At 44.0% G+C, this 70,655-nt stretch overlaps 4 protein-coding genes across 4 annotated transcripts in view; all 4 read right to left on the reverse strand.

Moving 5' to 3' along the window:
- Positions 1-7,115: 7,115 nt before the first annotated feature.
- On the reverse strand, positions 7,116-11,271 carry adgra1a (adhesion G protein-coupled receptor A1a). Its single transcript, XM_068754910.1, has 6 exons — positions 11,122-11,271; positions 10,854-11,002; positions 9,901-10,024; positions 9,184-9,335; positions 8,678-8,773; positions 7,116-8,586 (listed from the first exon to the last, which is right to left on the reverse strand). The coding sequence occupies exons 1-6, from the start codon at positions 11,269-11,271 to the stop codon at positions 7,116-7,118; spliced, it is 2,142 nt and encodes a 713-aa protein (XP_068611011.1).
- Positions 11,272-15,904: 4,633 nt separating this feature from the next.
- Positions 15,905-31,291, reverse strand: fmn2b (formin 2b). Its single transcript, XM_068754911.1, has 20 exons — positions 29,712-31,291; positions 29,153-29,385; positions 27,820-27,998; positions 27,347-27,497; positions 26,086-26,138; positions 24,415-25,126; positions 24,246-24,342; positions 23,143-23,287; positions 22,844-22,931; positions 21,412-21,473; positions 20,424-20,515; positions 20,212-20,341; positions 19,158-19,304; positions 18,917-18,976; positions 18,686-18,806; positions 18,167-18,259; positions 17,803-17,854; positions 17,550-17,699; positions 17,075-17,156; positions 15,905-15,931 (listed from the first exon to the last, which is right to left on the reverse strand). Exons 1-20 carry the CDS (start codon positions 31,289-31,291, stop codon positions 15,905-15,907), a joined length of 4,254 nt encoding a protein of 1,417 aa, XP_068611012.1.
- Positions 31,292-33,928: 2,637 nt separating this feature from the next.
- On the reverse strand, positions 33,929-37,311 carry LOC137909909 (muscarinic acetylcholine receptor M1-like). The gene is made up of 5 exons (XM_068754338.1): positions 37,206-37,311; positions 36,722-36,900; positions 35,546-35,841; positions 34,534-35,240; positions 33,929-34,437 (listed from the first exon to the last, which is right to left on the reverse strand). Exons 1-5 carry the CDS (start codon positions 37,309-37,311, stop codon positions 33,929-33,931), a joined length of 1,797 nt encoding a protein of 598 aa, XP_068610439.1.
- A 7,495-nt stretch (positions 37,312-44,806) lies between these two features.
- ryr2a (ryanodine receptor 2a (cardiac)) overlaps positions 44,807-70,655 on the reverse strand; it is a 79,973-nt gene continuing 54,124 nt past the window's right edge. The window contains 43 exon segments of the mRNA XM_068754541.1: positions 44,807-44,902; positions 45,111-45,162; positions 45,466-45,566; positions 46,008-46,072; positions 46,427-46,583; positions 48,555-48,689; positions 48,854-49,000; positions 49,301-49,361; positions 50,236-50,369; positions 50,724-50,766; positions 51,229-51,359; positions 51,448-51,717; positions 52,463-52,549; positions 52,786-52,927; positions 53,565-53,632; positions 54,663-54,980; positions 55,076-55,282; positions 55,713-55,985; positions 56,053-56,268; positions 56,537-56,691; positions 56,773-56,931; positions 57,350-57,431; positions 57,741-57,845; positions 57,946-58,074; positions 58,203-58,291; positions 58,411-58,491; positions 61,022-61,039; positions 62,491-62,564; positions 63,088-63,164; positions 63,690-63,769; positions 64,493-64,592; positions 64,666-64,710; positions 64,837-64,888; positions 66,235-66,341; positions 66,590-66,716; positions 66,808-66,920; positions 67,167-67,301; positions 67,491-67,550; positions 67,803-67,973; positions 68,072-68,164; positions 68,621-68,708; positions 69,073-69,230; positions 69,522-69,604. Of these exon segments, the coding sequence (XP_068610642.1) occupies positions 44,807-44,902; positions 45,111-45,162; positions 45,466-45,566; positions 46,008-46,072; positions 46,427-46,583; positions 48,555-48,689; positions 48,854-49,000; positions 49,301-49,361; positions 50,236-50,369; positions 50,724-50,766; positions 51,229-51,359; positions 51,448-51,717; positions 52,463-52,549; positions 52,786-52,927; positions 53,565-53,632; positions 54,663-54,980; positions 55,076-55,282; positions 55,713-55,985; positions 56,053-56,268; positions 56,537-56,691; positions 56,773-56,931; positions 57,350-57,431; positions 57,741-57,845; positions 57,946-58,074; positions 58,203-58,291; positions 58,411-58,491; positions 61,022-61,039; positions 62,491-62,564; positions 63,088-63,164; positions 63,690-63,769; positions 64,493-64,592; positions 64,666-64,710; positions 64,837-64,888; positions 66,235-66,341; positions 66,590-66,716; positions 66,808-66,920; positions 67,167-67,301; positions 67,491-67,550; positions 67,803-67,973; positions 68,072-68,164; positions 68,621-68,708; positions 69,073-69,230; positions 69,522-69,604 (5,084 nt within the window).

Here is a 70,655-nt window from a genome sequence, read left to right on the forward strand (position 1 = left end):
CCGGTAGAATCTCCATATGTTTTGATCGACTTTAATTTTTCATGGGTTTCAACAAATGCAATCACGGAATGAAGGATTATTCTGTTCAATATGCAAAATTGACTGAACAATGAAAGCCAAGCTGAATTTATTTTTGCCTTTCCAAAAAAAAATATATATATATATATTTAAAATTATTATTTATTTATTTTAAAGGTAAGCCTCTACTTTGTCTGAAGTTCTGACTTGAGCATTTTGTGAACACCTTCATTGTTGGCATCCCTGAAATCGGCAGCAGGACATTTTATTCTGCATCCCCTGAAATAATCTCTGTAATCAGAATCTGCGTTTCCCTGAATCATGTAACTCACCAAGGAAATTAAAATGCTCTTCGTGTTTTCAGTTTCAGGGTATTTACAAGTCATTTGGGAAACAAGCTTGAGCTCAGCGGAAGATAATCATTCTCTTTATATTTTGTAATTACAATATTTTTCAAATCCATTTTCCTTTTTCAAATATGTGATTTGCTGTTAAGTGATCTTATTTGTTCCTGATGCTGATTTGAACAATAAACCACACTGGATGTTTAAATAGAAAAAATATTATTGTAAAATGATTATTTAAATAGGATTGTTCAAATAATTTAGAATAAATCATGTACGTATTTCACATGGTAATTCACAATAATCTTATTTAGAACTTATTTTGATTTTGGGACTGATTCCCAGTCATAGAAAATGAAATCGACAACCGCCAAATGAATGGAAATCATCGGGTTGGTTTTAGTTCCTGAATTTCATTCAGAACAACTGCGTGGTTTTACACACAGGTGAAAGGAACAAAGGTGTTTGGCTGCAGCCCATTCATAAGAGCCTGAAGTTTAGAGTGAGTTAAACTGGTGTCCGGCTGCAGCCCGTTCATAAGAGCCTGAAGTTTAGAGTGAGTTAAACTGTCAGCAGTTATTACTTTGGTGTGGAAGGTTTCCACGCTAAAAGTCTCGCGTACAATAAACTTCCTGTGCAGCTGCTGGTTCGATTCCCTTCAGCAGTGCGCGCTCCCTTCCAGTGCGCGCTCTTGCAATAGATGCACATGTCGGATCTTCTTCACTTGAGAATGATTCCAAGTGATGCCGCAAGTCTTAGCGTTTACTGCATGTCTAGTTTTGCCAAATAACGCCACTAGAGGGCAGCACGTCAGCCTTGCTGCACCTCGGTAGAAAGAAGACGCACAATAACTTGTGTTTTGTGTGTTTGATGTATCGTCTGGAGATAATGAGAGCAGAGCTGCTCTGATTACGTTATTTTGCGTCAAGACTTTTAATGAAAAGTAAAAGGGAATCAGAGTTAATGTATATTTTTAACAGATTTTTGAAACCCTAAATGGGGCTGCATGCATATCGGGGATGCAACGACCCAATAGTGCATGAACAATATATCAGATGCTGAAATTGACATTTTACCAATTCATGCAAAACATTACCTCGTTTGAAACAAAAACAATAATGACCAGGGTCACGTTTACCATTGGGGAGAATCCCCTCTTCTTCTAACTGTCTATAAATATCTGGGAAGTAAAGAGCTGAGTTGCTGCATTTTTCAAGATTCAAGATTCATTTACTGTCAATTTTCTTATATGTTTGAGCATACAGGAAAAATCGCGAATTTCTTTCTGTCTTTGAGAATAAACATAGAACACAGAAACCAACTATAGAACACACAATAAATTCTAATAGGCAAGAGATAAATGCAAAAAAATAAATAAAATAAAAGTGTTTAGAAATGGAATGTGCAAATGAACCGGATGGTGAAGTAGACTCCCAGTGTGCTAATTTGGCTCTCTTTTTTTTTTGGTGTAGCTGCAAATAGACAAAATCTGCAAAAATCAGAAGTTCCGAATATCAAAGAGATGAGAGTCAATAAGATGCTGAAATTATGTCTACCATAATTTAATACTATGAAAATGAATGCTTTTATGTGCCAATCGAAACTGAGATTATTTCTATGTAATCTCGGTGCATTTACATGCAGGAAATTACAGAAACGTATCCACAGGTAAGACGGTGAAGCAAAAAGATTGGAGATTCCTTCAATAATATAAATAGTGTGGAACTAATAAGAGCATGGATCCATCGGTTTGTGTATAATGTCATGTCGGCAGATGCAGGCAATGGGCATCAGGAAGACAGCCAGGTCTGCAGGGTTCTGCAGGGTTCTGTAGGGCCTCAAAATAGGTCATGTTCACATCAGGGATGTCGGCTTAATTTTTATGACTTCGCTGCCGCTGGAGTGGTTCAGACCAGCGGCCCGTGGCTGTGGAGAAGTGCAGTGTGTGGGGGATGGGATGATGGGGGGGCTCTACGTCAAGCATTTCAGACATGCTGAGAGACGCACAGCAACGAACTGAAGGCTTTTCATTACAGCTGATCTCTGCATAGATAAATGGATCCACTCTCCTTTAGCTCTCATGCAGAACTACGACTGTAATAATAAAATGAAACAACACAAACTTTTAGAATTTGTATTTATTAATTTTCTGAGGGAAATTGTCAGCGCATCCGTCCCATTCTTCTGTAATGTGCCACCAAACCAGGTGCACGAAGATGTAGTTGTCTATAAACCGCCTCAGCAACACAATAGTGCATGAGAAATGTGCCGTTCCCCCAACCCTAAATGTAATAGCTGCTGTCTTATCATTGTGCTTCATCAGTCACCTGAAAACTGGATCAGTGGGTCGCAAGGTGACGTGAAGGTAAACCTCATCACACAGAAAGTGGGGCAGGAAACACCCCCAGCAGCAACGTTTCAGCGCTCAATGTTTAAAAAAACAATAGTTTTTAATCATTATTATTATTATTATTGTGCGTTACCATCAATCATCTCCACTAGTCTGCATGTTTCTAGTCTGCCTTCCATCCATCCATCCGTCCATCCGGCGTCTCGGCAACAGCCGCTTTATCCACCTGGTGTTGGTTGGCGTTGATTATGGGCGAGACGCGGGATACTCCCCAGACAGGTCGCCAGCACATCGCAGGCCCCATACATGCACGCACTCACACCAGAGAACATACAAAATCCGCACAGGTAGGAATCGAACCCAGAACCTTCTTGCTGTGAGGCAGGAAAAACATGACGTTAACCCAAGATAGTTATTTCACAATAAAATACAAATTGAAATTGATAGAAGCCTCATTTGCATACAGAAACCCTTCTCTCCGGGGTTTGTTCCTGATTCGCTGATGACCCCTGCTTCGTGGTTTCAGGCCTTGCCGACGCTACGTCCCTCTATTTATCTGTACGGCTGACTTGGCACGACTCATTCCTTGGATAAAAAAGACACGAAGCGCTGAAGGATTGTCGATGGCAGTTTGGAAACAATGACTCAGCGTGTCACAGCAGAGCTTTATTTTTAGTGCAGACGACATACAGCGCTCTTACATGGATTCCCTTTGTCTCACGATGTGCCACATTAATTACACTGCTGAAAAAATAAATCCACAAAAGTAGTGAGAGATCAGAAACAACAGATTAAATGACTTCATGTTTGGACGGCCTCCTCCAGTGAGTCCTGCCCACTGGTCTGTGAAGAGGCTTAAAGCCGGGACACAATGTCACATCGCACAGTCATCGACATCAGGCTCAGGGTTAGCGCAGTCCGGTGACTGACCCGCCTACATCAAACATGTTGAACCTACAACAGTGATATGAGTCATCCCACTTCGATCTAAATTTACTGACTTCCTATCCAAAAGATTTATGCAACCTGTGTCGCGAAATAGTTTGACAAAAATAATCTGTAATCTCGCAAATCCATTCTGTTTCAAAGATTTACTGACATTTAGAGAACAGTAATGAACTTGGTGCTTCTGTGGTTAATAACACAGAAATAATTATATGTTTCTTTTGGGGGGGGGGGGTTCATGAGAAAAATATCTCCAAAACATAATTGTCATGCTTGTATAAAATGTTTTAATGTTGTAAAAATACACTATTTTGTGCTCTAAACGCTTCCTCAGCATCTGAGTTGGATCATCTTGAGTGTGTTAATGTAGAGCGTCTAATGGGATCTAAAGTTCTGGAAAACAAACAAACAAAGAGCTGGACTTTAAATTGAGATTATTTAGTCAAACTGCTGTTCCCAAGGACAAGAATGATATTTTACATCCACGTTTCACTGACTCCAGCCCGGAGGTAGAGATTGGATTTAAATCTGCTTTCATGAACATAATCCAGACGAGAGAGATCATCCTGACCGAAGTGTTGATGCTGTTTTATGAGGCTCACTGGATGAACGGTGGAAGTTTCTGGAGTGACTAGAAAGCCGTTGAGCTGTTAAAGACCTGAGTTTAAGTCTGGGTGATACTTCAGACAACAGTTGGAAATAAGATTATTTTGTCAAAAAATTCTGCTTTCAAGCACATTCAATCCAAAATATGTCTTTTCTGTAATGCTGCAGTCTCAAAATGATTCAACCACTGGAATATCATCCCTCACCGTCTACTATTGCTAAAACCACAATAGACTTTGGACCAAATTTAGTCCCAAAACTCATCATTGCTGACCCGGAAGACTTGGACAGGTGTCTCCAGTAGTCTGGTATGATGTTCTGTGGAGCCATGAAACCAGGCGGAACCACTTGGGACTCTGGATCAGCCGTGTGACTGGTGGAGAAAGAATGAGGCTGATGCTGATGAGCCCCCTCCCGACAGTGAAACATGGGCATGCTCTTAGGCTGGTTCCTGCTCCACTGGAAACCTGCAGCATGTAAAGGGTCAGATGGATTCCATCAAGGATGAGACAAATGATTCATCTGTGCTTGGACATAACTAGATGTTTCAAAAGGACAATGTCTCCAAGCAGACCTTACAGTCCACCAAGGCTTAGTTCAAGAAGATCTATAGCAAATCTGTTGTTGGGATTTGAAGAAGCCAGTAGCATGGGAATATTCCAGGAATGGAGGACTTCCTCCAAGAGGAATGATCTAAGAGTCCTGAAGATCATTACCAGGAACTGATGTCTGGACATGGATCATGTTTGCAGCAGGCCGAGGCAATGAATCGAACACACGGTGAGGTTGAATCACTTTGCTTCCAGCTGTGTCTGAGAACGAGACACATTTACTCTCTTTTCACAGTGAACATCATTTGGACACGAAATGCAAAGCTTTGTGGCACATTGCAGGTTTCTGGGATTATTATCTCACCGAGTGAGGGGGTGCTCTAGTGCATAATAGTGCAACGTTCGTCAGAGGAGTCTGTTTTTACTTGATTGGCAGCATACATAGTGTTTCCATTAGAAAATAGTCATAGGCTTTGTATATCAGTCTTTACCGAGGTCGTCATGAATGTCAAATGCTGTCAGGATGAATTTATCATATCAAATAGCACAAACACAGCACATTTGTATGCGTCTACTCATGCACAGTTGCACACATGGAAAAAACAACAACGCATGCTTACAAGAATTGAAAAGTGTTTCCATATGTGTGACCACTCGTTTAAAAGTACACAGGTTCTAGCGATACCATTAGAAACAGAACACCATTAATAAATATAGATCTTTGTCAACCGTCCAATCGGAGCCATTAAAGGTGCAGCTTTGACTTTCATTGCATAAAAGTGAACAACAACAATAGTTTGCAGATGCTGATATGATCAATGGGTTTTCCTGAATGCCAGCAGGTGGATGTTTGAGACCATTTAGATTTTTAGTGAACGATAAACGGGTCGTTTTTGAAGAAGTGCACGAATATGATTTCATCACAAACCTCCAACGACTCACAAGCATATTGGTTTTATCTGCTGATGTCATTATTGTTAAAGTGAATTCATAAGCTGCAATAAAAATGTAATTCCCATTCAGTCAGCTTTCATGTGAATTCACAAGTAAATGTTTTACTTGTGGGGGGGGGGGTACACACACGTAAAGATAGCATAGTGGAGAACAGAGATACCACAGAGTCAGTGGATACAGACAGGTCAGGGGGGGACAGTGGTCGTCTCCACATGTGTCGGATGCTGCACATCTGGCTTGAAACTTTACATTTAGGATTTCATTTTCTGACCTGCTTATCCTGTTTCGAGTCCCGTAGGGGTTGAAGCCGATCCCAGCTGACACCAGGTGGGGGTACAGCCTGGTTTCAGGGGCCAATGTAAAACAAATAACCAATCGCACTCACACCTACGGATAATTTGGTGCGACTGCATGTTTTCGGAGGTGGGAGGAAAATGGAGAACCCGGAGCAGAACCTACGCAGACATGGGGAGAACATGCAAATGCCACACAGAAAACACCCAAATGAATTTGAACCCAGGACCTTCTTGTTGTGAGGCAACAGCACTACCCACTGTGCCACCCAGCTTGAAACTTAGATCCCAATAAAGCATTGAATAAAAGTATTTACCTGGGCTGTTTGAAATCTCAGTCTCATGAGCAGCAGGCTGTTCCCACAACCTGCATCTTCTCTTCTGTGAAACTGATGATCAAATTTTACACACTTGATTACTCGCCTAAAAAGGGTCATAATGTAACTTTCGAAAAATTCTAAATAACAACAGTCACGAATCAGAGTCTGAGGATATGCAAAGCATTCTGGGACACTTGAGTGTGTGCAGTCAGTTCATGCTCAAAACCGTGCTGCTAATCTGGGCGTTTCTCACATACAATAAATCCAATGGACACGCAACACACTCGGTTTGATGTGTGGACAGTGTGTTAGAACGTGAACACAAACACTTCCTCAACCTGAATCAAGCTGGAGCAGATTCAGTTTCACCCTGACTGCCAACGGGACCGTTGCAGCTCTACAGATCTCAGGTCTGATTGTCCAAACAGTTTCTGGTCCTTTTCAGATACGAACTGACCATTTGGACAAAGTCCTCCAATTTTAGATAGCTCAACTGGACATAACGTAAGACCTTGCTTCTGTGGCCCAAAGAGGCATTCCTTACAAACACTGAATGTTAACACTTAAATCCGTCTTTGTTATAAAGGGTTCTGGAATGTCACTGAGAGAGGAGGCCTCGCTGAAAACTCAACCCATGCTTTAAGGGCGAAGTTCAAGGCATTGAGACGTAAACACTTATGGAACAATTAAGTTACAGGACAGCTTGAAGGTCTCGCAAGTATAAGCACAAGAAATTATACGGTGGTTTCGTTCTTCCAAGGGCCAGTTCGTATGTTTCCTGTGGCGTCTGAACAAAACAGGCCGTCTTCCTGAAGGCTCCTGTTCCGGCCGATGGTACCTCGTCGACTCACAGTGGCGTGCTGCCGAGGCAGGGTATTTCTCGGGAAGTATTGCGGTTCCCCCTCCACGCAGACGTCTGCTGTCGTTGACATGCAGCTGTAAGGGTCATGGCCTTCCTGAAAATGTACGTTTAATGGGCTGGGCTTCTCACAGCAGCCTGTAGGAGAGGAGCGATCAGCCGAGCTGTACAGGTGCCACTGGCAGGCAGGTGCAGCACGAGAAGGTGGGAGCAGGCTGTGGCAGGAGGTCGCGCTGTCATTCAGGTTGTGTGCTTGACCATGGCGCGGTGTCATTGAATCTTGGACACTGTGGCAGGAGGTCAGCTGCTTATCCAAGTGGGGGCTGGGGCAGGGAAGCTGGACGTCTAGGTGTGGGCCGGTGGAAAGCAGAAGTGAGCCTTCAAGCTGGTGCGAAGCATGAGGGCTGACCATGTGGGAGCTGTGAGCACCCCCATCTATGCTAGTAGAAGTCATGTGAGAACGGTAGTCCTGAAGGCATGGCCGTGGGCGGTTGAAGGAGCGTGACTTTGCTCTGGTATTAACGCAGCTCTGCAGAGGCAGCGGGGAACGAGGGAGTTCATCAGAAAGTGACTGTGGAAGTGGTGAGGCCATTGGGTCATTGAGAGGAGAGATGGGGTTCGGAGTAAGAGGACCCATCATGGCCACACAACAGGGACCTGCATGATTGAGTGTAGGGCTCTGGGAAGTTGGTGATATTTTGGTGTAAGTGCCCTGCATAAGGTGAGGAGAGAGGAGCGGCGGGTTGCCTGAGCATGGGGAGCTCAAGTAGCAGTGCGGCTTATGGAGCTCTGGACTCTTACTCTGCCCATCCACGTTCTCATCCTCTGTTTTGTTCTTGGTCCTGGTCTTCGACTTGGATGGGCAGCAAGCCCACCAGCGATGCCAGACGTCATCACGTTTGGCACAGTGCTGGATGAGAAGGAAAAGTCCAAGAGTGACACAAAAAGCCCCGTAAAGGCAGCTGAAAATCATATCCAGGAAATGTCCGAGCGAGAGTGCCAGTGCTGCTGCAGCCCAGGTAGCCAGGAACAGAAAGAGAGTGAAGGCTGTGGCCCGGAGCTGAGACTTAAATGAATGCTCATTAGCCAGAACTGATACTCCAGTTGCAAAAGAGGAACCGTCTGCAGCCGACCCAGAAGCGCCCCCAGAGTCAGCCTGGCAGTGATGCTTCGCCTCGCTGGGTAACTTCTGCTGCTCCTCACGCAGAGGCTGCAGCTCGTACTTCCTTTCCGGGTGGCGTTTTAGCTGAATGTAGGTGCACAAAAAGTAGACAGACATGATGAAGACTAGAAGACCCACAGGGGCATAGAAACCTCCCAGGCTTGGGTTCCATGCCATCCAGCAGCTATAGAGGACACACAGAGACATAAACAGTGATGCTTTTTACTGTAATTATGAGTACAAATGTGATTAGCAAGAAAAAAATGAGAACTTACTACAAAGCATCATCTCTGCTGCCATAGTTTTCCATACCGAATGCTGCTGTAACGCCCACAATAATGAGCGGGATTCCATCACTGACCAGATAGAATCTACGTAGAAACATGATACAGGTCAGCATTAGCTCTGAGAAGGGTAAAGATTGAAAGTCAAATTACTGTTGTCATACGTAACAATCACTCCGCCTCACCGCATCCAACCGAGCTCATCGCCTTCACCTGTGTGCCACCTGCAGCCCATCTCTCTGCTCAGTTCCAGTGTTTATCCTACTATCCAGCATTCCTGTTTACTTCCTGACTCTTCTGCATTGAATTTGCCTAATCTCTGGACTTGTCGCCTGCCCCTTGTCCGATTTGCTTGTCACCTGTTTCATTGAACTTTTTTTAGAGCCGTTCTCATGGATAGAAGCTGCATCCAATCTCGGACCTTACTGTATAAAGGCGACTCGAGTCTGAACGTTGGTCAGCCTGGTGTGCACGTGAACATCTGCTGATTCATTTACCTGAGGACTGTCGGTTTGGTACGAGTCTGTGCCAGTCCAGTCCGGCCCTGGGTTTGAAGTGGCCCTTTGGATACGACGTTACAGAGGTTTCTAGCGGTGCATGTCAGCCACAGCACGGTAGACAAAGAGGCATAGTGGAGCACAATGCCAACCTAACGCAGATGAAGATGAGCAAGAGCAAGGTGAGTTGAATTCAGATGATTTTACCTGAGATCGCGTCAGCAAACATTATCGTCAGACATCAGTGAATAGTAACAGAACCGGTTTGCAATTATTAATATTCCACTATTTTAGTTTGCATTTCACAAAAATAGTAACTATCAAATACTGCAAACACATCTGGAAGGGATTTAAACCTTCTACCGATGGCAAATGACGCTTGGGTTCAAATAGCTTTTGTGTTACGCTGTTAACTGAATAGTGAGAATGTTATGTTAGAAAAGTGGATTTAATAAAGGTATAATCCACTAAATCGGGCATTCACCATCACAAATGCTACAGTATGATTACAGAATGTCCACTGAATCCTGCGTAACTTGATTATTTCTGCGTATTTAATTCCTCATCCACTTTTGTTTAGACTACAACAGATCTGCAGGGGCATAGCAATAACAGAAGCCTTAAAACTGTATGAATGTGCTTGACAAATGAGGAAGGTTCCAGCTCTCTACCGTGCAGATTGAATCTATATAGAGAGAGTAAGAAAAAACAACCTACAATTTGACACGCGAAAGGCAAGTTGATCTGATTGATCCCCCCGGCAAACACTCCAAATGTCACCCCCATGTGGAATAAGAAGTTGAGGAGCGTATGCCAGCCATTCCTGCTGATGCGAATCACACTGCAAACAATAAACAGAGTTGCATGTTACAAACACTCACTTGCCCCCCACCCCCGCTGAGCTGTGGGTGTGAACACTGGCAGAGCTGCAATCGCTCATTCCACAGACACTTGGCTTCGGAACTGGAGGGTGGCTGGTTCAAATTAAACGTGGCCCAAAATTACGGAGCGTGAACGGGCATCTGGATCACTGCCAAGGTGCCCTTGAGCAAGGCAACAAAACCGCACATGACTGGCCATCACTTGGCCATCTGCTTCTCTACATTGTTGCATGTTGGTTTGTGTGTGATGTATTTATAAGAGTGTAAAATGTCCAGTTTCCCTGAGGGAACGCCCAAAAGGGTTGAATAAAGTTCTTCTTCTGCCTCATCCTTCAACTGGAGGAAGCTTTTCTACAACAGAATCTGTGCAGAAATTATTTCAGACTCTTTTAAATAGATTCTGAATCACAAAACCCTAACCCTAACCCTAAACCACAATTTAATTCAATTCAATTCAGTTTTATTTATGTAGCGCCAGATCACAACAGAAAGTCATCTCAAGGCACTTTACAGGATTAGCAGGGAAAGACAGAACCCAACTTGTCCCACAAGAGCAAGCACTTTGGCAACGGAGGCAAGGAAAAACTTCCCTTTAACAGGCAGAAACCTTGGACAGAACCTAAGACTCATACTGGGCGGCCATCTGTCTGGACCGGTGGGAGATTGGCTGGCAAACTTTGACGAGCACAATAAGGTTTTCCAAATAAAAACTGTAGTCTTGAGTCTCCTTCAATGTAAAAAACAACATTTCCGTAATATGTTACTACAATATAATAACCTTATTATTACCTGTGGTGGACAATATAGGTGAAGACGGAGACGAGAAGGCAGAGTAGCATGACTGCCGTGCAGGCATACACCACTGGATGCAGATAATCCCTGGGGTACGGTGGGAAGGACAGCACTCGCTTTAAATCCTGCAACAACGACAGAGAAATTCAATGCTGACATCCAATAGATGGTATCATGACACACACACACACACACACACACACACAGAGCATATAGTGCTCTATATGTGAGTGTGTATGCAAACACTGGGGTCTCCAGGCCGTACTTCCGACAGATTTTCCTGTACACAATGCCTGATAGGAGCCTCCATGTGGTGCTGAGGCAGATTATAGGCCAGTAGTTTGATGGTATTGCTCCCTTCTGGGGGTCCTTCATGATGGGGACTGTCCGATCCTGGGTAGGCCGAACTGTCCATCTCTGCATTTTGGACACTCTTGTCTGAATATCTGCTGTCGTTACGACTACTGGGTCGTGTTCTCGGATGTTGCTATACGCCGAGTGGCTGCCAGCCATTGGGCGTTAGTGTTGTGCGATCCGACGCCACTTTTTCCTCAGATACTCTTCCAGCGTTGCTCAGTCTCAGCCCTCGCTGGGTCTGATGTGATCTTGCTACCCGGCTGGATTGTTGAAGAACATCATGCTTATTCTCCTGGGCTGTAGTTCTTTTGTGTAACTCTTTGTGTGTGTTTGTATATATATAGTTGAACAAAAGACCCTGATGCACTAAATTCTAAAACTAGAAGTCCTAGAATCTAAGCGACGTGCATCTCCTGGACAGATCTGGCCTTCTCTCTGTGTTAAAAGGCCTTCAAATAGCAGTTAGGTCCTTTCTCCTCCCTTTGAATAGAGCACCACTCCTGCCTGTGCATAATTCAAGATGAAGTATCCTGTGGAGCCACGAATCAGAAGCTGCGTCCTCGCAGCAGCGTCGGCTTGCTTCTCCTTTGTGTTCCGTTCGTGCCTTCCTCCGCTCAGCTCGCTCTAACTCGGGGACAGCATGCGCTCTCTCATCATGGCTCACTAAACAACACATCCATTAGACTGAGCCTGACTGATCAGGGCCTTTACAAATCCCTTAAATGGAAGAAATACATAAATACAGCAGCGGAGCTCTCTGCATTTATCTCAGAAGACCAACAATGTTGTGTCCCGATGTAGGATTTTGTAAGTAGGCTCCTTTAGTTTTAGAATTTAGAGCATCGGGGAGTTCTGATTCAAGTGTCTCTCGGCCCACGAAGGAGGAGGTGTCTCCAGATCCGGTTCCGGATAAGCATGGATGGATGGATGGGCCGACGTAATCAGTTCGACTGTGACCTTGACAGATACACACCTTAACTGATTGCTCTGTATAGAGATAAGTCCTCACGGACAGATAAGACAGCGGACCAAGACAGAGAGCTCTTCAGGATTTATGACTGCCATGTGATTTTAAGATGAACTGTGAGCACAATGATGATGATTATTGATGATCGTTTTATGATTACGCAAATTAAACTGACTTGATATGCTGGTAAATATTTCTATAATGATTATTATGTTTTGGTTGTCAACCTGAGACACAGTCTGGCCCTCAAGACCTGAAATGTAAGTATATAGTGCACTCATAGAAATGCGATGGCATGTAACATGAATTATAATATGAGAAACATACTTTTAATGACAATTTCCAGGTTCAAATTGATGTTATTTATTCTCAATATATTGCTAAAACGTGAACGCGTGATTGGGTACCTCCTTTCCAAATTAGGGAGAAATCCACAGTTCCAAGACACGAGCAAACCTGCGAGCAAAATGTTGCCTTGAGACACAAGCATGAATTTGAGACATGAGCATGAATTTGAGACACGAGCAACTTAATGGCCGACCAGCTTCCGTACTCGTCTCCTGCATCTAGAACATTTTTTTTCTGTTGTAATCAGTGTTGATTTGAGTGTTTTTTAGACGGCCAGAATGGATTAAATTGTTTTCAGTTATTTTATACGGGAAAAATGTATTTGATGGACGAGCAGTTTTAGTCACAAGCTCGGTCCTGGAAGGACTCGCATGTCCTGGTTATTACTGTGTATATTTTTTAATCCACTATGAGTCTTCAGGTGTCTTGATTTATTTAATGATGCATGACTTTAAACCTTTGTCCTGGAATCATCCTCATAAATGGATCGTTTGTATTTTGCAGCATTGCTCACACCCACTTGTCTTGGAAGATTAGCTGGTTGCAGGTGATCGTGGGATGACTGATGCACGTTTATGTTTAAAAAAGTGGAATTGTAACAAACATTTTGAGTCTCTTCGAGTATTGGGTTTTGCACTGAGAGCTGTGGCTTTAGAATCAGCATTCCCTCCGTTGTCAGAGACCTTTTGCAGTTTTTCCAGTGCTTTTGATTGAAAACGTTGAAACGAAGCAGCGCTATAAGAACCAATAACCTCTGGACACGGGATGAAATGACCCTCTATTCTAATGAATGGAAAACAAATAAATAACACAAACAGAAGAGATCTGAATGAAGTAATGACATAATGAATAAAAACTTAATGAGCGTCTCACCATGAGTCGTAATGGAGATTCAGCCGGAGTGAAGTTCTGGTCTGTCCTGCTGCCGCTGCCCCCCCTCACCGGTTCCATGAACAGGGGCGGGCAGAGAGATTAAGGATTACGCGTGTTCCTCCAACGCAGCGGCGGGTGCGTCGGATCACTGGAGTGCGCCCTGCAGGCCGATGAGCTCCCCCCGTGTTGTCGGCTCCAGGCGCCGCGCTGACGTCCAGCCAGGGCCGGCCGCTCCCGACTCCATCGCCTGCATGGCGGCGCCACAAGAGCGAAGCAAAAGATGAGTCAGTCAGCATCAGCACCGAGCCGTGGATGGACACGCGCGTGGGCGTGCGAGGATGGGAGGGAGGATGGGATGAGACATCACGGCCGGGATCGAGAAATAATCCGAGCAACCATGCGGGGGATGTTAGACCAAGAAGGGTGACGTCATGTTCCGCTCCATAATAACACCTTGTATTTTTAGTAGGATAAAGAAATCATTCTATTAATAGGATCTGGATCTGCGTTCTGGGATTCTGAGACATCATTATTTGGTGACTTTTCCAACGATAAATGTGAATCCTCTTCTCGACTACAAATAAAGGACATCCAAAGACTGCGATCGAAAGAAACACGCAGAATAATTACCTTTCGTGCCCGTCTAAGACGCAGAACCGCGGCAGCCCAGGTCAGTGAAGTTGCTGGTTCCTTTTCCACTCGCCCGGAAAGATGCACCGCGCGTTACGCACGCAGGGATGGGGGGCGGGGGGAGCCAGTTGGGCCAAGTGGAAGACGCACATGAGACTGTGGAGGGCGGAATTTGATATGTAACGTTTGACATCTGCTCTACGTCATCGTAGGTGTAGATCCCAGGAAGGAGGGGCGCGACACAAACCCGCATCCCAAATATAATCCCGTACATCCAAATAATCCTGTGTTTTAATAAAACAGTGAAGGCCAGACTCTGATCTGATCCATATACAAATACATCCATTTATTCATGGTCTGCCCTTCATAGAGTAACATGTTACATTTATAATCAGAGTCAGAATACTTTATTGATCCCAGTGGGAAATCCACAATCACAACAAACGAAAGATTTAAAAAAAGATTTAAAAAAACGAAATAACAAAAAAAACAATTTACCAATGTGGTGTGTCTATTAATAGAATCTTAGATAATCTTAGAATAATAATTCTCCAACAGATACCGGATATGCCTGGCCGACAACGCAACATTTATTCTGCAGCACGGTGGCGCAGTGGTTAACACTGTTGCCTTGCAGCAAGAAGGTTGCAGGTTCTTGCGGCTTTTCTGTGAGGAGTTTGCATGTTCTCCCCGTGTCTGCGCAGGTTCTCTCCGGGTTCTCCTCCCACCAACAAAAACAAGCGACTCGTAGGTCCAGGTTGTTATTGAGAAAGAGAAGTCATTCTCAACTATTTACCTGGTTAAACAAAGGTATAAATAAATCTCTATTTCTCATAGAAATAGGAGCTGCTTGGTTTATAGCAGCAACTGACGAGGAGCGCAGCGACGCAAGAAAGTTGATTGAGTGATGTTTTCATGTTTTAGTGTGACGTGGACTTCTAGGTTTGTGTACAAGTTTATTCTAATATGTCTGTCACAAATACTGCTCGAGTAAATTAGTTGGATATGTACGTGATTGAGGTTGTCAAAGCGAGAAGTGGCAGGACCTGAAGGTGTTTCTGGGTTCTCTTTGAGGTTTCTGCCTGTTAAAGAGAAGATTTTCCTTGCCTCCGTCCCCAAGGTTCCCGCTCGTGCAAGTTGGGTTCTAAAACAGCAGGTCGTTCGCTGCTCCATCTGGAAAGTGCCTTGAGATCACTTTTTGTTATTTGTTGTTTTGAGGTGTTGAAGAAATAAAACTGAATTGAACAGAAATAAATTACGAATTACAAGTAAATATTCAAAGTATTATTACAGAGACAAATGTTCTGATCTGGACTTGAATGATTGAATTTAATATTCTTCTTCAGTGTCTCCAGCGGGGGGCCTGTAAATGTACAAGTTCAAGCCCACGTGCAACTCACAGGTGGACAAACGCCTTACTTCAAACTTAAGTGAAGACAGAAAAAGCATTTGAGTATTACCATGTCTGAAGATGTAGTATCTCATTCAAATACAACAACAGGACTGCAGTAATATTATATGTTCACATCAACAGAGCAGGAATACGGTTTTCCTTTACCGATCTGATGATGAGTGATGCATTTGTTATTTTATGAATGTTGTTGCAGACGCTACACACATATAAATACATATATACATATATATATATAGTGCATTATGTATCGACTGCAGCAGCATCCTTCCACGGCTGTGGTGATTTGTTAGACAACTTGACAGAGCAGCAAAACATGTCAAACTGGAAAAATAAATACATCTAACACGAAGTCCAGGCTCAGCTGCTCAGCGAAAGGTGTTCACGTTTAAATCGTCATCTCCTCTTCACACTCTTCGACTCACTGCTGGCGCCCAAAGTCGTGAAAGCAGGTCGAATGAGTCAAATCTTCATGCCCAGTTTGGCTTTCTGTGGAAAAGACACAACACACAGCTTAAGACACATCCTGAAATGAAGTTGGGTGGAGAACTTAAAAGACAGTTTTACATGTCTCATAGTCGCCACAGCAACCCAACCTTCTCCACTTCACCCTGTCCTTTGCCTTGTCCTCCCCAACACCAGCCACTCTCATGTCCTCCCTCACTATGTCCATGTCTCTTCTCCTGGGTCGTCCTCTAGTCCTGTCCTTTGCATCGTCCTCCCCAACACCAGCCACTCTCATGTCCTCCCTCACTACGTCCATGTCTCTTCTCCTGGGTCGTCCTCTAGCCCTGTCCTTTGCATCCTCCTCCCCAACACCAGCCACTCTCATGTCCTCCCTCACTACGTCCATGTATCTTCTCCTGGGTCGTCCTCTAGTCCTGTTCCCTGGCAGTTCCATCCTCAGCATCATTCTACCGATATAATCCCTGTCTCTCCTCTGGACATGTCCAACCCATCAAAGTCTGGTCTCTCTGACCTTGTCTCCAAAACGTCTAACCTTCACTGTCCCTCTTATTGTCTCATTTCTAATCCTGTCCAACCTGGTCACTCCCAAGGAGAACCTCAACATCTTCATCTCCTGTCTTTTCCTCAGACAGCGTGTCCTGGGTCTTCCCCGAGGCCTCCTCCCAGGGAGGCGGCCAGGGGGCATCCGAAATAGACGCCCCAGCCACCTCACCTGACTCCTCTCGATGTGGAGGAGCAGCAGCTCTACTCCTCCCTGGTGACTGAGCTCCTCACCCTGTCTCTATTAATTAAAAATGGACCGCAGGCCGCAGTTGGAAAGCGCACCGTAGTTGGACACCCCTGTCCTACTCCCCTTTCTATTACTTCAAACAGTGACAGTTGGCTTATCAGCAGCAGTTCAATCGAGTTCAATAAAATGTTATTTTCCATAAAGGCACAGATAAATTAAATCTTTCTGCCTCTCTTTTGACAAAAATAATTTCATAAAGTTCATGTAATTTAGATTATGATACTGGAGAGAATATTTCATGAGAAGTATACGACAACAGGAATGTATCACTGTAATCACAGCCTGATTTATAGATGCAGATATCTCAGGCCTTTGTGACCTTTAGGTTTCTTAATCAACAACAACAACAACAAAACCCAATCAGGTGAACTTACGATGCCAGAGGCATGTTTGGGTTTGACGCTGTATGCAGCCTTTTCTTTGGCCTGCCGGAAACATTCCTCCGCTGCTTTTAACCTGCAGTTAAAAGTAAATCAAATAAAAAAAAGGAACAAAATAAAAAAAATTATTAATAAAAAAAAAAAGCAAGGTTATTTATAGAAATCGCTTCCTGACAGTGACATGAACTGTATAATCAAAGTTATTCACTTCAACAACCAACGCCATGTTAATTTCTTCACCTGTCTTCTTCAGAAGTGCCACGTGCTCCGGGGGGGTGCTCTTACAGCCGAGCGGGATCATTTTAACCGGAGTAAAACTGCCCCACATATTACCAAGTGTTAATGCAATTAAACTAAATGTGAAAAACAGAATGACATAGCACCCAGACGCCACACGCACTGCCTCCCACACTCTCTCCCAGCATGCACCAAGGAAGAGCGCAGGCTGAGTCAGCAAGTGTCACTGTACCTGTCCTTGAGTATGGCTTTGTTCTCCTTCTTCCATTGGTCCTTGAAGTCTGAGGAGAACTCATGCCAAATGCTGAAAACGGTGTTTGGCGAAACCTCCTTCTCGCCCGCCTTCGGCTTCACCGAGTAGAACAACGAGAGTTCCAGGAACCTGACAACACATGACCAGACGTTTATTTGTGAACGCCGGCCTTTCATCCGTGAGTTCTACAGAGAGACGGAACGTGATGTAGTGTAAAGCACAGCATCCTTACAGTTTGTGTGCGCTGCTGAGTTGAAGTTCCAGGATCTCCAGTTCTCTTTTAGCTGAGGGAGGAATTAGAACACGACACATGTCCATCAAAAGAGGAAACATGGGAGTACTCGGCTGACAGCTACTGGAACCCGCCCTTTGAGTCGATGCCAAACACGTAAAGAGAGGACTTTGAAGAATTCATTATGCACAATCAACTCAAGGTTGGGGTTGTTGTGTAAAATGACACTCAACGGGCATTATTAACAGTCTGTTAATAATCAGAGTCGTCCCTGGAAAAGACATCTGGATGGCAGCAGATGTTATTCTAGATTGCACAAATAGTTTATTGTTCGACCATCCAGAACTTCTTAATGTTTGGTTACCTTGTGCCAGAAAGCCGTCCATCTTGTCTTTAAAAGGCTGGAGGTTTTCCTCTTCTGAGACCTTGCACACCTTTTCCACCTCTGAAGAGCACGCTGATTAAATAAGACATAAATCAGCATAAATAACATTCTGTTAAGTACGAAAAGCAACGATTATTATCGTAGATCTCTACTGTGACCTGGATGAGTGAGAATCTTCACCAGTGCGGCTGCTATATTCATCCAGGGTGTTGCCAGGTTTGAATGGGAATCCTGTGTTTACTGAAAAACCTTTGAGTCCAGTCGATTCTTTGTTTTTGACCTTCGTGATCGAGGCGTGTCTCTGAACTGTCTTTACAGCGTTCGCCTCCAAGGCCATTCATACATGCTATTTAGGCCAACATGCACTTTCCAATGTTGCAGTTGGAAGGAAGGGGGCGTCTGGCTCAGCATTAAAATGTTTTGTGCTTAAAGCTTTAAACATGAATCAACATCAGGAGCCGACAGTTGCGTCTATGACAAACTGTTTTCACGCGTTACCTCTCAGGTCCTTCCTGAGTCGAGTCAAGTCCTTCTGAAAGTCTTCAAGCCTCATCTGTGACGCCTGGAACAGGTCGTGAGGCTCGGGGAGCGGGTACACACACGTCTCTCTGCCGGCATCCTGGTGGAGGACAAAACACACACACTCGTTATGGTGTGAACACAAAGTAAGAGAGTAAGAGTGTGTGTGTGTTGGTGCTAGACGAGGATAGAGGAATAACAAGCACAAACCTCATCAAAGTGTCTGAGGTAGTATGCAACGATGTACGACAGCAGACTTTTTAAGGTGTCCTGCAAGTGGCAAAAAGGACAATCGGCACTTTTTACTGATTCCTTTTTCTAGTGAAGTGTATGTTTGCAAGACTCATCTAGAAACTAATCAAGAGAATTCAACGGCAGCACAATGGAAAATGTACATTATTATTATTTGAGTTCTGGGGAACGTAAATGTGTTTCAGCGTCGTTTACTCACACTACTCTTCACGTCCTTCAGTCTGGGCAGGATGTCCAGGGTGAAGCCATCAGCTTGGCCTCTGGTTCGATTGCCACCATTCATGAAGTTGCCGAAGGCCAGAATCAGTCCCAGAACCCGCTTCACTGTCTCGCTGTCCTGCAAGGTCTGCAGAGGACATGTGTGTGAATCAGTTGTGTTGTTGCCGGGGACGACAGAAGGGAGCGGCACTTTTTATTGGACGTTTTTTAAGACAACACTGTGCACAATCTGGCAAAGAGGACGGATGAGGTTTGAGAGGAGTGAAGGAAGTGATCTGGTTCAAACTGGAAGCGCTATCTCTAGTCAGGGCTGGGACCCCCCCAGGCAGTTTCACCACAATTCTTACCGTGACCCGTTTGGCCCCACGATGTATAAAGCAGGTAACATGCTGGGTGTGACCTGACCTGCCACTCATGTGACCTCAACATGTTTGAGGATTTTATTCGAGGCAGCTAGAACATCTGATTGTTACATGTTTGTCTTTGCTGCGGTTTGATTGCTGCCCCTGCACAGCTGCCGAGGCAGCAGTAGAGGGAACGAGACACACCTGGTACATCTCACCTGCTCAGCTCCTGCCTCCTTACCTGACTCTCTAGAGTCCTCTCTGCTTAGTCAGATTCTTCAGGCTTCCCTCGTTGTTCATTTCTCCCTGTATTTTCCGCCGCTGCTTTGCAGTGAGTATTTTGTCATCGTTTTATTTGGCTGTGATTTGATTTATTTATTTTTTGGATAGCCAGCCTGTCCTACATTTGTCATTTTCCTATTTGAGTTTAAGCAGTATATTCCCAAACACTAACCCTAACCCAAGCCATAGTATTCTGTGTATAAAGTATTTGTTTTTTCATTGAAACCTTCATCATAGTCTGCATTGTTGGGCCCTGATCCTCAAACAGAGAGAGAGAGAGAAGTTTTTGTTCAGCCTGGAACGGCTTGGAGTGTCGAGTGGCTAGACGCCCGGCAGGGTCTGCAGGGCTGTTGACAAGACGACCGAGGTCTCGGTTGATCTGTGGTTTGGCTGGAAGGCTTGGCTTACCTTGCAGAGCCTCTGCAGGGTGTCCAGTTTTCTTGTTATGGATGATATGCACTCAGAGAAGCTGGACTGGAAGAGGATGCAGAACACTCTGCCAGAAAAGTTTGGGATCAAGGAGAGCTGGTAGAGAAATCTGCAAAACAAGAAGCAGCAGCTGCCTTGCGTCATCGCCCTGCTCATCCGATGGAGCCGCCGAGGTCATTGCGCCAACTCACTGCTCGGGCTTGTCTAGCGGTTTGGGCTTCTCCTTGTCTTTTGAAGACTTCACGTGCTTTTCTATTTTGTCCAGCTCCTCCTGCTGTGCCCTCTGAGGGAGAGACATCAGAGATGAACTCCATCTGTGTTAATGTACTTCATACTAATAGTACAGAGTACGCAGCAACGGTAGTCAAGTCTCAGACTGGCCAACAGACAAGACTGAGACAAATTCATGCTGAAGACGAAGGTCGAAGCGATGTTACTGGAAAGGGTGTGCGTGACATTCAGTTTTCATGATGTGCAACACCGAGAAAAAGAGCCATTTTCAATCCAAATCAGACGCACTGTAAAAGTATTGGGCGCCCAAAGAATGAAAATTCATTCTGTTATCGCGTTGCGTGCTGAGGAAAGGGTCTAGTGTCTGAATCCGTAAAAGATTTCTGGGTCTCTCATTAAACAACTGAAGATATTTCATAAATATAAAGCAAAAAGACAACAACAAATACATGTGTTCATCTTAAAGGTGATAGTGAACACATTAGCTATAAACAGTCATTTTTTTTTATCGTAAATCAAACCAAAGGACTCTGAAATATCGAATCAAGCTTCATGAGCTGAATGGAGTTACCATTCTAACAAGTCCCCGCCGAGTGAGACAAAGATACTTCACATGAGGACGAACAAGCAAATAATACTGCATTTGAACATTTGATGCTTTTAATCGCTGCTGCAGTTGTTGTGTCGATTATCAGGCCCAATCACACGGAACATAACGTCCTTCTCAGAAACAAAAAAAAAACACCTTACACAAGAAAGGTATGAACTACAACTGCACTATAAAATGTGTATGTAAAACCGCATATATTATTCTAATAATATACTTTCTAAAACTCAGTGAAAGTATTGCAAAGCCTTTGAAGCTGCCAAAGCCGAATCCATTTTTAGGCATTGCCTTGAAGCTGCTTTTATCAGTCTAAAGGAAGTAACACAAACTGCGTCGCTCACGTTCTCATAGAGCGCCTGCAGGGTCTCCAGGTCGACGACTGTGTTGTCCAGGTTCAGGATGGCTTAAAGAAAGAGATCAGAAGAGATCACAGCAGCAAACTCTCTGTTCGGAAGGAATGTTCTTTAAGCACAAAATGCCATGGAAGATGAGGATGGAGCAACAAGCAGTGCATGGGTCAGTGAGAAGACGGGCATGCAATGGTTCTGTGAAGGCAAAATCCAGTACTCTGTGTTTAATATATGAATATAATATATAATATATTAAGTTATTTCCATAATGTCGAGATGACATCCAGAGAGAGTGGAGGTTCCAGGCATCACAGATAAATGTGGAGGAATGTTGAGCTCGATTTGTTTCCATCTTTTCAGGAGCAGTAATGTTCTCATTTATCATGTTGAATATGAGACAGATCTTGTCCTCGTTGTATACGAGGGGCACCCCGCCCCTCGCCCAATAGCAAGCTGGGATCAGCTCCAGCAACTCCTGCTACCCGAAAAGAGGGAGAGGATTGATGAATGGATGGATGGCTGGATGGATGGATGCGTGGATGGATGCGTGGATGGATGGAGGGATGACTGGATGGATGGCTGGATGGATGGATGGCTGGATGGATGGATGCATGGATGGATGCGTGGATGGATGGAGGGATGACTGGATGGATGGCTGGATGGATGGATGGATGCATGACTGGATGGATGGCTGGATGGATGCTTGGATGGATGGATGGATGGATGCATGACTGGATGGATGGCTGGATGGATGCTTGGATGGATGGATGGATGGATGCATGACTGGATGGCTGGCTGGATGGATGCTTGGATGGATGGATGGATGGATGCGTGGATGGATGGATGGATGCTTGGATGGATGGATGGATGGATGGATGCGTGGATGGATGGATGGATGGATGGATGCTTGGATGGATGGATGGATGGATGCGTGGATGGATGGATGGATGGATGGATGCTTGGATGGATGGATGGATGGATGCATGACTGGATGGATGGCTGTATGGATGCTTGGATGGATGGATGGATGGATGGATGGATGCATGACTGGATGGATGGATGGATGCATGACTGGATGGATGGCTGGATGGATGCTTGGATGGATGGATGGATGGATGCGTGGATGGATGGATGGATGGATGGCTGGATGGCTGGATGGACTAATCACTGTCTAACTTCCATCCATGCATCTTTTTTAACCAAGACAAACTCAATCGCCCCGTCTGCAGCCCCTTTATCCGCCTTGCAGGTCACGGGTGTTGCTGGAGCCTATCCCAGCTGACCATAGGTGAGAGGCGGGGCTACACCCCGGACACGTTGCCAGCGAATCGTGGGGCCACACATAGACATTCACGCACACACACGGACAATTAGGAGTGATGAATTCACCGGAGAGGAGCTCGTTGTCGAGCATTGAGCTCACCGTGGTTGATGTCTTTCATGTCCAGATGTAGGGAGGACATGAGGATTCCCACTGCTTGAGAACGTTTGTTGTTTAAAAGCTTCACAACCTAGAAAACACACAAATACAAGGTCAGGCTTAGAAGGTCGGGCGTATCTTAACCAGCGACCTGGTGCGAATGTTTGCGCTGTAACTTTTAAAAAGGCGGTCTAACGAGAATTGTATATATAAATAATCATATCTATAATATATATAAAGTTGGTGACAGTTGGGTTATAGTCGACCTCGTACCTGTGATGGTACGAATGAAAGGAACGCACCTGTTTGGCCTTGGACTTGGTGATGGTGTCAGAGAGAGGCTGCTTCTTCTCTTTCACAGCAGACTTGGAGAACAAATCTACAAACTCCTGAAAATCCACATCGGGTTCCTCGATGTTCTCCCACACCGACGAAGAAGAAGCCTCCCTTGGAAACCATAGAAGCAGAATAAAGTTTCATTATTTAAACATGGTTATATTTCACTGTGCTGAAAACAGCGGAGAGACGGCGTCGGTAGGAACATTCAACACCAAGTCAACATGGCATCACCTCACGTCTCCTGTGATAGGCCTAAAATGCTGCCTTTGAACCAAAGCCATCGCCTCACAAAGCGCTAGCTAGCACGCCTGTGTCACTCCACACCAGTAGGTGGCGGTAGTCTGTGTTTGTCAGAAAGATGCACCAGAAGAATTAAAGCAGTATAAATGCAACCATATTTCTCTCACCACTGAGATGTTTGGTTTTCAGATGCTTTACTCCAAGTAAGGATGTTGTGAATTTTAGAAAATGAAGAGTCCTCTGGGCGTGTCTGCGTGACGTTTCTACGGGTTCTCCGGTTCTCTGTTATGTGTGAGTGGTTGTCTGCGTGACGTTTCTACGGGTTCTCCAGTTCTCCGTTATGTGTGAGTGGTTGTCTGCGTGACGTTTCTACGGGTTCTCCGGTTCTCTGTTATGTGTGAGTGGTTGTCTGCGTGACGTTTCTACGGGTTCTCCGGTTCTCCGTTGTGTGTGAGTTGTTGTCTGCGTGACGTTTCTACGGGTTCTCCGGTTCTCTGTTGTGTGTGTTAGTGGTTGTCTGCGTGACGTTTCTACGGGTTCTCCGGTTCTCTGTTGTGTGTGAGTGGTTGTCTGCGTGACGTTTCTACGGGTTCTCCGGTTCTCCGTTGTGTGAGAGTGGTTGTCTGCGTGACGTTTCTACGGGTTCTCCGGTTCTCCGTTGTGTGTGAGTGGTTGTCTGCGTGACGTTTCTACGGGTTCTTCGGTTCTCTGTTGTGTGTGAGTGGTTGTCTGCGTGGCCCTGCAATGTGCCGGCGCCGCTTGAGAACATGCTTGGTCTCAAAATGCAGCTGCGTTAAAATGAAGAGCAGCATCATCTCTAATTTACTTTTTGGTGTGCAGCTGGATCCGAGTCCAGTAGAGGGGCTTCATGGGTCTGGGAGGCTCCAACACGGCCTTCCTGGGAGGCTTCTCTTGGGTCAAGCCTAGAGCGTAGAGCCCCAATGGCAGGGGGGGAGGCAGGGAGCCCAGAGTCCCTGGAAGAGCTGAGGGAACACAAATGGCTCCAGGTGGAGGAGGAGGAAGAGGAGGAGGAGGTGGAGGAGCAATGCCACCAGGGAGTGGGGGAGGTGGCGGAGGAGGAGGAATAGGAACTGTTAAACCAAATGGTAATGGAGGTGGAGGAGGTGGAGGAGGAGGAGGAGCAATGCCACCAGGGAGTGGAGGAGGTGGTGGAGGAGGAGGAGCAATGCCACCAGGGAGTGGAGGAGGTGGTGGAGGAGGAGGAGCTGGCATTGAGGTCCCAAGTAACGATGGTGGAGGAGGGGGTGCTGGAGTCTGTCCTGGTAAGATAGGAGCAGCTGCTTCTCCTGTGGGAAGGGGAGGTGGAGGTGGAGGTGGAGGTAGGGGAGGGTGCAGTTGACATGAACACTGCCTTGGTGGGGGCTGCAGCAAACCGCCCCCCCGACTCGGCTCACTCCAAGGCACTTTGAACTTAAAGCTGTCCTCCATGGGTGAGGTCTGCACAGACTTGGCCTCCAGACAGCCCAGAGACGGGGCGGCTTCAGTCGGCAGGTGAGCTTCACACACTTCATCCAGCAGATTCTCCCGGTCAGTGGGGGGGGCTTTCATCGGGTCTCTTTCCAGCAGAGGGGGCTGTTGCTCCAGCTCAGCTATCTTAGTCTTCAGATCTTCTATAGTTTGTTCCAGTTGTTGAATGACGTTCACATGTTTCTCTTTCAGTTTGGCAGAAAGAAGGGAACGTTCCGCCTACAGGTGAGACAAAAGGGCAAAAAAAAAAAAGCTTTACGAGGACACGAACCGACAACCATTGGTCAAATTCTGAACAAATCAATGCAATGCATCATTGTAGCCTTCTATTGCTTTTTAAATGTTTTAATATTATACTTTTATATTTATATTAATGCACTATGTGCATAATGTCACTTTTGCATTTCTGATTTTGTTGAGTGGAGAAATGTTGCTGATGGAAATTCCCTCTAGGATTAATAAAGTATTCTCATTCTGATAGATTACCATGATGGGATTCATGCATGATCTGAACAACATATTGTCTGTTAACTGATCAATCTTCATTAGCTGTTAGACCTGTTTAATTAGCTCAATGCATTAGGAAAATTAGGAAACTTTTAGAATAAGCTTTAAATTTTATGAGAAAACTTTGAGAGCTAACTGAAGAATGAAACACGTAATTTTCAGTATGCCACAATATTTCTGAAATTAAATTTGATTTAACTTTTCTTGTTATAGAATAAAAGAGTTGTTGTAAAATCTGTCATGGTTACATTGTGTTGGTGCTTCATTAGTTTGGTTTATTCTGGGTTTCTCCTGGCCTCACAGCAAGAAGGTCACATGTTCTAATCTAATCCCATTTGCGGCCTTTCTGTGAAGAGTTTGCATGTTCTCTCCGTGTCTGCGTGGGTTCTTACAATGCAAGATAAGTATAGAACATGTTGTCTAGATTAAAGGTTGTAACAGTGACAAATAACTTAGACTGTTTAGCCTATACGCAGCAGTTAGAGCTCAGTTAGAGCTCAAAGGTGACGGTTGGACTCAGACAGAGCTGTTACTGAAGTACTTTTTAATGCATTTACAGAATAAAGAGTCACCAGTTACACTAAAGGCCGTGCCTCTGTCTTTACGTACTAACCTGTTTCAGACATTCTGACTCGTGATTCAAACAAAAGCAGAAGGTGAAAGTGACCTACCTCCGGACTCTCCCTCTGCTGTTGCCTCGAACCCGAGGCGGCTGCACGGAGTTCTGAACAGACATGAACAGGTGTTATAACGCATGTTTCATGTGACACAGGCAGATCACGTGTTTCAGAGCATCTTGCAGGTATCTGGGAGTTGAGGACCATCATCATCACTCTTCCTCTTGTTCAGAATAAATTACTTTTTCTGGTTACATTAAAGCATCACCAGCTTAAATTAAATTGGCAGGTTATAAACACGTCGTAACGGTGCAGTGGCAGGTTATTAACACGTCATAACACTGTAACGATGCAGTGGCAGGTTATTAACACGTCGTAACGCTGTAACGATGCAGTGGCAGGTTATTAACACGTCGTAACGCTGTAACGGTGCAGTGGCAGGTTATTAACACGTCGTAACGCTGTAACGGTGCAGTGGCAGGTTATTAACACGTCGTAACGCTGTAACGGTGCAGTGGCAGGTTATTAACACGTCGTAGCGCTGTAACGGTGCAGTGGCAGGTTATTAACACGTCGTAACGCTGTAACGGTGCAGTGTCACTGGATAATAACACGTCGTAACGCTGTGACGGTGCAGTGGCAGGTTATTAACACGTCGTAGCATTGTAACGGTGCAGTGGCAGGTTATTAACACGTCGTAACGCTGTAACGGTGCAGTGGCAGGTTATTAACACGTTGTAACGCTGTAACGGTGCAGTGGCAGGTTATTAACACGTCGCCTTGGGCCACGTCGTAACGCTGTAACGGTGTAACGGCGTTCCCAGTCAACATCAAAATAGTCACAGAAATTATTACTCACCTGGATTTTCCTCTTGAATTCCAAATCATGACGAGGAAGAAAGGAGAAGGACAAAAAAGAACAACAGTCATCGACTATGAATAAAGGTGAACGGAGAGTTCTAAAGTAGCAACAACAATGTTCTCTTCGTTCACTGCCTTTTTACCTTGAGTGAGGAGAAATTTACATTTTGTGAATCGCTATGAAGAATTCTGAGTTGGAACTTTTTTAATATTTCAAGTGAAGTTATTTTCTTTGTGTCATAGTATCCGTTAGTCGCAGTAATTTGTGCTTTCATTTGCGTATGGAGCTGGAAAGTTTCTCTGAAAGCATCGTATAATGACTGATGAGAGCTCAGCTCATTCAGGAAGCGAAGGATACTGTAAGGACATTTATTCTCCACAAACAACCGTTACTTACTGTACAATCGGTCAACTATCGAGCCTGTGATTGGCACCAACAAAGTCTTGCTCTTACCTGCCATGGTGGATTTGAGCCCCATGTCGTTGTCCCTATCTGGCATGGCAGAGGGCCGGGGGCCCTTCAGCTCTCCTGGAAGTTTCCCATCAAGAGGATCCAAGCAGTGCGTCGGCTGATTGACTGCTGCCCATCCATACAGCTGGTCATGCTGGGAAAACAGTACTCTTCAATTCCTTGAAACCCATTTTAGACCGCTGTGCAACTAACTGTAAAATCATATAGACAAACAGGAAACTCTAGACATTGGTTTACTAACAAATAACAATGTAAAGTCGACAGATATCTCACTGGATAATAACACTTAATGATCGGACAGCGTTGCATTTGTGCTGTTACATTTCTAGAAATGGCCTAGAATAGAGAGATGATTTATGACACTCTTTGAAGACTGACACCCTAACATATCAACATCCCAAGGCTAATGCTGATTAGCCTCATTTGCAGATGTGCACAAAAATGTGGCTGCGTACATCAAACTTGACTGGTGCCGTGGGGGCGATTTGGCCGGTGCTGCCCTCGAGCAGCTCTCTGAAGCAGTCGGTGAAAGGCAGCAGGAGACCCGTGGCCAGGATCCGGGAGCAGAGCCTCTCCGCCTCCTCCGGCTCCTGATGCTGCTGCTGCAAGAACAGCTTCTCCAGGAGAGTTCGACCTGGACAGACGGGGAAGAAAGCAAGACTGGTGTGAGACGGTGAGACACTGGGAACCCCACAAGTACCTCAGGAATCGTGAAATTGATTTCTGATAACATTTTCCAGCTCCTCTCCTTTTTAAAGCCTGCAGTGCTCCGGCTCACTCCTTATATCAGTGTGCTGCTAATTACCCTCGCCGAAGCGGAAGCGAGGGTATTGCAATTGGGTGCGTTTGTCTGTCTGTTTGTCTGTTTGTCTGTTTGTCTGTCCGAGCGCATAAGTCAAAAACTAGTAACCCAATCGACTTGACAATTTTACACAAGCAAGGTTCTGTCCGTGGCTCGGTCCTCCCCGAGAATGGCGTTGATCCGGATCTGGATCCAGATTCTAGAATTATTTTTACATCTGGAATTGTGCCTGTGCTGTAAACTGCCACTTTAAGAGGTCACATGGCTTCCCATCATGCCATTACGAATGGCATGATGGGAAAAAGAGTCCAGAAGGACTCTTGTAGTACGTTCCGGAGCAGCAAGCTAGAGCAGGTTTGGCCCGTCTGATCCGGAAGCCCTGTTTACTGTCTCACAAGATCCAATAGTCTTTTGGAGGCGAGGGTCTGCAATCTCTGATTGTCTTTCTAGTTATTGTTATATTGTTTAGGATTTTAAGGCAAATTAATGTATTTCTACTGTATGAAGAACTGTTTCATTTTAATTAGGACTTTTTCTATACGAATTTATTATAAATTATTACTAACATTATTTGACACAGGGAGGCACAGAATAGAAGAGCAAAAAAGATCAGCAACAAATAAAACGAGCTGCGCTCGTCAACTTGTCGTCTTCTGCATTGCAAAAGCAATAGCCCCTTACGCCTAGGATAGGCGCTCGGGCCTAAAAATCCAGTTTTAGATAATTATAGGTTTATTTAAAAATTCAGCGTCAGTCATAGACAGAGAAATCAGCACAGTAAGTTGTAGTTACTTAGTTTATTTGTATTATTATAAAATAGTTGAGCTTTCTGTCAAGAAAAAAAAAACCTCCTGACACGTGTAGGTCGTAAAACTGCGTAAGAGACAAAGGAAAAACGACATCCATGCGTAGGGAATTAAGTAAATGATGGAAATGAGGAAAACAACAATCATTGAATTATTGTAAACACAACATTCTACACCAACCTGTGAAGATGTCCTGAAGGCCACAGGCAGAAACCTGCCCACAAGATGATCGGGCAGCACAGAGGGGTTGGCTGCCTCCTCGGCAGCCCAAAAGATAAGCTCCTGAGCCTCCTCCATCCTCCCTGATCCTCATCCTCCTCTCAAGCTCCTCTGTCCAGTCCGCTGAACGACTCAGAGGTCCAGCGAGGCTTTGTGAGCGCTGCCTATGGACATGGTGCTCCTCAGCCGTCGTCCTGTCAACACATGCATGTTAGCTTAGACCTTCACTTAAAGCAGAATGCTAATACGAGTCAGATAAAAGCAGGTTTTGACCGCTGCACGGATGATGAGCTGGTGAGAATGCTGCAAGGCTCTCCTGACGTTACTCTTATTTCAAGCGCAGAGTCATCAAAGACCCGACCTGGACATCATCAGCATCTCGACCAGTCACAATGCAGGAGTTCCAAACCCCAAACCTGATGGGCGTCACCTTAAATTCACTCAGGATGACACGTGCCGGTGTCCTAGTAGGCCAAATACAACAAGGGTTGAAGAGTTAACACAGTGACACCACAGATACCTGTGGAGGTGATACTGGGCCCTGCGCAGGGAGCGGGGGCTGTGGGAGGGGGACGGAGCTGGGGACTGTCCCGGGGAGCTGAGCTGTCTGGTGGTAGTCTTAATGTAGGAGGGGAAGATGGGAGGATAGGGTTTCACCACAGGGCTTGGAGATGAGTGAGTGGACCTAAGGAGTCGTTTGGTTGCGGGGCTCTCTTGGGGGGGCAGTGGGGTAAAGCACAAGCTGCTCCTCCTGCAGGGTTCACTGAAGGGACAGACAGCAGCAGAGCGATGGGATTCGGATGCAGCACTCAGGCTGTCCTCGAGGGACTCTGCACTGGTACCCAAGCCCGACCGAAACTCACCCTCTCCAATCCCAGCAGCTGAGAACGGTTCGAGAGGTTTAGGTCGCGTTTCGCAGCTTTCCTCATTTGGAGGAACAAGATCCACATCGGCCATGGACTTCCTCTCATCCGGCTGGAGTTCAGCCCCTTCTTCGCTCCCATCACTTTCAAATGTGAGATCAGGGACGCTGTTGCCACTGGTCGTCATGGTGACTGGGCTTAGTGCTGCCCCCCCAGCAGTAGCCATGGGAATGGCTGAGCGAGGGGGCTGCTGCAGCCAAGCATGCTGGTCTATTGTGCCTCCTGCAACACAAAGAGTGGCTTCTCTGTCCTTCTCCCTCTGCCCCTTCCCTATTTCAGGATGCTCCTCCACCTCCTCCTCATGTGTCTCTGTGTCGGAGGGGATTTTTAGCGTCGCCGGATGCTCCATGTGCTTGACAGGGCTAGATAGAGTTCCTGTCTCTAGGAATGACAAGGCATCAGACCCAAGTTCCAGTTCTGGAGTCAGGTCAAGCACCTCAGGAGGAGTCAACTGAACAACCCCATTACTCTGTTTGCCCCCCTCTCCTGACCCCCAGCTCAGATTCTTTTCCTGCCCCCTCTGTGGTTCTACAGCTGAGTCGACCCCCCCGTGCTGGCGTTGGTGCTGCAGCCTTATGGCGAGCTGGATGTCTGCTAGCAAATCCTCATGGTCTGCAGCCGAGTGGAAGCTGTAGATGTCTGTATCTGAGCCTGAGCTCCCTGCCTTCTGCCCCCCATCGTCTGTGGGGGGTGTTGCTGTTGTCAAGGTCCCCCCCTGCATCTCCGTGATCTGCTCTCCCCTTCCATACGCGTCCTTTCTCTTGTTGGGGGCAGCAGCCTCGGCGTCTGAGTGTCCCGGCTCATCTGCAGACATGTCGCGTGCTTTTGTGTTGTCCAGCTCGTCATGTTGAGACGATAAGACGTCCTCTTTTGAGCCTGTCACCGAAGAACATGCGTCTCCTTTCTCTTTCAGGTTGCCCTTTCTCTTCCGGATGGAGAAAACAGACGACCTGGCTTCAGATTTGCTTTTCTTCCTCCCTGGTCCTGTGCCATGCGTCGCCCCTCCGCCTCCGCCTCCGCTGCTGTTTGCTCCTTTACCTCCATGCTTGCCAAGTTTCTTTGCTCCTTTTTTAACCGCGTCGCCTCCTCCCTCCTTCCATCCTTCATCCAGTGAAGGGTAGCTTCCATTACTTGATGCCGCTGCAGCCCTCTTTAGCTTAGCGTCCTGGTTACCCATGATGATGGAGAGAGTCCGATCGCTTTCTGCCTCTCCTCTCAGATGATGTCTGGGAGGGTTCCTCGCGCCTCAGGGAGCATTTGGGCGCCTGTATCTGTGGATGTATGTCTGATGAAGGCAAAGGAGGAGTGTCTGCTGATTTATTTGTTTATTTCAGTTCTAATGTGCAATGAGCGTCCTCGTTGTTTTTCCGGTGACGAAGGGATGTTGATGCTGATGCAGGGAGGAGGGATACGGCTCTTTTCTCCTCCCCTTTCTCTCATACCCTCCCCCTCCTCAGCCTCGTCTCCATCTGTGAAAAGTCGTGACGCAAGCACTGCATTCTCAGTAGAGAGCTGACTGGGAGTAATGGATGCAACTGGGATGGAGAGACAAAGCCAGGCTGGATGATGCTGGGTTTAACAGCAGTTCTGTAACAGCTCATGCCTACATTACCCATATTGCTGAATGAGATGATAGATTCTTATTTGACTCGGTCAGCTGATAGCAAAGTATTGTTCTAGTACAATCTGAGAATTAAAATTTGTGAGTAGAGAATAGTGAACATTAAACGATCCACTATGTGGCACTATTGCAATATTATTGCAGATACACTGATCCATCATTGCAGGAGTGTTATATAATATATTTCTTTAAAAAAAGAAAATCATATTTATTTCAAATCACATTAATTTAGTCTCTACAGCTACAATATAAATGAATGTTGTTGTTTACACTCACGTCCACTTTGCTGTGAGAAATGCTGTGTTGGCATCTTGAAAGTATTTTCTGCGCTTCATTTTGACAGTCTAACAGTTTTGGTTTGGCTCTATTTCAGTCATCTATGTTGCGTTTCTTTGCTCTGAGGACACACTTAACCCGCTGACCTTCTATATGTCGGCTCTAATCAGAGGATTTAACCGTACAGCTGCTGTTTCTCTCATTACGACGTCTCTCATCCTCATAATCTCGTCTTCATTTGCGAGTTTGAATTTGAAGCTTCATAGTTTTATTACATAATTTGTCACACTTGTTTGAGCTTGTATGTTTCTTGGATAAAACTCAGTTTTATTTCTATTTTGCACCGAATGTGTTACAGATCATGTCAATTTGACGCCACAGGCTAGATTGAATGTATTGAAGTATTTTGGAGGTATTCGGTGTCATTCAAGTAATTTTTCAGTTTTCAGTTCATTTACTACCAAACCTTTAAGAGGCATTCTTTATTCTATTTGGATTAAACCATACGTTGTGTTGTCTTCAGATAGGAAACTCTTGACACAAATGAAACAGTCACCTGGTGATGACATCATCACAAAACATTACACAACAATTTGATCAGTTTATGACAAATCCTCGATTCCTTTGGGATTTCTAAAAAATATCTATGGAGAAGAGGGAAACTTTTCAGTGACCTTAAAATCAATTTGTAGAAAATCAAAAATATAAAACGACACAAATACTTATTATGGTTCGTTTGTGCCAAGTGATTTTAAGCCAGATTGTTTGGTTTGCGTTTGAGTTGTTGCACAAGGATAGATAGATAGACGGAGGGCTTGATGACAAACCCGGACAATCTCCGCTCAGTTGAATAGTCGTGTTTTTGTAGGGCTTTATTTTTATTTTTATATTTGTATTGGATGCAGGAATGTAAATACCTAGAAGTGTTCAAATATAAATATACATCAATATTCCTGGTCGCATCAGTATCAATTACAAACAAAAACTTTGCTACAATTATATTATTCTATTTTTATATGATATTAGATAGCAGTCTATTCTATTATTTTATATAACATAAGTTTTACCTGCAAGTCACATCTTAGGCATCGTTTATTCATTGCAACACACAATATAATATTTTTGAACACAACACAATATAGTTATACTTAATACTTACTTAAAAACATTGAGGCAGCCACTAACCTGGCGCCAGTGAGCTCATGAATAAATGTAAATGGTTTGTCATTTGTGAATAAAAATATATTTATAATAAATAAATAAAATATTTTGCATTTAATAATTTTACAGTGTGGCACAAACGCAGTGAGTCTTCCTCAAGGGACAAACTCTCACTGGTCGAAATAGCACTGTGAAAAAAAGTCTGTTTTAACTTAGTCGCCATGGATACATGACCAATAGCTGAATATTTGAGACAGAATTGCCCCCATTAAGGCCAAATTATGCTGCCTCAGCAATACATGCATGGACACATCCATCCATGTACAGTGTGTCTGTCAACACCGCCACACTTTACAATCAGCCAATGAAATGTCCTTGTTCTGAGGTGGCGGTGTGAGGAGGTTGTGAGGCTGGGCGTGTCCTCGCTGGTGGTCGCTGAGGACATTAGGAGCATCGAGACGTGAGGTCGGAGGGCGTGTCATGACACTTTTCTCTTCTTTGCTGTGCCTTGCTTTAAATTGTAGCTTCCTGCCCTGGACAATTCTCTGTGGTATTGCACCATCTCCTCCATATCTGGACGCATTCTAAAAGCACAGAGGACATGCAGGTGGCCTCCTCCATTTCAAACCTCTCTCCAGCATCAAGCTGCCAAAATAGATTGGCAAATTCACGTGAGCATCTTTTTCCTGAAATGTGCGGTTTGTTTGCTACGTTCCAGAACACAGATCCACGGAATACGTTATTGGGATTTTGGGCCTACTTCTTGAAAGCCACAGCCTTTCTCTGGTAAAAAGGAGGCTTGGTCATGCGATGATTCCACTGGCAGGTCAGAATGTCCCTGAACGTTGTCCGGAAGGTCTTATTGCACAGGGCGTAGCACATGGGGTTGACCGTGCTGTTAACGTAGCACAGCCAGTAGCCGAGGGCCCACAACGTTTGTGGGATGCAGTCCTGACAGAAAGCGTTGACCAACACCATGATGTTGTACGGCAGCCATGTTGTGATGAAGGCGAACAAGATGGCGCTCAGAGTCCTCGCTGCTTTCTTTTCGTTGGCCTTTTTTTCATTCTTGCGCTTGGTGATCTCCGTCTTGGCCTTCGAGGCGAAGCGTTTGGCCATCGCTGCGTCTTTCATGGTGATGGCCGACGGTGATTGGGAAGCCTTTGATGAACTGACAGCAGGCGATTGCGATATCGTTTCGCCTTGGTCAGGTGAAGATGGTTGCTTATCCTTGGTTTTCTTCATCCATCCAGATTCCTTAGCATCTAGATAGATAGATAGATAGATAGATAGATAGATAGATAATTGTTCACTGCATTTTCATGTTTACATCATGCAAACCAGATCTCATAGTCACCCACCTTTTGGAGGCCTTGATGGACCTGCAGCAACTTCCTCAGAGCCTGACTGGTTCCCACGGCAGCCGAGATCATTGTTGTTAAAGCTGTCGCAGCTGCTGTGCTCGGCCTCAGCCACCACAGTGGTTGTGGTGTTGACAGACCTTCTGGATGCCTGATGACCCGACCACATTGATGAAAACTGGTAGCAAAAGAAGAATGCACGGCACGTCCTCCTTCTCTGCAGCCCTCCTGATACGCTGCTCTCCAGAGCGAAGCGATTTAGCTCAGAGTTGCTGCAGCTTCGAGAGCTCACAGCTGAAGGTTCTTTTTGGCTGTTCATCAGACATTGATCACCAGCTCTCCCACTGCTACCCCCCTTATTCTGAGCCTGGTTTGGGCTGTTGCCTGAACCCGATCCCTTCAGACCTTGCATATCTTTGGCACGTTTCTCTGTCATCTGATAGATCTTCCAGAACAGGATTGCCATTATAGTTACTGGCAAGTAAAATGCAGCGATAGCAGTGCAGAATGTAATGATGGGTTCAGATAGGAACTGGATGTAGCACTCGTTAGGCTGGACAGTCCGCTCACCCACAATGTACTGCCAGAACAAGATGGCTGGTGCCCAGAGAATGAAAGAGATGGACCAGGCTAATCCAATCATGGTCATCGCTCGCTTGGTCGTACGCTTGGCTCGATAAGTCAAAGGTCTGGTCACAGAGAAATACCTAAGAGGTACATAAAAATATAAAAATAAGTAACTTTAGAAGAGTAACTCTAACAGCTCCTTTTTTACGGACTACAACTTTATCCAGTGTATCTTAGCAAGTCATTTTAATTAAAGATCCCACATAAGAGACAAGTGTGCCGTTTCTCATGGCTCTCATTCATCACAACACAGAAGATGTGTTATCATTGAGAAGCTCTTTTCCATTCAATATGCATACAAACCTTAACCATAGCTGTAACTAGCAAAGCACGAAGGGCTTTTAAAGTTTATCACCAATACAAATGACCAGCGATGCTCTTCTACCTGTCGAAGCTGATGACAAGCAGGTTCATGACTGAGGCATTACTGGCAACGTAGTCTATTGCAAGCCACAAGTCACAGACCACCGGCCCCAGAGCCCACTGGTCCATGATGAGGTAGGTGGTGTACAGGTTCATTGACAACGTGCCGATGATCAGGTCAGCGAATGCTAGGCTAAGCAGGTAGTAGTTGTTCACTGTCTTCAGTGCCTTGTTGACCTTGAAAGACACCAACACGAGGATGTTGCCCACAACAGTAACAACGGAAAGCGATCCACTGAGGAGGACGATTATGATGACCTGAAGATGACATGGCAGGAAAAGACAGGGGGGGGGGGGGGGGGGGGGGGCATTAGAGTGCATTTCAATGTACATTATATTCTTAATGATCACTGGAAATCTACATATGATTTGCATATGTAAATAGGGGCGTGGACAGGGCGGGGTTCTTACTCCAACATGTGCGCTCAATTACACGTTGATTGGGATGTATGAAGGAAATGTGCCTGGATTCATGCGTGTGCACGGTTTCATAAATCTGGATTTATTTGTGCGTACAAAGTTTTCCGGATTTGAGCGTACGCCAAGTCTCAGTAGGAAATCCACGCCTTGTCTTGATACATGAGGCTCCTGGTTACTGGGTCCAGAGTGCAAGTGACAAATAAATAATAGACTGTGGGTCTACTGTGGTGATCCTGCACTTCCTCACCCCGTGTCCACTGCAGCCCAAAGAGTGGGCTCATCAGTTCAGTGGGACGTCCAGCAGCACACCGAACCAGATCAGGAATCAAGGTATGATCCGGTTCCCCCAGAACTCCTTACCGGGTGATTGCTGGGCTAATGACGTGGCACAGCCCCCATGTCCCTCCAGCTCTCCGGCAACCAGGAGGTCATCTCCCAATTCGCTATCCCTTCACCCTCTTCTCCGTTGGTGCTCGGCCACCCTTGGCTACAGACTCATAATCCTCGCATTGATTTGTCCACCCTTTCACTTTTTGCCATTCTCACGGTCTGAAATCAACCATCCAGAATTCTGGTTACACCCCCCCCCATGCCTCCCCCCCTCCACCACCACCACCACCACGCCTACCATCCTAGCCCCCAAAATCCTAAACCAGATGCACCGTATAAAACGTTATAACAAAGAAAGAAGCTGGAGAAGGAACTGTTCGGTGATTACCTGCCAGATAGCATGTCCTCCTAGCAGGTCAAAGTTCTCCGCTGGCAACCTTAATGTCCTGTTTACTGGGGAAGGGGTGAAGTTTCCTCCTTGACTTGTGGCATGACTCACATTATCCTTCTTCCACCCACCAACATTGTCCAATAATATCGTCAGTTCCTGATAGTAGCCACCTGATGCTGTGGAGAAAGAAGAACTTTTTTTTTTTTTTTTACTTCCAAAGCCACAATTTAAACCACAGGATGTTTTTTTAATCAAATTCACAAATTCAACAATCCACAGAGGAGACAGCACACAATGAGCGTCCCTTCTCATGGTGTCCCACACTGTCCTCTTACCTAAAGACTGGGAAGAGGACAGGGTGCAGCAATATAGTTTATTCCACAGCTATTATAAAAGTATCGCAAATCACCTCAGAGGGTTAGATACGTGTAGCAAACTTCATAATAAAGTGTTTTTGTGTGTGTAATGCTGTAGATAGTACCTGAAACGACAGGGTCAGCTATGCTTGTGGTAACGGACTGGTCTCTCATTCCAGGAGAAGTGCTGCCAAAGAAGTAGATAGACTCAGAGCTGGACGTGTGATTCATGGTAGCCAATGGACAGCTGGAAGAAAAGAAAAGAAAATATTGTTTAAATGAAAACATAACAAATTGTGTGGTATTTGTAAAAAATATTTTAGAGCAATAAACTTGGCCCAGATATTCAATTACAAGTCTGTGGAAATCCATATTTAACTTCTGAGAAGATTTATCATGAACACGTACAAACTGAAATCCATCAAATAAATACGACCGAAACCAGTTCAATGCAGATCCTGTAACTGCAACTGAATGTTCAAACCTCTGTAGGAGATTCTGATGATCGATTGCACATGTGTCAAACTCAAGGCCTATACAATTGATCCTGAGCGGCAGCTACATATGGCGCTCAGGATCAGCACTGAACAGCTCCATAGGAAGTCGGCTATATATGGAGCTGTCCAGTGCTGATCCTGAAAGTGACGTCTTTTCAGCGGCATTGACTCGGGGAATGTTCTTTATCTTGCCCACTTCGGTTGGTTTTTGTGGTTTACGCATGTCCATGACAAGACATGGTGGTGGCTTTTTGGTTTTGCTTTGATTTTGTATCGATTATCTTTGTTCCTGCGTGATGATTGCATTTGAATGGAACTTTTCCACATTATTAGATGTGTTAATTTATTCCCATCACAAACTTTGGTTCATACTTATGATTTTTCTCATTTACAGTATGGCTTTATCTTTTTTTTTTAAGTGATATCAGAACTGAATATTTTATTGTAATTTCTGTGGCGGCTAAAGAGTTAAATTTAAAAAATAGTTATTTAACAGCATGTTAAGGAGTAGTTCCATTTATTTCACATTAAATTACATTACATTTATTTACATTTTCTACTGTGTTACGGTTTAAATTTGGCCTTTGGAGGGAAAACATAATGCTAATGTGGCGCTTGGAGAAAATGAGTGTGACACCCCTGATCTATTGTGTCAAAGGCTGCACTGAGATCTAATAAGATAAGCACAGATATAGTCCATTATCAGATGCTATTAAAAGGTAATGTGTGAATTTAACTCATGTCTATGATGAGCTCTGAAACCTGACTGAAAAACATCAAGTAGCTTATTGCCTTGTACGAATTCACACAGCTGACTGGCAACTTCTTTAACTAAAATCTTAGACAGAAATGGAAGGTTTGAAATTGGGCTTGTGTTAGCTAATGCATCAGGACCCGTTGTGGAGAAGGGTTAGGGTTACCGGTAGGTTAATCCCATCCAACCTGGGAGTAACCAGGTTGGATGGGATTAGAAATGATTCACTTGTGCACCGGTGAATTACATTATTACGTCTACGCCACAGTTCAAGTGATAAGAAGACAGAAGTTGATGCTTTTGTCCAAAATATTCCATCAACTCCTTCTCACACAAATCACACACACAGAAAATAAGATAATTTCCTAAACATTTTAATATTTTCCTTAGAAAAATGTAATTCCTTCATTACCAGTTAATCAGAAGACTATTTTAAGTGGCAAGCAATTTACCAACGACTCATCCAAGAGCATCGAAGAGGTGGAAATACATTTCATTGGAATCCTCATTTTCAGTGCCTTGCTGATTCTGGCATAGATTAGCATAGCCTGTAAAGAATAGATAACATTACTAATACAGGCTGTACTAATTAAAGCCAGAACCATCATGTGTCCTCAGAAAGTGTCTTCACCCATGTCTTTAGTGCTGATGCTTAAAAATAAAGATTAGACAGATAGACAGCTGATGCGTCACAAACACAAGAATCACAAAGCAGGAAAAATAAACCTTTAATATTAACCAAGTAAAATATAGAAATGTACGAGATATAATGAAATGAATAAATATGAATTCATATAATAAAGTGGAAAATAGCTTCATGAATTAAAAATCTACTCTTTATTATGAGGAGTACATTTCATCCATTTAACTGATAATTTTTCAAAACATTGATGCTCATTAAAACCTGAGGAAAAAAAACTAGCATCTTAAAAGTTCATCAAATTTGTTCATGTATTAAAAGATTTATTATTATTCATTCATTCATTTTCCAACCGCTTTGTCTGTTATCAGGTCACGGGCCAAGCTGGAGCCTATTAGCAGTCAATGGGCAAGAGGCGGGGTACACCCTGGACAAGCCGCCAGTTCATCGCAGGGTCAGATAATAAGCCACACACACACTCACAATTTTACTGTCACCAATCCACCTAAGCTGCATGTTTCTGGTGGTGGGAGGAAGCCGGAGAACCCGGAGAGAACCCACGCAGACACGGGGAGAACATGAAAACTCCTCACAGAAAGGCCACAAGTCGGATTCGAACCAGCTGTGAGGCAACAGCGCTTACCACTGCGCCACCGGGCCACTCTTTATTATTCGTCACTGTTATTTTTCCTCTTGTGTGCAGTGGCCTTGTGGAGAACCCTGATGTGGATGAAACTCTAAAGCCCTTCTTCAGCCAAAGGTTTATGCCAAAGCTGAAGGAAAACTTCTGCAGGATGAGTTGGACTATCGATTATAGACTTGTTTGTTGTTTTCCTCTCATTATTATCTATCCGCCTTGCGGGTCGCAGGCGTTGCTGGAGCCTATCACAGCTGGCGATGGGTGAGAAGTGGGGCGCACTAGGGATGAGATGCCAGCTCATTGCAGGGCCACAAGAAATGCAAACAGTCGCTCACGCTCGCACTCACATGCACCTACGAACAATTCATCTATAGGCTGCGTGTATTTGGAGGTGGGAGGAAGTTGGAGAACCCGGAGAGAACCTATAAACGCCACACAGAAAGGAACTGAACTCGGAACTTTGTTGTGAGGCAACAGTGCTAACCACTGTGCCACTGCCCCCCATTATTATTATTACTAGGTTGAAATGAACGCGGTTATTTGTGCATGGAAGAGAGTCCGATAGAGAAACTCTTAAAATGAGGCCAGAAGGAAAACCACAGCTGGTGAATTATTCCAGGACATGGAAGTATTTTTTTAACCCTTGTATTGGTTTAAGAGTTTTAACATTTCCAACTTTTAATTTGATGATTTTTGTACATAAATATCAAATCATAAGAGAAAGGACACACAGTTTGCATTTCTGTGGATGCTGAGCACCTCCACAACACAAAGACGACCTGAAAGACTGAACGTTTGCACAAACATCACAAACATGTACAATCAATAATAATCATTCTGCTTGTATGCTGCTATGTTTCCTGTACAATGGCGTGCACTACAAAGTGTAGTTAAGCTAAATGGTCAGCCTTGCCTTTTCTTTCATGAGATGCTCTTGCCAGTCCACTCTGGTTCCCAGCTTCCAGGGCGATAGACAGAATATCCTGCTGGAGGCTCAGCTCTGCTCATGCAGCATGCTTCCCTCTGCTCAGTGGTGTGACTGGACTCTCCAGCTCCGCCTTCGACTGTGAGCAGCGACCGCTCACATGTGGGTTGTTACACAAGAAGGGACTCCTGTGGGATGTAACCAGCTGCTACAAATCAGAGTTATTCATTAGAATTACAATTCAGATGGGCTTCATTGGCATGAAACAGACATTTGATGATGAATATATTTATTAGATAGAATGTTAGAGTACAAGTACAGTCACACAGTAGCATGTATTACAGTACAAATAACGTCAAACATCCGGTCTAAGAGGAGCATTTCAAAAAAGCCCTTGCGGGTTTGTTTCCGTTGAAAGTCCTTCGTACATAAATCATCCACAAACTTTACTTTACGAAAACTGAACGAAATGTTGATGAAAGCAGGTGTCCATTAGTATAACCCACATGACCTGCTGCACACTGCTGTTGGATGGGCCACGTGGTTTCTGGTTGACCATCCGGTAGCTTGTTAGATAGGCAGCCAGTCGAGTTGAAGAAGGAAATTATTGACAAATATGAACATGGCGTCCGTGTGTCGGATCTTTCTGCACGGTACGGCATGGCAAAATCAACTATTTCGACTGTTCTGAAGAACAAAAGATGTGATAAAGGCCGCTGATGTTGCAAAAGGAGTGACTCTGATTAGGAAACAAAGGCCACAGATGATGGAGGAAATGGAGAAACTAATGCTTACATTACATTTCAAATTTAATCTACCGGTAACCGAAAAAAATTGATAACCTCTTCAAAGTTAAATTTACAAAGTTTTATTTTCAAAATCATGCAAATTCATTCATTACTCATAAACTTTGTTAAACTCTCAATTTTTCTCATAAGAATTAACAACCTAATCAAAGTCTACATGATGTACCGAACTAAACTGTGGTAAATATGGAACGTAGTTACACCACTTTGTATTTTCATTATTTATTCTGATGTTATATTGCAAGAAATAAAGGTAATACGCATGACATCATGGTACAATAAGAGCACTGCGATACATACAGTACATAGAACACATACAGTACACACTGGTATATTCAGTGCTGGGTGTGAACAGCTCATGCATCCCCACTCAACATTAAAAAGTGCAAAAGGTAAAGGTGGCAAAACAAATCTACAATTTCAGCAGTAGTATATTCTTTTTCATCTTTTATTTTTGGAAGGCGTTAGCTGAACCGTACGAGTGACAGAAATCTGTATGTGTGTGTCTGTGTCTGCGTGTGTGTGCTGTGAGTGACCCGTTTGTATTCGAGTGTTTCTCTGTGGGAAATGACGCGTCTTACTGTATGTTTCGTGTTTTACGACATCCTGACCTGGAGGGTTATTTAAAGAGTAAACGACCGATCAATGATCCTAAAGGACATTCCAGCAGATAAACTCTCCAGGAATCCTGGCGGTGGAAGATCTCAGTCATAAATGATGCATCTGTTGTTGGGAGAAACAAGCGAGCGTGCTCTTATTGTTAGGGAGCGCTCTGAGACTTCCCTCCATGCTGCAGGTGAGTAAAGAGATCTGACTCATCACACCATCGACGACATTCTTCAGAGAACCAGCAACTCTCATTGAACTAGGAAGAATTTCCCTGGCAATTTCTAAAATAAATAAGTAATAAATCACAATTATTATACACTTTAATGAGACACAAGCAAGCTTTTGTTTTCCAATGTACAGTGACTCGCCCCCTCCCAGAAGGGCTGCTGCTTGAAGCCAAAATCATTTAATACCTTATGAAGCATCCGAGTGAAACAGAACAGAGATGAGAGAAAAGCATCGCTTTCATTTTTTTGAAAATGGCTTGAAGAATTACAAAGAAGCCTATGACACTTTAGAACATCACAGAAATCTAAATTCCTTTTAAATAATCCAATATTTATTTGGTGGGGTGACAGATTTAAATGGATTTCAGTAATTGTTCATTAAATAAGCACAATAAACATGCAACTGGATTTTCTGACCAAGGACCGCTAGTTGTTTCATTGAATGTTTATACATTGAGTATAATTTTTGCTGCATTTCATTAATGACACAAAAAAAATACTCCAAAAGGCCTCAGATAAACAATCCGTAAAATGGTTCCACAACATGTTTCATAACGCAAAGCCACTGGATGTGCTTTAAATGGACGATTATCCCGTTCGTGATCTGTGACCTCATGCAAGGATCAAATTCAGTGATGCGAAATAAAGAAATGAGAAAGACGTCGGACGTCTGTCTCATGTTGACTCCATCGCATAGTGAATGTGACGTGTGTCTGCAGCAGAACGCCAAAATCAAGCACCAAGATGAGTCCATGTCTCCATGAGACAGCATGACGACGGACCATTGGTGGCCAGGTCCACCTCGTTAGCACCGATGCAGTCTAATACAACGACCCCCAAACAAACAGAACCCGCTACAGGTTGGTAGTTGTAATATGTTGTAGCCATAAGGATATTATAAATACGTAATAAACATAGAGTTTCTATGTAGATGCATGCATCTGCTTCAGAGTCAGCAAGTTCCCCCGAAGAGGACTGTTTGATGTGTCGTTACTTAATCTTTCACAATAAAATGGACCAATCTCACATCACAGACTTTAACCTTCATTACGATGGAGAAATATATCTTGATGAAAACGACGGGAGAGGAATTCTGGCAGGAAGTTGTAAGTGAATATAGCGTATTTAAACCATTGTATGACCCCTCAGTGCCTCTCAGGCAATAACTCCTGTCGTAAAACAGATGGTAGTACAGATTATACCCAGCAACTAGGCACTAAACCATAAAAAGGATGCATTTAAATAAAAACGGCAACAGGAATTATATTTCTAAATCCACCCATCCATCCATTTGTCCATACTGCTGGTCTTTTGCAGATTTGCAGACACAGGAGAACAATATTTTTATTGTAATACCCTTTTTTTTGCACTGCATTAGACTAAAAAATAAGCTCTACCCATCCTCTATTGCTTTTTCCGGCCTCTACTCTCCTTTAGTGCTCAAAAAGGCATGATTCTGCCTCATCGCCCGACGTTCTGTGCTCTCCTAACTTTTGAATGGTCTCTGTTGGGATTTCTCCGGCACGGCTCTCTCCTGCTTCAGCTTGCATAGCTCTCCTCTGGCTGAGTAAGGCACTGTTTCCTCCCATATCCTGGCTGTCTGGTCTCAGCCATACCTTTCCATTGTCTATGCATTCCACGGGAATGGATCCAATCACGTTACCAGAATAGATTTAGAGACATGTATCATCCAGAAAAATAAATAAATGATGAGCTAATTTGTCATGTTCCTTATTTCCAGGTCATTTAGATCCACTAGAATAAAACTGACTTTTGATCATGCTGCTAGCAATGTGAACAAGAAGTTAAGAAGCCCTTCACACAGTCTTGGCAAGTGCAGGGCGTGGACACAATATTTTTATTCAGAGTATGATGTCTCCATTTGGGACATCCAGATGCCATAGAGGAGCTGAGGTGGAGACTATAGTTGGAATAGAGGATTATGTTGAAGCACCACAACGCCTTGCAAAATGACCTTCAAGTTCAATCCAATCATCACCTCTCTGATGTGTACGGCTCACGAAGGTCACACATGCTGTCCAGATGTTTGTGTCTGAGTACAGCACAGGTGAAATGTTCTGTGCACCCGCCTCCTGTACCTGCATGCAATGTGCATTGTACACATTAAGAGTGGCAAACATGACCGTACTAATGTCTGCTCTTTGTGTCAATCCTCAAAGTCTCTCTTTGTGTGACCGATCCAGATCCCCCCCTCTGGATCCCCCCCCCCCCCTTTGTCCTTGCTCTTTTAATGCTTTACATTTCCGCATGTAACTGTGATGAGGCAGAGAAGTCCCCATTCAAGCCACAAACCTTGATGTGCCACCAATCAATATTTTGCAGCATATAACCAAATATCTTCTATGTACATAGTCGTCAAAGCCTTCCAAACTAAGCGTGCTGAAGTTCTGGCAGAGCTGGAAAGTTGACTTGTCTGGATGGTGAAGAGGTGCGAGAGAGATTTAGGACTGGGCCTGTGCAGGAGGTTAGACCTATTGCTCCTCCTGGACCCACTGAATGGTGCAACAGGCATTCTTCGGCAAACAGCAAGAACGGATTGAGGGATAAGCAGAGTGACGGTGGCTGTGGAGGGTCTCCAACCAGTTAAAAGTCTGTTGCGTCAGGAGGTCAGTTCAGCTGATCCTCATATTGCTTCCGAAAGCAGTCGCCAGCGGGGAAAAACTCCCAGCAACGCTCCTGGTACATCTTCCACACGTACGACTCCTTTAAAGACAGAGAGATGGAGGAGGGAGGAAGGGAGGGAGGGAGGGTTACTTATTGTGTTAGCAGCAAAAGTGTGACAGTGAACCATGGCATGCTTCAAACAAGCCGTCAGAGATCCAATAGACAAGGCAAACCCTGGGCCATTCGATCAGCGCCACAGTGTCACGGCAACGCAGCTACTTCCTGCAAATGGAAATGAGCCGTTTACCTGGCCCGTGTGCTCCGTTTCATCTTTGTTGATGAGATACATCACGAAGAATCTGCAACACACATGCACAGGCATGTTAGAAAAACACATCCCTTTATCACGCGCAAACATCCACAGCTGTGTTAAATAGAAACAGACATATAATACAGATTTGTGGTGAATTGTTACCATGAAAATGTTCATTCATTCATTCGTCTTCTAAACCGCTTTGTCTGTTAGCGGGTCGTGCTGGAGCCTATCCCAGCGGTCGACGGGCAAGAGGCACCCTGGACAAGCCGCCAGTTCCTCGCAGGGCAACACACACACACACACACACACACACACACACACCCTCACACACACTAAATGTACTCACAGGTAGTTGGCTAAATTGTGCTCCTGCAACGTGTGCGTTTCAAAGCCATGTGGGACTGTGTCAAAGTAGTCGTTTCCTATTCCACAGATAAAGCATTTAGTCTGCAAGAGAAACATGCACGTGTTAAATGGTGCAATCAGCATCCTCATCCTCATCCTCCTCATCTTCATCTCCTTGTGAGGGGAGTGAGAGTGAACCTGCTGAGGTTCTAACAGCGCTGATGGCAGTCATTGTTAACCCGGTCCTCGACCGATCCGGTATGACTTTGTTGTTGATTGAATACTTAATTCTGGCAGAGTTTTACGCCGGCTGCCTTTCCTGCCGCGACCCAATGCAGTAGGTGAATGCTAATGACTCCTGGGGAGTCTTATTGGTCGCATGGTGAAACTTCTTCAATCAGACAAGCCCAGCCGATTCTTCGTTTTTTGCTCAACCCGGACGACCGAGGACCTGCACAGACACGCCCCCTGTGCTTTTCCATACATTTCCACCAGCAGAATAACAATGCATTGTTTTAAACTGTAAAGAGAGTGCCTTTTCACCTCCATGTCTTCTTTCACTTGTTCTTGCTGGTCCCTCAACTCTCCAAAAGCATCGATGATCAGCCCTAGAATGAGAATGGCGGGGGGGGGGGGGCAGTGGATAAAGGGGTCTCACTATTAGTCACCGCTTTCTCTCATCTGTTGTCATTAAAGAGACAGAATTATCTACTTTTATTAGAACATTTCTCTAGCCTTGTATCACTTTTATACAGAGGCCTTTCATCCAAACTGCACATCCCCCCATCCAATGACGACACCCACCACTCAAGTTGTGCCACCTATCATTAGTGACACAGCTACTTAGTTATGTTCTTCACAAAGATAATGATTTGGTTTAAAACGGACCTTCTCAAACGTGTGTTCAAAATTTATTACAGGGAGAGCGGGGGGAGGGAGGGAGGGAGGGAGAGAGATCTCACCCTGGATGATGGCCAGCAGGATTACAATGACAAAGAAGAAGAAGGTGATGTCAAAGATGATGCGATAGATCTCATACTCGTCGCCGGCCGGATCCTCGATCTGGTCCCCGATGCCTCCACCTGCTCTTACGCCTACATACATGTGGAACATGTAGCACTGGGAGACAGGACGAGAGAGACAAAGGGTTGAGAGAGCAAGGGCACGTTCAACAGGCTGGATTTGAACGGGGAACTTGTTTCAAATTCCTGGAACTTTGTTACACTAAATGAACAAATTATATATATAAAAAAATGCTGATTAAGAGGGCAAATTTAAAAGTAACATACTGTTGTCTAACATCAGCCGAGGGTGCAGACAGACATTTTCTGCACCCATTTCATGTACATTTTGAAAAAGTACTATTAATTATATGTTAGACTGTAAAAGTAATTGAGAAAGGGCTTTATAATGGCCAAACATTCCCTGCATGGGAACAGGATAAATGCTGAGACATATCAAGAATAGTTCCCTTCATTTTCCATTTGACTGCTTATTTTTTGTAGAAATAAAAACGCTACATTATTTCACCTCTATCTGTTCCATCTGAAAGAGTCAGAGTTCTAGTGTGATAGAATCAGCAACACAACAAAGACATGGAATCACATCAGATCTACAAACACATCGGCACAACAACAGCCAGTATCCCAAATGAAAGTAGCTGTAGAAATAAGTTTACAACATTTACTAAACAATTATTAATGAAAAAGAATACTTTTAATTTGTCAGGAACTTGCTATTATAATCAATGCAATGTAAAGTACAAAAAAGACCTCCACTATTAAATGAAGTTAATAGACAGGGAATGGCAGACTGATTAAGTCCTAAAAAGGCTCAATAACAGGTCTGCTGCTTCAATACGGGTTAACAAAATAAAAATGGAATGAACTAAGGTCAAGGGGAAGCATAATGCAGAGAGGAACAGAGATTAATCCTCTCATTAAGGTCAGTGTCACTGATATTTGATGGATTTATTCAGGAGGGAGCAGAACCCTCGTTCGGGCAGTGGCCTGTTACTCCAACCGTCACCCTCCTGTGCACGACACGGAGCTGCCACCCTCCCCTTAATAGGAAACATAATAGCTCTATGGAATGCTATGGATGGCTGACTATAGTGGATTAAAGTTTGTGTCTCCGAAAGTTTCCGGGTGACAGAAGGTCACCCCCTCCACCACAGAAAACGCACACCATTGAGCCCTTATATAGTATTTCTTTCAGATGGTTGAACAGCAGGGATCATCCTCATCGCGTTCCGTCTCTAGCAGTTCACACGCTCCGGCTTTAAAATTACATTCATATACACCCGACTTACAGTCAAGATGTATATTATACCTCCTAACGGATAAACGAACCGGTTTCACAATCCTTGACGGTTGAATCTTCTGCTCAGGGTTTGAGAAGTCGCTTGAGATTTAACCTTAAAGGATTCAATCTCAACACCAATAACAGAAAGAATGAAAAACCTGAGAACTGTGTGCGAACTTTAAGAGATGATTAGTGTGTAATCAGCTCAGGCACCTACCCTGGACTCGTGAAGCTGATACCATGAACATAGAGCATTAATTAGAAGTCACCCAAAGAGATCTTTCATTTGAAATTGCATCAAGTTAATCATTAATAAATCTTAAAGTCACACTAATTGTTAATATTCCTAAAAGGCCAATGCCAGGATGAGAAATTGTGTAAAAAAAAAAAAAGCCATCCCCCAGCAGGCATTCACACAGAGCCTGAAACTCTGACTCAGGACTTTCCGTCCATAAATGGTGCGTGCTCTTTGCTGACACGTTCGTCAGAACCTCTGTCTGCAAAAATGACACTGACCACTGGGAGGCAGCAACAATCATGATTATAAAGAATGACCAAAGACAAAGAGCAAACGTCTGACAGAACAGAACTATGCAAACTACGCAGGGCTGACTGGATGGTTTCATTTAGTTTAATCGTTGTCACTTCCTGGTCCACAACAGGTGCGTCTTCTGCTCTTTGTTCGCCCTCATTTTCCTCATTCGACTTCTTCCATCTTCCTACACACTACTGGCCTCTGCGTATAAAACACATCTGCCTCTAAAGCAATAAGCTTCTCCTACTCACTGTCAACATGTCATCACACTTCATGTCTGGCACCTCTCCATCTTCCCCCTTGTTGTAGAACTTCCTGAAGAAGTTGAAGGCAACGACTGTGTAGAGGTACACCACCACCGCGAGTAAGCCCACCGTCAGCACCAGCTGAAGGAGAGAAAGACGCAGCGTTGCAACATTCGGGACTGAACAACAAAGCAACTAATCTGATGGAACAATAACGCAGAAGTGACGAATGTAATGTCGATCTATCCAGCACTGCATTCAGCTGCAGGGAGGTCAGAATTCAGCTGCTGAAATCTTTGGTTTACCTGTTTGCCATTATGCGTGACTGAGGACAGGATGGTACGCAGGGTCTTGAAGCCCATGGCGATGTCGAGCAGATGGGCAGCGAAGAAGAAGTTGTTATAGTGACCCAAGATGGACATGGTCATATACCAGGCCAGATACAGGAAGGACTGCGGGACAAAGCTCAAAGTCAACCACTTTGTTCTAAGATGGTCATCTTAGTTCTGCAATAATAATAATGAAACCATCACACGTTCAGCTAAATGTCTTTGGTGAAAAGCTCTGTTCAAAAGGAGTGAGAGACTTCAGCTCTCTACTGTTCAGCGTGTTGATCAGAATAAGGTTTTCATTAGGAAGACATTACCAAAGAGAGGAAGCAGGTAGCAATGTCTCTAAAAAATAAAAGCTGGCTATCAATCCAGACGATGAAGCCAGACGCAACCGATAAAGGATTTATTTCTCATACTCACATTGTCTGTGAAGACAACTCCCAATTTCCAAATCTGGTACTTGACATCAACAGAGTTCAGCCTGACAACAGACAGACAGAAGAGTCACGAAGCAGGACTGGAGGGGATTGGGACTCTCTAAATACTTCGCATAGAATTGTAAAGAATACAGCTAATATTAATGTGTAACTACATGTATGTAACCAACAGATAAAACACAAAAGTGTAAATAGTATGAAAAATAAAAGCATAATAAAAGTTAGTTTAACCCGATTCTATTTGGCTGCGATGTCGGGAGGGATGGGGAGGGACAGAAGGAAGGGGGAAGTGTTCCTCCTTTGAAAGGGAGTCCCCCTCCATAAAGTGACTGGGTAACTGTCCTTCAGGCTTTTATTCCTTCTCGTTCGCTTTAGTTCAGTTCAGTTTCCTTAAAAAAAGTTGAAATCATTGATTTCTCCATCCCGTGCTGCAGCGAGATCCCAGACACGGACGCCATTCCCATATTTGCCGATTATTTCCTTCCTTAATTTATCTGTTGTTCTCACTAGTTTCCTCTTTTCTTTTCCAGTAGTATTACTGCTGCCTTTCTTTGGATCCATGACTAAGAGCTAAAGAGAACAAGGTGAAATCTGCACAGTTTTTCTCCTCTGGCAGGTCGACTCAAACTGAGCCTACTCGGTTAGACTCCGCCTCCGTTCACGTGTCTTCGGTTTGTCTCGGCTCCACTCGTGTGTTCGAACTCTTTTTAAACTCCATTTTCTTGTTCGACTACCGAGTCGTTCGAGAACCAAACCGAGTGGAAGCTTTTGCTGTGACTAGCCTGGGAACTATTTCTTCATAGGTCCGGTGCTGATGGTGCTTTCTGATGTCCGCTGGATGGACCGCTTGATGTTACACAACTGGAGGTTCTGTCTCTGCAGTGTGCATGTACTAACGATAACCAAGGGAACACTCACACAGCAGCCAGCGAGCTGTCCCTCCTGGGCTTTCTCTTCTTGTGAGCGTTACTGAAGTCCAGAGCAGCCTTGTCCATTCCCAGCAGCTCACTGATGCGATCGTGGCCATAGAACTCCCCATATTTATCCATCACCTGCGGAAGGAAGAGTTTAAAAAAAAGAACCACCTTCTAGTGGAGCAAAATCTCCAATGGATGCTCTAAAATCCGTCAGCTACATTTAAATATAAAAAATGCAAGGACATTTTAAAAGTTATCACAGCCGGTTTCATCAGCCACAAGCTTTGCTGGTGGAAGCTGCAACAACAGTCCTAAAGCTCAATTCACTGTTTTAAGAGAGCCACTGAGAGCTGTAGGCTAAATTAGCTGGAGGTTTAGCCCGATTTATGTTTAATTTAACTGTCCAACAGTTATTACGTAGAGAGTTTGACGTCATTAAAATCAGTAATTAATTCATGCCGTCATGTGATTCAGCTCAAAGACGCCTACCTTTCTCTTCACAAACTTATCCCAGTAGTTGTTGGGAAAAGACCTGAAGGAAACAAGAGGACATGCGCATCAGTGTCATCCAACCCATGACGTTTGTGCCTAATGTGCAGTTTTTGCACCAAAACAACATTTGAAACAAGGGCCATAACGCACACAATAAAAAACAAACACCTTCGGCTGTAATTTGTCGAAGCCATTTATACCCGAGTAAATACTGAACGCCTTCACAACATTTCTTCAGTCTAAGCTAAACAGGTTGTGAGGAATCTTCTTCAGTATGACCATCACATGGCAACCATTTATTTTCCCACCACACATTTGGCATCACAAAATGCACCATCTACAAGGTAGCAGCAATTTAAAAAAGATGCATAAAGACGTGGCATAAAAAATACAATTATAATTTATTTTAAGTTTCATTTTCATTTTCATGAAATGCATGCTGGCTGGTGGCCAATGGAGATCTCACAGCGCACACACACGCACACACACAGGGTCTACTCACTGTGTGTTGATTACCAGTCGGTCCCACTGGCCTTTTATGTCATCCTCAGATGGTTGATCTGTAATGTACAGGCCATCAAACTCCAGCTTCCTGGCCACCTCCTTCTCACGCTTAAAGATCACCAGTGGCACCTGCACTCGTGCAAACGATGCAGGAGTGACATTTAGTTTCAGAAAATGCACACGTAGAAATAACAACGTGATGTTTATAGCGTCGCGCCTTGAGACAGTAGTATCCGATGATGCAGAAGAAGGAGATGACGGTGTGCAGGACGGCCAAGATCCGCAACGTGGGCTCCATGTATCCGCTGCTCTCCTCCAGGACAAAGCGGACCGTGACGGGCTTCAGGTGCGCCCAGGCATCAGTCGGCCCATCCTCCTTAGTCTCTGATGCTTCTCCTGCCAGCGGGTCCCATTCAACACTGCTCTGTGCTCGGCTGCTGGTGGACACCGCCACTCTCTCCTCAGTCACGGAGGAGGAAGTAGAAACCTGTTGGAGACAATTTAGCCATCCTCGTAATGTGTGTTAAAGCTGCAATCAATCAAAGAATAAAACATTCATGGCAAACAGGCCTGATAGCAGATTACTGGATTTGAACAAAAAGCAACATTAGTGTGTGTGTGTGTCTCCTAAAGGTGAACCAGTTTGTACAGGTTTGAATAGCTGAGACCCCAACCTACACAGCTGACTAAAATCATGGCGTGCTTTGAATTTTAAACTAGAAGTACACTCGGCAAGCGCATATATTGTTATTTACACCAATAATAATGGCCCTACATTTATTTTATCTACATTTTTAGATTCCTAACCATGAAAACAAACCTTTAGCAATTGGATTTACAGTGAAATTGGGAATGTTACTAGGAATAGATGATTGGTGGTGATCCAGAAGAGATCCTGGATTCTGGATCACTTTGAATTTTTTGTTAACGTAGTCGTCAAAGGAGCTTTGAAATCTGTTCCCCAATATCTCAGTTGATTATTGACCAAAGCGTACGACCGAATGGTGGCGAGATAGGACATGATTATGTCAAAAATAATTAGCAAATGATCAAAATCTTTTTTATTTGCATTTCATAAAGTATCCTGACGTTCATTCAGCGCTGCGTGTTCTCCATCCAGCAGACACAGATCACCATGAACATGTTTCTCATCTCTTCAGCCACAGAATGCTCCACAGCATTTGGCCTGTACCTGGCTTTACTCAACGCTGGCATCCCTTACACGCCATTACCTTATAGAACAGAAGGATAAAGTTGATTGCAAAGGCAACCAAAAGTGCAAGCATCCTCATGTTGTAGAAGTTCCTGGCAAAATAGTTCTGCAGGGTGAGAAAAAGTCACAGTCACAAACAAAGTACTCAACCCTGAGCAGTTCATCTTATCAATCGTATGTCAGGATCATTTTCAGAATCGCTTGCTTTCGTTTACACAGATTTGGCTCTCAGAGCGCCTCTACCTTGCTTTTAACGCCTATGGCCAGCCTTATAGCTGTTTATGCAAAATGAACAGAGCTCAGAACACCAGAAGATCCAGAAGAACAGGAAAGTGCCTGTACCAGTAGCTTCCTCTGGTAAGCGAGGATCTTCTTCAGGAAAGCAGACTCCTGCAGGTCAGATTCGTCAGACTTAGAAGTGTGATGTCGTCTCACTTTCGGCTTCATTTTGACATTCTTTTGTTGTTTTTCTGCATGTCCGCCCCTGGAATCAGAAAGAGACTCACTCAGCGGACAATGCAATGCTGCGCGACACACTGGCGTGCCGTTTCCCATTGAATAGAATTCTGCAACATGCATTCCTGTTGACTGAAAAGACTTTGCTCTTTCATTTGGTTCGGTGTTTACATAGACATACTACACAATATTCTGTGGGTCTTGAAAAAATGGTCAAAATGAGGGCAAACTGCTGGCACTGAAAGAGTTAAGAACGGTGACACATGAAGGAAAGAGCGCATGAAGCTGATCTATGATAGTTTAGCTTCATCTTCTGTGTTAGTTCTTCTAATAACAAACGTCCTCTTGCGGACACACAGCGTGAAATAAAGGTGTGAATGTTGAAATGGGAAATAATTCTGGAAATCAGGTTTAATATCATTTCAACGTTTTTGTCTGAACTGAACTGAAATGTCTTTTGTGTTTATTGGTTGTTCATTTTCATTTTATATTTTATATTTTTATATATTTCATTCCTTATTTTGATTAAGGAAGATAAAGTTGCGTGTTCTTTAAAAATTAAAAAAATTAAGTACAATTTTTTTTAACATAAATAAATAAATGTGTTTTGTGAAAGCTGGTAAAATATTCACTTCAGGAAGCGGACTCCAAAAATGTTTACATACTCTGATGTTTTTTCAGGTCCACATTCTGTGTCTGCTTCTCTCTTCTCATCTGAAGCAGAGCTCTTCGACTGAAACAGAAAAACATTTTGTATTTTAAGCCATAGCCAGAGATACTACTACTACTACTACTACTACTACTAATACTGTACTGTTTTGTGCCGTGAGGGCAAATCAACCTTCTCCACTTCACCCTGTCCTTTGCATCGTCCTCCCCAACACCAGCCACTCTCATGCCCTCCCTCACTACGTCCATGTATCTTCTCCTGGGTCGACCTCTAGCATCCTTCTACCGATATAGTCCCCGTCTCTCCTCTGGACATGTCCAAACCATCAAGGTTATCGTTATATAATATGTACTCGTGTGTGTGTGTGTATATATATATATATATATATAGATATATCGGGAATATAAATTAAATAAACTTTTATTTTAATTATGATTTCTGGTTGTGTTAGGCCAGCAGGGAAGGCCTTGCTGTCCCTGATAGCCCACAGTACGCGCATATATACGCGTGTGTGTACATATTGTATTTACAGACAGACAAACGGTATTTAATGAGACTATTCCAGGAAATGTTCAGTCATTTGTCATTTTGTACAGACACGGCGGCAAACAAATGAAAGTGGATGGAAGTCGAGAAGCGGACGGTGACATCATATGATCATGCAAACATGACACACTGCAGAATGTACACACACAAATATTCAGCTGTGAATGACAGATCCATTCAGCTCATTATCTATTCATCAGAATGGTTATTTTAATGATCTAAGCCAATGTGTGCACTGAGATCTGGGTGCATCACTGGGCCTATTACCTACGCAGGGAAGTGTGGTGGCCCTCCTCCTCATGCCCATGCCCCACATTGAGATGCTGATGGGACAGGTGATTGGATGATAGTGTAAGCAGCCGGTCCATTAGCCAAGGACCACATACCTGTCCCTCAGCAAGTTGAATTGACGTTACTCACCTATAATGAGCCGACTCAGCACAACGCGATTGGGGCCAGTGTTCCCGTCTTAAGACTGTTCGCCGTTTAACTTCGGCTGGTTTAAATATAGAAGCCGAGAAGAACTCGAATCATCACATAAACTCACCTGGTGCCGCTGTCTGAGCTCAGATGGGGGCGCAATGGGTGGAGTTGGGGGTGTTGGAGAAGGAACCGGGGAGTTAAGCAGTTCAGTTAGAGTGGCATTGGGGTTATGTGGGGTAATCTTGTACTGCCCCCCCTCTCTTCTCAAGTCGAGGCCGAAAATGTCCGACAGCAGCTCGGTCTCGCTGATATTGACTGCTAGGTCAGCCAGGTCCTCCTTCGGGGAGCTGAGATCAGGGCAGTGTCTCCTCTCCTGGTCCTCCCCTTCACCCCTAACCTCGTCCTGGGTGGGGTCAGGCATGTTGGCCAGCAGCTCTGAGACCTGGGAACAAGGCACTTCCTGTATTTCTAACTCTTGCTGTGTCCACGTGTTCCACTGGCCTGTTGATAGACCATGCACATCGTTTCAGAACTAACCTTTATGCTCTTCGCCCCCTCCACCAGATTGCCTCCCATAAATGTGCTGTAGAAAATTCTGCAGAATCCTCGCGCGACGCTGAACGCCACGTGGAGCACGCCAAGCAACAAAGAGCAGTTGAAGGACACTACGGTGGTCGCCATGTCCTTCAGCGTCATGCTCTTTATCCTCTTCATCTGCTTCTTCACACTCTTCATCGATAGCACCTGTAAGGAAAGAAAGAGATGCTGTTTGCTGCCTGGTCAGCAGCACAGGACCGTAAAAGCATTATACAAGCCAATCAAATAGCGGTTATTGTGCGATCAGCCACACAGAGCGATGTCGGGTTCTCTTCCTCCAGAAGATTCAAACGTTCGACACGGGACAGATGCATTTTCGTATTTTTGTAAGAGACACTTAGAGACACCAAATGTACGACAGGAAGTGGTTAGCTTAACTTAGCATCAGAACTGGAAATAGAGGGAACCATGCACCAACATCTCGGAATTAATACATTCATTGCTTGATTTAAACACATTTCTGATCAGCTGCTGAACGAAAAGAGTCAGTCTTCTTACTTGATTCTAAATAAACAGACATATTTATGAAACTATGCCCAAAGCTCCAAAACACACTCCATTTCGTTTTTGGTCTCACCTTGATGAGAAGCACGGTGTTGCATTGAACCGCTAACAATGCCATACGGACTGTGGTGATGGAGAAGAAGCCCGTCTCTGGGCTGTCCTCGTCCGCCTTCTCTCGCTCGCTCTCCTCCTTGGCAGCCGAACGCTCTCCAGCATCAGACATCTGAGCTGCCAGCTGCATTTCAAAGATGGTGTCCTCACAGAAATTGACGAACAGCTCCATCTTCTCCTTCTCCCCGCCTTCATTCACCACATCAAAGATGAACTGGCGCTTGGATTCTTTGACCTGCGCAGGTAAACGCGATTGAGTCCTCCCTCTGAGGAGATGAATCCTCCTGTGGTGCCGTCCTTACCTGAGGTTTCTCCCACTGCGTCCGACTGGACTCACTAATCTCAAAGTAGACCCTCTCAATGCGCTTGGCACTGCCCATGATCTCGATGCGCCCCAGGTAGGGCTGGAAGTAGTTGAGGACGCTCTCTGCCAGCTCCAGGAAGGTCTGCAGCCGTGCGTCGTGAGGCATGTGCTCCGAAAGGTTGGTCAGCAAAACCGCCACGTTGAAGCCGATGTCCTGATAACGCATTTTATTAACTGATCACTGAACTTGTATTAAAACTGCTCCATTTTTTTTGTGGTGGGGGGGAGATGTCACAGTTTTGCTTTTCCAAAATTGATTGATATTGATTCCAAAATGTATTTTTGAAGGAATTGTTATCATTGTAAACATTTTAGGCAGCTTGTTCCTCTCCTTTATGCTGATCCTAATCCTGTTAAACGCAAACACTTATAGATTCGTGTTCCAGTCTCTCTTTTTCATCTGAAAATATCACAGCGGTTACCTTAGCTGGCTCATGAAATCTTTCCACAAATTCTTCATAGTCCAGAAGTTCATTTTCGTCCGTCTCGGCACAAGAGATCAGGAACTCCGTCTCTGACTGGGTGTAGTGTTTGTGGCTCTCCATGGCCTTATGGAAGTCCCTCTTGGAGATGACACCTGTGGGTCCATTCATGGATCAACAGCAGCTTTTTCTCCATCAGTACAGTCAACAAAGGCATCGTGTGATAACGGGCTTGCCTTTTCCATCAGGGTCGTACTCCTTGAAGGTGTCGGAGGAGGTCAGGTCTTTCAGTTTGAGGAACATGTCAAAGAACTTCAGGATCATCTCCACATTGTTGGAAGACTCGACCAACATGTCCACCATCTGTTTCCCAATGGTCCCATTCACCACATTCCCTGTAAAACAAGACGGCATCTTTACACTCAGATGGGGATGGCAGCGAGGCCAGCATTTCCCCCGTCAGATGTTGGAGAGAATGTTGGCATTATATTTAGATGAAAGTCATATTTCACCAAGCAGTCATCTTCTCAGGAGAGTAACTGGTGTCATCAGCATTCAGGGAAAAAATAAATAAAGTTTGATGTCAGTAAACAATAGTAAATAATAGTAATATTAACTTGTTGTGGCAGCATGTTTGCTCTCTATCTAAACCTGATGTTGGGATGGGCCTGAAAGGGCATAAAAGCTGTAGACATTTTACAGTTAGAGAACACTCTCAAAGTCTTCTCTCCACGCTGCATCCAGCCCGGAGAAGATGCCAGCTCATCATCCCTGGTTTAAAATGCATTAACTAAGTTTTAACAGAAAACATACCTTCGAGCATTGACAGCAACATGACAACCATATCTTTCTGTAGATCCATCAATTCCTTCAGTAAATCGATCTGACTGGAGTCCTGGGGTGAAAAAAAAAAGACAAAGAATTTAAGCAGCTCGAAATGACCTATTTCTTGTTTTGGTAGTTTTCTGTTTATCTAAGCGAAGAAATGATAAGTAACATTTACATTGTGATAGAATGTTCGACGAAGGTGAGGAAAGGCAGGTGGGCGAGATGAGTGAATGTCAAATGACTTTATGCAGCAGTCCTGTCAGTTAAAATGGGACTAGTTATAAGGGGAGAGATGGGAGCCACCAAAACTCCAAGTCTGGACTCTGTGGACACTTTAAGCGCTCATTCAGAAATACTTAACATGACTTTAACTCACCTGAGATAGTTTCATCTGCATATGAGCGAAGACATGAAGAAACCCAACCACAGCGTCCCAAAGCCGACTATGGGCCAGACTCTGCTGGTTGCCAGTACATGGACCCTATGACATCAGCAATCACAGTCACAGTTCATCTTGGAACTTTTGAAATATTTTGAGAACCTTTGACAACATTCAGAACTTAGTGGTGTTTCTCTCATACCTGGATGTATTCAGTCAGAGTGTTGAAAACCTGCTTGGCCACATTTATTGCCTTGGAGAAATTCCTTTGGCCCTGCTCATCAATAACATCTTTCCCAGAATAATACCAGTAGAAATCACTGATGGACTCCTGAAGGACGACGGCAGGGTGCAAGGAAGGAGGAATGAAAGGAGGACAAGAAAAGAAAGCAATGAATTAGTAACAGGTTAGAATATCATTACTATCACCATAAGCAGAAGTTAACAGAAGGAGCTAACCTGTACTCGGAGGAGGTAGTCCACCGTGGAGATAATGATGTTGACCGTTGTGTTGTTCCCTGTTTGTGTCCTCAAGTAGTTTTGGAAGTCTGAAAAGTGATATTGCAAAAATATTGGACTATTGTGATTATAAAATCTGTATGGTATGAAGGAAAGTCAGAAGTCAGAATTAAAATGCAAATACACGTACGCACACACACACACACACCTGAGTTGTGTCCTTCACAGAGCAGCTGCAGGAAGCGGAAAAGGTCACAGGTGAACTCATCATCCTGCATGACCTTCTCACCTGGCCGGAGAGAAGAAATACACACCCACACACATACACACACATGCAGACACACAGATGCACAAGCACATACGTAGGTATGCACAAAAGGTATCACGGAGGTGTGCAAACACACAAGAATGCGCACACACACAGACACAGACATTCAAATACAGACACACAAACACAAGCAAAATCAGAAAGAGGATACAAAAGCAAACAACATGAAGTACAGACAGACAAAGAAGATGGAAAGTGACGGAGATTACAAAGAGGAAAGAGGAGGAAGAGATCCCTGTTTTCTGTCAGTGAAAGCTGTTGGTCATTATATTATTCATCTGTGCACACACACACACACAGACACAAACACAGAATGGGTGTGGGTAGCCACGGCACTGGAGGTTGATTGAGGTGGGGTTTTTTAATGGCAGCATTTTATGGTCAGAATGGGATTCAAATTGGATGTATCTAATCTTTATCTGGATTTCTCAGAGCTGCTCTGATTCCAAGGAGAACGGCTGCTTTACCGCCGCCGAGGTTACGGCATCGCCGACTGGCCCGTCCGTCTGTTAGCAAGAACACTCAAAACGGTCTGGACGGATCTCGATGAAAAGAGATCCTGGATTCTGGATCACTTTAAAATGTTCGGTAACATTGCAGTCAATGAAGCTTCAGAATTTGTTCCTCAATATCATCATCATCATGTAGGCGGGGGGGGGGGGGGCACCTATATCACCACCGAATTTATTTTGGATCGGATCCAGAATGGAGTCAATAAAAAATATTGCATTTTAACATTGAAAACCCATTTATGTATTCACTTTTACTTTTCATGGTTGGTGTATAAAGATACCAAGAACAATTTAGAACCTTTTGATGACCCAGATCACCATGTGGACGGTGTAGATCTAGTTAGGACAGGAATGAGCTGCTCAGTGGAGGTCTGAGCTCTCTGAGTGCTTTTCTAGTGTGATATTGTGCACAAAATAAAAAATAAAAAATAAAAAACAATTTGAGGAAGAGGACAGCATTTCTGACTGCTAAAATGCTGCTTTAACTGTGGAAACTAAAAGGAGAAGAGGTCAAGAGAAGGAGCATGAAACACTTACAGTAACTGATACAATAAGATACACGTAATGCATCGACACATTATGGGCAGACAGCGACCCAGGCTAGGAAGCAAAGACTGTCTGACACAAGGCTGAGAGGGCAGGCTTCTGTTCGGGGCAGGCAGGTCAATGATTTAGACATCAGTCCGAGGATATCACTGCTTTGTTTTTTACTCAAGGTCCAAACAATTTATTTGTGTCCATGACAACTGCATAGCGCACAACAAAAGTGGATCTTCCAGTTTCAACACAGACTGTAACTGTTCTGCTTAGCAAAGCTCCAAAACAGAATGTAGCATGATCTGCTGTTAGAGCATCAGTTTGCGTCATCATTGCAAACACAATCAAAACATAATGATGAGGGGGGGGGGGGGGGCATTTCTCTGTAGCCAAAAATCTACAGAAAATATACAATTATTCATCATAAAATGAAATAATAATAATAATTCAAAGTTCTGATTTCTGCTTGCAGCTGACCATTACGGCAGCAAACAGGAGAAAGGGGATGGCGTCTGAATGATTTGATTAAATATGGATCAGAAAAGACAGGATGGTGAGAGAGGAGAGATGCAGCAGAGGAAGACGAGGAAGGAGAGGAAGACCCAGAGCGCTGGTGAGTTCAGGAACACAATCATTGACCGTAAAACCAGGGACTCTCTCCGAGAGGCCGCGTTAACATTCAGCTTCATCCATGCTGGACACCATGAATGTAGGATGTGGAAACATTTCTCCTGAAGATGCCAGGGCTGGATCAGACATTCAAAAATATTCTTCCCATGATGCATTGCCAGAGAATTCCCAACATGTCTCCAAATGCAGGACAGAGGGAGACTAGAACCCCCGAGTGATACGAGTGGATATACGATAAATATGTTGGTTTAGAGTTTTCTGTTTAATGCAGCCCTGTAATTGGGTGAATCTGTGATACCCACTGCGCCACCCTGCTGCCCCTCTTTGCTGTGTGTGCCGTGTAGTTCAGTGTGTGAACAGAGACAGGGTTGCTTCCTGACTCAGACTTGCTGACACGTCTACATGGATCTGACTCCACAGATTGGAGAACATGATTCGTTTTGACACAAGCGTTTAATTATCCATGCATGCTCCATTCCATTATTGTATCAATTTGATCATTACGGAATCTTAAAAATATAGCTCATCATGATTTTTTAACTGAATAAAAATACCCAACATGAAATAAACCAGAGCAAGTCATCACTGGCTGAACAATTACAACGGTAAGGATGGTGACGGAGAGGAAGAAACATAGCCACAAGCACAGAGCGGATCAGGACACGGTTTGAAGGTCGACACTCAGAACCTGGACAGAACTGACACAACAACTACCAAACTAAAGTGACAGAGAGAGAGAGACAGAGAAAGAAAGGGAGCGAGAGAGATAGAGGCCAACCAACACACAAAAAAATGACAGGAGGCATAATTACCACGCTCATTAGTGATGACTGAAGAGGGGAGGAAAGTGCAGTAAACCAAAATGAGGAAAGGAAAATGGGAAAGAGAGAAAGAAAGAAAGTAAGAAACAAGGAAAGAAATAAAGGAAAGGATTACATATAGCGAAAAGGATTTGAAAAGTAGACCTTGTGCTTCTCATTGTGCGTTTTATTGTGGAGGTGAATCCACGGTCAGATCGTGTTAACAGCTTCTTAAAAAGCAGTTGATTTAGCTTTTATAGATAATAAAGTTATGAGTAAAAAAGGTTTATCGGCTACAGTTAGTGCCGTGACTTCAGCTATGATCGGTGCAGCGACGATTGCTACCAAGCCCGTTTGAGTCATTCCTGGTTTGTTCATTTCAAATTGGTTTGATTAAATAATTTGGTTCAATCATGGGGAACTCCAATAAACAAAGGGGCAGCGTTGCCATGTAATAAGCAAATATCCATGAACATGCAAAACAGAAAGCCCCCAAGCTGGATTTGAACCTGTGGCCTTCTTAGCGTGGGTGCAAGAGCGCTTACCACTGCGCCACCATGCTGCCCATGAAAATGACTGGTGGTTATTCATTGATTGCTGAAAAAATTCTATAGCATGAAATATAGCTCAATGTGCAGCAGATCCTAAAGATAATATTAAGAGAAACTAAAGGAGGAACCGGCTGGAGAAAGGCGGAGGAACCAAAAAAAACAACAACCTATGAGCAGATCGGGAGGTTTGGGGCCTGTAAACCCAGAATACTATAATCTGGGCTGAAAATCAGCAAATCACAGACTTGATTTCTCCCTCTACTGTTCAAATGTGTGGATCAGCATTAAATCACTCTGAAACACTTGTAGTATAAGTTCAGTAAAATATTTAACCACAAGAGAGATGAGATAAAAGTCTGACAGTCAGGAATATTCAACTTTAATCTGTCACATACAGATATATACCTTTTTTGCACCAGAAATGACTTAAACAAACTCGTGATATAAATCATCACTGCACCCTTACAGTATAATGTAACTAACAGCATATTGTATTTAGTATTAAAGCTACTGTATTGTAATATCTAGCACTACAAAATGGCATTACAGGCTAACTGCCTACAAATAACTCGTCTGATATTTTGAAATCAGCTCCAAAGGATGCCTGCAAATATCTGCAACAACATGAAATATGCAAATCATAAGAACATATACACGAACCCCAGGATATTATACATAAGTTAAACAAAATACTGTACCATTTTATATAATAATAAAAAAAACACTCAAAGTGATGACATGCAAAAAGGGATAAACAAAACAAATACTGATGGCATGACATAAGGATGAAATTAAAAATCTTTACGAATCAACAGTAACAAACAAGAGGCCACACCAAAGAATAGACGACCTGCCTCATTGATCTTCTAAACGAGTCTATCGGCTTCTTGTGAGAGGATCATTAGAGTATAAATGATCAGCGAGGCTTACCTGACCCCTCCTCCGTCACCATTCCCAACCCCTCTGCTTTATTCTGCCTCTCAAAAGCGTTGAGGTCCAGAACGCTGAAACAAACAAACCGCCACACGGGATGTTGAGATGTTACTTCCTGTGAGCCGGTGTCTGCATGCTGCTAGCAGAGCACGCCAACTATCTACCAGCAGCTCGCCCTGCATGCTGGGTAAAACAATTATGACCTGCTTTGATAGTGAAGAAAGACAAAGTATCCGATCAATTACAAGTTGGGTTGAGAGTCGCTTTCAGATCCTTGTAATGATCCCGATGGAATCGGAGGTTTAGAAATGATCTGAAATAGGTTTTGATGTCCAACCCGAGTTTGAAGAAATTACAAACACCTTTTTTTAAAATTAATATTATTCATTATTATTTGCAATAACCCTTGAAGAATATATGTCACAATGAATACAGTAAAAACTCAGTCTGTGTTCAGATGTGATTTATGTGGGATTCCAGCCTCACATTGTGATAAACCTGACCGAAAGTAATCTGGAATGGGCGTGTTCAGGTTCTGCACACTGGGCTGGACTCGGGTCTGCTCAAGAGTTAGTCCTGAGGTAGAGGAGTTACCTGCACGATTGCATCAGACCCGCCAGACTCTGGAAGAAGCCCACATCTTTTTTGTCTTTTAGATAATCCAGCATTTTCTGTCAAAGACAAGGAACAGCGCAACGGGATAATTTGAATTACAAAGTTCTACACTTATATCCTAAATCAATTTAAATCAAATGCACAAGGGAAAACTATCATGCAAGGTTTTAGTCCTTATTAAACCACAGCTTCGATGGGACTCAACAAACACAAAAAACTGAAATAGTGGATAAGACTGTGAAATAAAACAGCAATTTAACTCACAACAAATCTATTCATACATAGTCCCAATTCATTTACAAGTTGTCTTTAATATCCATAATTCATTTAATATCAGATGGAAAGTCTGACAGGAGCAACATCATTCTGATTATAAACAGTGTAATAACCACTCTCAAAAAACATGTTTAATCTTAACATTGTATAGAATGATAATAAACTAAATCTATAAAGTAAATAGTTGTTATAGATGTTAGCTCTAGGCAAACATTATGGTAGGAGAATTATACTGGCGTACTCTAACACGGCTGGATCCGAACGAGCCTGGCTGTGTGGAAGACACTGGCCGTGCACGGAAATACCTGCTGTACTGTAGAGTTCCCTCCATTCAGAACAGCGATGCCCAACTTTAGCGTCGAAGCCACCATGAGGCCCATATCACCTGGGAAACAAGAACCGGACATGAGTCTACCCGCAAGGGCAATCCGAAGTCCCCGATTCGTCCAACTACGAATGAACGCAACTTTAAGTAAACAGCAAAGAACAGGAAGACAATAGTGAAGTAAAATTAGGCTTCCCAACATTGTTATGCTGATGATAGAGTGTTTTATGGACCTCTCCGACCTGTTATCGGAAAAGTACTCTAGAACTTATTAATACTAGAACATATCAATACTGCATTGGAAAGCGAGTCATCAATATTCTGTAATACTAAAGTATTAAAATACCAGAGTATTCAAACGATGCAGGTGCAGCTGCATTCATCAATATCTGCACTGGTTATTCATCCAGTGAAAACAGCTTTGTTTAGATGGATGTTGACTGTATAATATTACTCTTCATTTATTTGGGATGGGGGGGGGGGGAGGGTAGTGTGACTGTGATTAACATTTCTGAAAACTAATCAGAAGGGACCTGCTTTGGAATCTGTGCTCCTCTGCAGCGACGGCATCGATGACATCACCCCCCCCATACTCACATCTTTACTCGCTGTTCCCTTCATTTCAGACGGCACCAGAATGGTTTTCCTATTTAATGCAGGCACAGCCGAGGCTACCACCGTGAAACTGAAGCTGTAGCATTGCTCCTGCACAACTCTCACATCTACATTCATGAAACCTGATGCCTGTGAGAAAGTGCTCGACGAGCATGATGCATGTCCTACCTTTGCTGGCGCTGATGGTTTGGAGCACCATCTCTGCAGCCCCGCGGTCGTGCAGCCGAGCCTGCTGATACAGCAGCTTCTGCTTCTCCATCTCTTTTTCCTATTCAGTGAAACGGGACACGCGTCTGACCGACAGCAGCATCGCTCAGCAGTGACACTGACAGATCACCTACTTCAAAACTCTTCACTTCCTCTCCGTCCTCTTCGTCGTGACAACTCTGAGAGAACGAAGAGCAGGAGTGAAACGTCCGATATATTCATCACTATCGCCATCGTGTTATAACCCAACTAACTCATGTCCAGTGAGTAAAAGTTGACCAATACTGGTATCTAGTAGCTCGTACCTTAGCCATGATGTCAGCATAAGCCATGTAGAGGACATCCTCATCCAGATTACTGTAACGGGAGACACACTGATCACATTCTGTTATTTCAGACACACAAAGCAAAACAACAGAAAATGCTCCAGTGAACAGGTTTAACGTATAATAACCGTTACTCAGGTACCCGGGTTTCCTCTTATCCTTTAATCTAGACTCTAGAGCAGACATGGGCAAACCCAGGCCCGGGGGCCATATGCGGCCCGTTGGTCTTTTTAATCCGGCCCGCCGAACTTGTCCAAATTATATCATTAAATATAATTGTATTATAATTAAACCTCATTCATTTGACCTTTTCCCTGTAACGCTACCTGTAAAAGGACAAATCCTTGAATGCAATAGCTTTCATGTGTCATTTATATTAGCTCACACAAACACTCCATCCATCTGTTCTTGGTCCGGCCCCTCTGTCAAATTTTAGAACCTATTGTGGCCCGCGAGTCAAAAGGTTTGCCCACCCCTGCTCTAGAGTGATGACAGAATGTGAGACTGTTCAACTCGCAACCAGTACAAACACGGTAATTCCTCAGAAGGCTGCCTGAGGATGATTCCAGAAGCAGATCAGACCAAAAAAAACCAAGAATAAAACATTTTACACAAGAAGAAACAACATGGTGCACAAATCAAATCTAGTTTCTCATTCATGGCAAAGGCCAAAGGGTGAGTTTTCTATAATTAATTTAAATTGCACTGATGCCAAAATGATTTATAATTAAGAGTGTTGCTGTTTGGAACGTTGATTTTTACTATTTTCTTTAATTCTCAGAGTTTTATAAGCATGTAGTCATTTTAAACTTTTACTTTTTCAAAACGTGCTGGATGGAGGCAAACATGAGGCTATGTAGCAGCACCATGTGAAATAGCAAAAAGCAGGGATAAACAACTGATTGGTGACTAAAGATGAACATCTTTTACTCAAATTGTTGACCTGGAGTTCGACTTGTTAAGTTTCTGAAGCTCAATATTTGCGGTGCATGCAGAGAGAAGCCAGAAACAATGAATTGTAGTTCAAGGATTGAAAAGGAATAATCAAAATTAAGATGCAAATATGTTCTAAAATTGAATAAGAAAACATTGGGAGGCAAATAAACATAAAACCCAAATTACAGAACAATCCAGGAAACAAAAGCAGAAAAGTTTCCATGGACAGTTAGAATAAAAACAAAAACAAAAGAATACACAAAGAACTCCGACCACACAAGAACAACACCAGGAACGCAAGGAAAACAACGCGAAACAACAGGAAGAACAATGATCAAAATCCGGGAGTGATTTTGCTGTCGGTCAGACACGTGTCCCGTTTCACTGAATAGGCAAAACACAAAACCAAACATGTGCGATGGGAATCCTGCCTGGACTCACCACTTCTCTGTGAGGGCCGTTCTGCTGAACAGCTGAATGAGCTGATGCAGAGGATCAATATGTTTCATCCCCTCCTCTTCCTCAGGGGGCTCCTGTTTACTTGGCTTCTGAAATCAGAATAAATGCATGATAACGGGGGGCTCACTTCTGCTACGCTGCGATGCACACGGAAACAAACAGCCTCGAGGCAGCTTCTCAGACCAAAAGAAACTCCGTCAGAGTTCTGTGATTAGACTTTAGGATTACCTTCCCCATGTTCCCCATGTTCCCTTTGACAGTTCCTTTATGCATCATGCGTTCCGTTTGTTTTCACGGATTGGAAAGAATTCTCATTTGAATCCGTTCCAGGTCAAACCGCACGACCTTCACACTAAAGTGAACTTACAGCGAGGTCCTCGATGAGTTTATCCTCAAAGTAGTGTTCCTCTGCCTCAATCCAGGACTTCTCATAGCCCTGAAGGAACAAATTGACAGCACGATGCCTAGTCGGGAGGAGATGAAATAAAAACGTATTATTATACTCTCAAGTACACGCATATGCATACTCTGTATATACTGTGGGTTTTAACTTGCCTGGGTAAGTTATACAGCGGTGCCATCCTGAAGCAAGCAACCACCGCTCTTTTCCTCTGCTTCGACAGCAGTTTGTGCCACACAGCCTTCTTGCTGCGCTGAGGATGCTCAACCTGCACACCGACAACGAAGACTTCACTCAGTGTCGCTCCCCTCTTCACACCAACCTCTATTCTGAATCTGGCTTCTCATGGATTACACAAGCAGACGGGATTTCTGAGGAAACCTTCTTAAGAGAAGTCAACCTCATCCGAAAGCCTATAAGCAACTTTCGATTCGCTTTCATTAGACAATTCGAGAAAAAATATCACAAGTGTGAAGGTAGGAATAAAATAGGACACACACACACACACACACACCTGATCTAGATGGTAGAGGACATGAGCAATGTCCAGAACTCTCTCCACAGTCTGCTCTGTGTCAAAGATGTCTTCAGAGTGGCTTGGGAGGTCTCTGTACAAAGTCATCTGCCAACGAATAGCTGGGTCCTCCAGCTGTGCAAGACACGCGCGCACACACACACACACACACACAGTGCAAGCATTATAAACTGTGTGTTAAAACTTTTTTTTAACTACATCATATAGGTTTCTCTACAGCGTAAACATTAAGCATGATGCTATCTTCAGTTTATGCCCAGAGCCCTTCGGGTACTCGGTTAATAAAACGCTGCGTGTTCCTACCTTTCCCTGTAAATGGAGGTTGTTCCTGATGGTTTCTCGCACTTCGTTCTCTGTATCTTTCTGTTGTGGACAGCGCATTGTGAGCAGTAGGTAAATCATAAAACAGCATTTTAATTACATTTCCTCACAGAACCTCAGACAGATCATCTGCAAAAACCGAGCCCTATAAGTCCATCTAGTGGAGACTGAAAACCGCAGTAAGACCTCAGAGCAGGCCCTTCCCAACTAAGGAGGCTGCTTTGTGTTGACTGGGTGAGAACGAGGTGAGCGAGGCCCGCCTGCAGCATGCACATTGGACAGGTGTGCAGATACCTGGGTGAAGCGGGCCTTTGCCAGTGCAATGAGCTCTTGCTCTCCTGGTGCACAGATGTTGAGTCCGACAGGCAACAGGCGCTTCAGCGTTGCGACGATGAGACTTGTCTGCATCGAGTACCGATCTCCCTTTCGCTTCATCTTTTTTCTCTCCTGGTCTGAAACTATTCCCTGAGGCAAAGCCAAATAACAGGAGATAAGAAAAGAGCGCACACGTGCATTTCACGGTTTGTCCTTTCGATGTAAACCTCAGATCCAATGGTCCATACCTTTGACATCTTGCACTTGGTGTCTGTGATGAGGAAGGACATATTATTGATTTCATTCTGGACCACAAAGTTCTGTTCTTCTCTCTTGAAATTCTGCAGAAGACAATACGACGGTCATTCTGCCAGAATTACTTAGATGTCTGTTATATGTGACAACAGCTGGTTAACGACGGGGTTACGTTCTGAAGACCGCGTCGCTCAATGATGTCGTCGTTAAACCAAACCCATAACCGGCGACTTCGCCGACATTTTGTGTGGTCAAAATGTTTTATATTAGCATTCGCATAGGCCATTTATACTGTACATGTGATACATATTGATCCTGGTGTAGGTGTGTGACTGTAATTTATAGACGGTACATATTGTGCTGGGCATGCCAGGTGATTTCTGTTTATCTATTTTACTTAGTGGTGAGCACTGTTGCCTCACAGCAAGAAGGCTCCGGGTTCGAATCCTAGCTGCGTGGCGTTTGCATGTTAGATCATGTCTACGTCTCGCTGTGACATCAGATAAGACAGCAGAATGTCAACAGCTCTCTGATTGTCTTACGTGAGACTTGGCCCAGAAGATGAATACCTCAGCCACCATTCGGAACAGCTCCTCTGCCTCTGGGTTGGACTCCTTCAGCCATCTGGCCCTGTGGCAAGGCAGTTTATTTAAATTCAGTCAACAATAAAAACTGGATTTTTAACTGAATAATATAGAATAGAATCACAGACTTCTCGCAGCAGCTTGAACGCGGAAGTCTCCACAATAACAGAAATCTCAGAATTGAAAATGCACCTTTTATCATGTTTTTGTACCGTATGAACTCTAACTGTACCATTTGAGGAAGGTGAATAAGTAAATTAGAACAGGCATGCAGTATACTGTTGGGAACACAGGCCATTTGCACAATACGCATAATGTACCCCCAGATATGCAGTACAGTATATACCATTTAGGATGGTCATTGTGTAATTAGAAGCAAGTGTTGGAAGTATCCAGACAGCGGGCTGTACCTGTTGTAGTCAACAAATCGTATGAGGAGTGGGTAGAAGGCATACAGGTCTCTGACCAGTATGGTAAACTGGTCCATCATGAGGAGCTCCATCTCAGACATCTCGCCCCTCCCCTCTGCCTTGCTGTGTTCCTCGTCCATCATCACCACTGCTGCTTTCTGCAGGACAGTCATACACTGGTTTCTGTTCAAGTCAGCATCAAATCATTAAAAGGGCTGATCGCCGCTTAAATATCAATCAGAGAAGATAGGACGGCAAGAGAGGAGAGAGGAAGGGGAGGAAGAGGAGGAAGGAGAGGAAGACCCAGAGCTGTAGCTTCTGATGAGATCAGCAACACAGATGAAGAAATCCTTGTTGTTTTGTTTAGTATGAATGGAAATGTTATATATAAATAAATAAAAATAGGAAAATGTGTGTAAAAATGGCTTAAATAAAGTGTCCAGACTTACTTTTTTGAGTTTGTCCATCAGAGGCAGGAAGTGAGACTTGAGCAGCTGGGTTTCTGCCTTGCTGATTATTGGCTGAGAGAAGACTTTAAGGCGGGGACAGAGACGGGGCTCAATTAAGCAATTATGGATGGAAAATCAGTTTGCAATTATCTTTCATTTCGATTTGGTCAGATTGTGTTCAGATTGTGACTGTGTAGAGTATAAAATGTCACGATGCTAGCTAAAATATATCATTGTTATCCATTTAACAATTTAATCTTACAGGAACTGCCATATTAATCAATTAAATAAGTTTAATAACTGCATATTGCTTATATATTATCACTATCTGGAAGTATGCTTACTCAGAAAACCCCATTTCCAAAGAAGCTGGGCAACTGTGTCAATTGTAAATAGAAACAGATTCTGATGCTTTCAAAATCACAATTGAAAACCCAAAACAATAGTACAAATAATACAAAAACAACATGGCATGTTTTAGTCACGTTGTGAGTGTTTATATGAACATAAATAAGCCTATTTTGAATTTCACTCCAGCAACGTAGACATAAAATGACCCGCCTGCAGTTCACACTCAACATCCATTAAAATGTTTGGAGCATTTGTGAAATAAAAATGAAACAAAGGAAACCATAAATTCTCTAATTATAAATGAGAATTACGTTTATTCTCAATGAAATATGCGGTTTCAATTTGCAAATCATTGCATAGCCCTCTTATTTATATTTGACACAGTGTTAGGGTTATTGTTGTATTTTCATTGTTTCATTGTAGAGTTTTTTAAGATGGAGGTGACCACGAGTGTTTCTCTAGGTAGAGATCCCTTTGTCTCTAGGGGGTAGGGATCTATGTAAATACCTGGGACCACCTACTTTCACCGTGTGAATAAAAAGGCCGCGAGGTCTCGGGGGAGAGGTCTTTTGGTCGCAGCCGCTGGGCGAGCAAGGTCCCTCCTTACCGGTAAAGTATCGAAGTTTGTCTGCCTGATTCATTTTGTGTGCGTTTAATTATTTCTTACAGTGTGTCAGGGGAAAAACCCCGACATAAGTTGGTCCTTCGAAGTGCCGGCGCTCAATATAACCGACGTCTTCGAGCCGCGGTGAGGAAGCTGAACGTGCACGCACTCCGACGGAG

This window comes from Brachionichthys hirsutus, chromosome 21 (assembly GCF_040956055.1).
Source record: "Brachionichthys hirsutus isolate HB-005 chromosome 21, CSIRO-AGI_Bhir_v1, whole genome shotgun sequence".
Classification (NCBI taxonomy): domain Eukaryota; kingdom Metazoa; phylum Chordata; class Actinopteri; order Lophiiformes; family Brachionichthyidae; genus Brachionichthys; species Brachionichthys hirsutus.

Excerpts from the sequence above, each read along its gene's own strand:
- LOC137909909 (XM_068754338.1), bottom strand. The coding sequence starts at position 37,311 with ATGAATCACACGTCCAGCTCTGAGTCTATCTACTTCTTTGGCAGCACT. Across the intron at positions 36,901-37,205 it reads AGCTGACCCTGTCGTTTCAG|CATCAGGTGGCTACTATCAG; the intron begins GTACTATCTACA and ends CTTTCTCCACAG. Across the intron at positions 34,438-34,533 it reads TCCATCAAGGCCTCCAAAAG|ATGCTAAGGAATCTGGATGG; the intron begins GTGGGTGACTAT and ends CTATCTATCTAG.
- adgra1a (XM_068754910.1), bottom strand. The coding sequence starts at position 11,271 with ATGGACAGTTCGGCCTACCCAGGATCGGACAGTCCCCATCATGAAGGA. Across the intron at positions 9,336-9,900 it reads TGCCTTTCGCGTGTCAAATT|GTTGGCATTGTGCTCCACTA; the intron begins GTAGGTTGTTTT and ends CATCTGCGTTAG. Across the intron at positions 8,774-9,183 it reads ACCAAACCGACAGTCCTCAG|ATTCTATCTGGTCAGTGATG; the intron begins GTAAATGAATCA and ends GTTTCTACGTAG.
- fmn2b (XM_068754911.1), bottom strand. The coding sequence starts at position 31,291 with ATGGGTAACCAGGACGCTAAGCTAAAGAGGGCTGCAGCGGCATCAAGT. Across the intron at positions 22,932-23,142 it reads CCAAGTCCAAGGCCAAACAG|GTTGTGAAGCTTTTAAACAA; the intron begins GTGCGTTCCTTT and ends TGTGTTTTCTAG. Across the intron at positions 19,305-20,211 it reads CCCTGCAGAGGCTCTGCAAG|ACCTTGCAGGACAGCGAGAC; the intron begins GTAAGCCAAGCC and ends TGTCCTCTGCAG.